The sequence below is a fragment of the Quercus robur genome, chromosome 9, assembly GCF_932294415.1.
Source record: "Quercus robur chromosome 9, dhQueRobu3.1, whole genome shotgun sequence".
In the NCBI taxonomy this organism is placed as follows: Eukaryota; Viridiplantae; Streptophyta; class Magnoliopsida; order Fagales; family Fagaceae; genus Quercus; species Quercus robur.
Genome location: NC_065542.1, coordinates 25,312,909 through 25,384,997, shown reverse-complemented (window position 1 = coordinate 25,384,997; position 72,089 = coordinate 25,312,909). Strand labels below are relative to the sequence as shown.

The 72,089-nt window shown below is 37.3% G+C and overlaps 1 protein-coding gene, 1 long non-coding RNA gene and 1 pseudogene across 2 annotated transcripts; 1 reads left to right on the top strand and 2 right to left on the bottom strand.

The window, feature by feature from the left end:
- The first annotated feature begins 19,535 nt into the window (after nucleotides 1-19,535).
- LOC126700054 (ER lumen protein-retaining receptor B-like) lies at nucleotides 19,536-33,792 on the top strand (annotated as a pseudogene).
- On the bottom strand, nucleotides 24,103-24,721 carry LOC126700057 (uncharacterized). Its single transcript, XR_007646987.1, has 2 exons — nucleotides 24,615-24,721; nucleotides 24,103-24,480 (listed from the first exon to the last, which is right to left on the bottom strand). It is a non-coding gene; the product is annotated as an uncharacterized LOC126700057 (long non-coding RNA).
- A 10,280-nt stretch (nucleotides 33,793-44,072) lies between the features above and the next one.
- On the bottom strand, nucleotides 44,073-47,883 carry LOC126700049 (laccase-15-like). The gene is made up of 6 exons (XM_050398029.1): nucleotides 47,710-47,883; nucleotides 47,371-47,522; nucleotides 47,016-47,260; nucleotides 46,715-46,843; nucleotides 44,777-45,724; nucleotides 44,073-44,455 (listed from the first exon to the last, which is right to left on the bottom strand). Exons 1-6 carry the CDS (start codon nucleotides 47,794-47,796, stop codon nucleotides 44,325-44,327), a joined length of 1,692 nt encoding a protein of 563 aa, XP_050253986.1. The 5' UTR covers nucleotides 47,797-47,883; the 3' UTR covers nucleotides 44,073-44,324.
- Nucleotides 47,884-72,089: the final 24,206 nt, after the last annotated feature.

Here is a 72,089-nt window from a genome sequence, read left to right as displayed (position 1 = left end):
AAGAAAGATAAACAAAAAGAAAGAAAATAAGAGAGTAAAAAGTGAAGTGAGAAAACAAGAGTGTGATGAGCAATAGAGCATGCACCAATAGGCTACTCAATTCTCTCCTTCTCAATAGCCCACTCTCTACCAAGTTAAGATTCTGGAGATTAAGCCATTTAAGTCCTTTTTTCAAAACAGGTAATTTCTATGGCAGGATTTCCCTGTGAGATTACCCACATTAGAGATTGGTTCCCTTCTTGGACTTAAAGCTGCTAAAGAGTCAAGTTTAGCAAACTAGTCCCCTTCCTTCTTTCATCACGTTGTTTACATACTAACGTTATTTTTTTTTCTTGTTACTGATTTATTTCTGCCATACTCATATTATCATATTTTCCTGTTGCAAAGTCGTTAAACATTATCTTTGGTACTTTAGTTAGAATATTTTAACTATCCTGTTGTAAGATGTTTCTGCTACCATAACGTTTTTATGACAACATTCCCTGCTGTGGGCACGTGACCAAGATCTCTGTCAGGGGTTCTAACTTGTGCATAAGCTGGCTTAAGGTAAGTTTCAATTGAGCCAGTTACGACTCTCCTACCCTAGAATCATTGGGCCATAGTACGGCAAGAGCAGTCCAGCCCAAGATATAAAAATAAATAAAAAATAAAAAAAAAAGGCCCACCACAACGAGTTTTTATGAACCATCTCTCTCACAACATATGAAACTTACGTATAAAACTCACTGAGAGAAATGTCTTAATTACAAAACCATCTCATAAAATAACTGTTCTTGTTGATCAACTTTTGTCCTCTACAAATCATGTATGATGCACATGGAGCACCGACTAAGAAAGCTAGAGGAGTTGGGAATTATTATTGGCTCAAAAATATGAAAAATTAGCCCATTAATCATGGATAGTCAATGTTTTGTCTTGCTATAGCAGGGCTAAAACTTTATGGTCAAGAGATACCGAAGAATGGCTGCTTTCGGTATCATGTATTTGTTTTCTTAGACCCCTTAAAACAGATTGTTTAACCTAATATATTAGCCAAGTGATTACTTAGGTTAATTATGAGATCTAGATTGAACAAGGAGAGATCATATCATGCACAACAGCAGTAAAAAAAAAAAAAAGAACACAACAATATGATCACCTAGGAAAACCAATGAAACGAATCGTCTCAAGATAAAAAACTGGGGAGGATTTGACCTAGCTATCCTCAAGGTAAAAAAACAAATACACTATAAGAGAATTGAAGTTTTTACAATAAAATTTAACCCTAAATCTATTGCTACCTCCAATAGTAACTTACTGACACAACCACATGTAAGATCCGAATTCCCGAACTCCTTCTCTCTTGGATTTGCAGAACACAAACTCCCATGTTTGTGACTTTGAGAACTCACTCAAAGATTTCAGATCACGGCTTGTTGATCTTGCAATAACTAGATTCCTCTAACACTTGATTGTAGATCTTGTTCCGGTAAACACTTGTAGAGTTAGAAGGTACAAAACCTCTCAGATCTCACATGAGTAACTCACAAGTATTCCAACTGCCTTCAAAACGTAGCTAGGGTTTTCCTTTTATACTTAGAAGTGTTGGACTGAAACCCTAAACATTTTCGTGTGTTGCGCCTGTTTTATAATTCTGCAAAAACTCTTTTTCTAAGATATTCAATCGATCGAGCTTCATTCTTCTATCAGTCGAGCTTCACAGAATTTCGATTCTTTTTTTTTTTTTTGCAGCTTGTATATTCTTGAGTCTTGACTTGAACCACTTTCGATCCTAGACATGTTTTTATTCTCGATTTGCCAACATATACAAATTGAGTCTCTAAACATTTAATCCTAAATCTTTAGAACCTAACAATCTCCCCCTCTGGCAATCTGTGACAAAACACACATATTTATGAATTGCTCAACTCAAGAATTAGCCCAACTTACAAATTGTTGCCCAAATACAATTCCATCACAATCCACTAACTATTAGTTGCTAGAATACACAACAAATGAGAAATAATTAACCTGTAAATCTCTGAAACACTCAAAAAAACCATAAAAACATGTGTGGAAATTACAGTATAAATCCAAAATTTTAAAACTGAACTTGAATTCACAAAACATAAATGATAGACAGAATATCAAATGAATAATCATCGAATAAACCATCATAGTCAATCATGAACCATCAATGTTTGTGAAACAAGAATAATAGAAGAGAATATACATCAAAAATGAGAAAATATATTTCAAAAACTCTCATCATCAACTAAACTACTCCCCCTAAATACAAAAACTCTCTAACTCTCCCCCTAAGTACAAGAGCAACACATCTAAACCTACTCCCCCTTTTTGTTATGCATTGCCAAAGGCAACCATCAAGGATTAGAGGGTGGAGGAGGTGGAAATGCACTCCTATATTCAGCAAAGTCAGCTCTCAGGGCACCAATCTCAGAAAGTAGCTTGTCAATGAGCTGTCCATGAGCTGCTTGAGTGTCTTGCTTTTGTAGAGCTTGGAATTTAGCATCCATAGTTTCACACCACTTAGGGTATTGAGAGGCAACTTTGTAAGTTGGAGGTTTTGTGTAAGAATAGTCAATAACAACCTTGTAAAACAGTTTTGGTTTGGTAATACCACTTTTAGATCTAGTCTACATAGGATGCTGATTGTGGATTGTGGTAGTGGAAGAGGAAATAGGAATGAGATCAGTGATAGAAGTAGATGCAGGCACTGTAGAATTGGGGACTGCAGAATCTGTTACTGCAGAGTTTGATGCAGTAGGAGTGGAAGTGTTATGTGGAGGAGAGTTAGGGAGAGGAACAGTGGGAAGCTCAGTGATGGTAGGAGATAAAGGAGACTAGACAACCACAAAGGATCAGAAGTTGATGGTGATGATGAAGAGGAAGACACAAAATTGGTAGAAGGAGTGGTGGAAAAGGGAAATTTGGACTCATTAAAGACAACATGTCTAGAAGTGTATAGCTGCTAAGTAACAAGGTCAAGACAAAGATAACCTTTAGAACCTAGAAAGAGGCATTCTTTAGCTCTAGGTTCTAATTTATGGGAAGAATAGGACCTGAGATAGGGATAACATGCACAACCAACAACCTTATAGATCAGGTTAGGAGTTATACAATTTATGCCAAGAGGACTAAAAATTTAGGACAGGAGAGGGAAGTAAATTGATTAAGGAATTAAATGTCAATGTAAAATACCAATTTTAATATATGCAGCTGTCTGAATTTCATTAAAAAAAATCAAGTTACATATGTAAAATATGTCTTTTCTTTGAACCCCGTTTTTAAGTATTTTGTGTTTTCTTTTATGAAAAATTGTAAATATATGATATGTACCAATTGAGACAAAGTGTATTCATACATCTTAGTCGCTTTTCCTTAGGAAATAATTGCAGCCGGTTTATTGACTCCAAGTCAAATAAACTACGCAGAAAGGGAGCGAAGGCTTATATATATATATATATATATATATATATGTATGTATGTATGTATGTATGTATGTATGTATTGTTATCGTTCTATTCATTGATTCATTGAAAACTTTATTTTATTTCAATTGAGTTTTGTGACAATAGATTTGTTATCCCTAAATTTTAAATATTTAACTTTACCCTTTAACATAGAATGTTTCTAATTACTTTCAAAGATATTTGTTTAGTCTACCTGATAGGTATGGGGATCCTCTTTTAATTAGGATTTATCCAAAAAAAAAAACCCAAAGCCTCTATTCTATCAGTCTTTATCCACCACCTCATGAAAAACAAAAAGAATTTACTTTTTTTTTTATGGTTTAATCTGAATATGTTATTATCAAAATGAGATTTTTACTATAAAGCCTTATTCAAATAATGTAATGATAGTGAAATAGGAAATTTTTCAATCAATTAAATACTTTTAATAATGTCTTATGAGTCCTTGGTACTTGAAGAAGTGTGAAATTGGTGAATCTATTTTATTAGCAAGTCACCTCAAGATGCAGATTATTTAAAAAAAAAAAACTTATTTGTATTATTTATTAGTTCAATTTTTTTTATATTCTAATGTGGGGCCCGGCCCAAAAATGATGGGCTATTCCAAGCTCAGGCCCGTCCGAGGAGCGTCCTGTCCAACGAAAAGCCTCTTATGAAGCGCTATTCAACCCCAATAGCGTCAAGGAAACCTGTCCGAGGAGTAACTCCTCCTCGGACATCACGAAGCCCAGACGAAAAACTCTGCTCAGCCATTTCAGCTCACCTTCCCCAACATAAAAAACGAATTAAATTCAAAATATCTCACGGAAGGCTATCACCACATTAATTGCGCCCCAACCACCCTCTTGGCCGCATTAATGAGGAAAAGACCCCTGAACAGTACCGCCTTGGCCTCTGCAACTCACAAAGGGTCTGATAAGGGCGTCTGATGGGACAGGTGCTCGAGTGGATGCTTGGATGACTAACAGGTGTAAGGCTGGGATGAAAAGGAGAGAAATATATAATGTAATGAAGTCCCTCAAAGAAGGGACGGCAGAATTGTAAGAGGAACAAAATAAATAAAATCAGACTTGAAGAATCCTTCTTTACGTTCTTATTTCTCTCTGCAAACAGTACACTACATGCATCAGATTTGCTAGTTTCACTGAGGCCAAGCTCTTTAACCCATTCTCTACAAGTATTTATTGTGGGTTGTGCTTTGGGCCGAGGCCTGATCAACAGAAGTTGGGCCAGGAAAATCGTGCAACCACAATTGGCGCCGTCTGTGGGAAGAGCTAGGGCATCAGCTAGTGCAACAGTCGAGCATGGAAGAACTAGATCCGCACCAGGAGGATCCTCACCAAGCCAACTCCCAACGAACACAACCCGCCGAGTCCCAGAGACAGAATAATCCAACCAACCCAGGCGGCAGGGGGAATCGTGAGGGGAGTGCGCATACCACCCGGACGAGCCAGAGTCACACTCAGACAGGAAGTCATGTGTCTCAGAGGCGAAATAGTCACCAGGCCATGCAGCGGGAGATAGATGACTTAAAAAGGAAGTTACGACGTGTACAACGAAGACGATCTCCCTCTGACTCAGGTGAATCTTCTAATGCGGAGGACATAAGCTACAGACGAAGGTCAAGGACCCCCCCAAGCGAGACCTTTTCTTACGTAAAGGAACCACGCCCGGTACGGAAGCATGAGAGCCCACCCAGCAAAGGTTCGGGGAGCGACGCCATGAAGAAGGCGTTGGACCAGGTTTCAAGATCACCCTTCACGAATAGAATCGAAGGGGCTAAGATGCCAAGACGCTTCAACCAACCGGCGTTCGCCATTTATCACGGCAAAGCAGACCCGATGGAGCACGTGAGTCAGTTTAATCAAAAGATGGCAATTTACTCGCAAAACGAGGCCCTGATGTGCAAAATCTTCCCCTCAAGCTTGGGATCGATGGCGATGAGATGGTTCAACAACATGAAGACAAACTCCGTGGGCTCCTACAAGCAGCTCACCCAAGCTTTTTGCTCCCGTTTCATTACAAACACTAGAGTCCCTCGACCTCTCAGTTCGCTGCTGTCCTTGTCCATGCATGAAGGAGAAACCCTGAAAGCGTATTCGGATAGGTATTGGGAGGTGTATAATGATTTAGATGACAACCATGATAACATTGCCATCAGCACGTTCACAAGTGGCCTCCCCACCGCGCATGGCTTAAGGAAATCCCTCACCGGGAAACCAGCTACTGACGTCCAACAGCTGATGGATAGGATCGACAAGTACAAAAGAGTGGAGGAGGATCAGCTGCAAGGGAAGGGCAAGGAGAAGGTCGTCCCCTTTAAGACAAATGATTTCAGAATGGAACGTCACAATCCTGGTCAGCCGAGGAGAGATTTTCCGCGACAGGCTGGGCAGAGCACCCCGCAAACAGTGAATACCGTATTCAGAGAGCCAGTACAACAAGTATTGGAGAAAATAAGGGATGAACCCTATTTCAGATGGCCGGGAAAGATGGCTGGAAACCCTGCCAATCGTAATCAGAACCTGTACTGCCAATATCATCAGGACCACGGGCATACTACTGAGGACTGCAGGAGTCTGTGGAATCACCTGGATCAATTGGTCCGAGAAGGAAGGCTACGTCACCTACTGCACCCATCAAGCGGCCATCCCGGCCAAGCAGCACAAGAGCCTCGAAGGGACGTGTCTTTAAGACCCCCCACCGGGACGATACATGTCATCCTCGCTGCACCAGGAAGAACTGGGCCGCCCATCCCAAGGGTATTAGCCGTGGATCATTTCCCCTACATGGGCAGGCAAAGAGAACCCAAGAGGTTAAAAAAGGGAAGCTCTTTGATACTGGGATTCTCGGATGAGGATAAAGAAGGAACAATTCAACCTCACGATGATGCCTTGGTGGTCACCTTGCGGATTGGGGGTTTTGATGTTAAAAGGGTGTTAGTAGATTCGGGAAGTGCGGTGGAGATAATGTACCCCGACCTATACAAGGGGCTAAACTTGACACCAGAAGATTTAACAGCTTATAATTCCCCCCTCCTCAGCTTTGAGGGGAAGCTCGTCACGCCAAAGGGGCTAATCCGACTGCCCGTACAGACCGGGGTGGAGGTGGTGGAGGTGAATTTTATCGTGGTCGACGCTTATTCACCCTACACTGCGATAGTTGCAAGGCCATGGATCCACAGCCTAGAGGCCGTGACCTCCACACTTCACCAGAAAGTGAAATACCCATCCCAAGGACGAGTAGAAGAGATCCGAGGAGATCAGGCCGTGGCCAGGAAGTGTGTGGTGGCCGCCGTTTCACATCGGCCCTTGGTCGAGACCTCGGACTCAAAAAGCTTATAGCAACCAGCCTCCTCGGTGAAGCATAACGAGGGGCTGGCCGAGGAGATGAGGTGTGAAGGCCTAGATAAGATTGCTGTCAGCGATGACCCGGAGAAGTTCTTTCAGGTCGGCTCCGAATTGCCCTCTCAAGAAAAGGAGGAACTGGTCAGATTTCTCAGAGAAAACGTCGATGTATTCGCTTGGGACGCCTACGATGCCCCGGGAGTCGATCCCAGCCTTATTTGTCACCACTTGAACGTCAACCCCTCTTCTACTCCGAGGAAGCAGCCACCCCGACGCCCTTCAAAGGAGCACGCTAGTGCCGTGAGAGACGAGGTGGCAAAATTAAAAAGGGCAGGGGCTATCAAAGAGGTCTTTTATCCCGAATGGTTGGCAAACACAGTGGTGGTAAGGAAGAAGACGGGGAAGTGGAGGGTCTGCGTAGACTTCACGGACCTGAACAAGGCATGCCCCAAGGACCCATTCCCCCTACCTAAAATTGACCGATTGGTGGACGCAACCGTGGGGCACCCTCGAATGAGTTTCCTGGACGCCTTCCAAGGCTATCATCAGATACCCCTTGCGCTAGAGGACCAAGAGAAAACGGCTTTCATGACGCCCATCGGAAATTATCATTATAAGGTGATGCCTTTCGGGCTAAAGAATGCGGGTTCGACATACCAAAGGATGATGACTCGGATGTTCGAGCCACAACTGGGCCAAATCATTGAGGTGTATATAGACGATATGGTCGTGAAGAGCAAAAGGGTGTCCGAACACGTGAAGGACCTTGGAACCATCTTCGCTATCTTGAGGGAGCACCGCTTGCGGCTAAATGCCTCCAAATGCTCGTTCGAAGTCGGGTCTGGGAAATTCCTAGGGTACATGGTCACCCACAGGGGAATAGAAGTAAGTCCTGACCAAATCAAAGCCATTAACAGCCTACAGACTCCTCGGAACCCGAAGGAAGTGCAGAAGCTCACTGGCATGATTGCGGCGTTAAGCCGGTTCATATCACGATCGGCGGATCGATGTCGGCCTTTTTACCTCCTGCTAAACAAGTGGAAAGAGTTCAAATGGTCGGAGGATTGCGTTCAGGCTTTCCAGCAGCTTAAAGACTACCTGTCCCGACCACCCATCATGTCCAGTCCTGAGGCAGACGAGGTGCTGTTTGCCTACATCGCCGTAGCTCCCCACGCCGTAAGCCTGGTACTAATACGGGATGACAATGGGGTACAGCGGCCGGTGTACTATGTGAGCAGGTCACTATATGAAGCCGAGGTGCGATACCTACCCTTAGAGAAGGCAATTTTGGCGATAGTGCATGCAACCCGGAAGCTTCCTCATTACTTTCAGGCGCACACGGTCATCGTCCTGACTCAGCTTCCACTTCGAGCCGTGCTTCGAAGTGCTGACTACACAGGAAGGATCGCCATGTGGAGTGCTCTTCTGGGGGCTTTTGATATTAAATATATGCCCAGACCCTCCATCAAAGGACAGGTCCTCGCGGACTTAGTAGCAGAATTTGCTGAGCCCTCTATAGAAACGGTGACTGAGAAGAAAAATCTGTGCGGAAAACTGGTCGGCGCGATTTCGGCCGGGGAAGCCATGCATTGGAAGGTCTACGTGGATGGTGCGGCCAACCAGAGAGGATCAGGAGTTGGGATAGTTTTAATATCGCCAGACGGCGCTATCATTGAAAAGTCATTACGACTCGGATTCTCGGCTACGAACAATGAAGCCGAATACGAAGCCTTACTTCAAGGAATGGCAGTGGTTCAAAGGTTGGGTGGACGAATAATAGAAGCCTTCTCGGACTCCAGATTAGTGGTCGGACAAGCGATGGGAGAACTGGAAGCTCGAGATACTAGGATGCAAGAGTATCTGGGACAAGTCAAACGGCTACAGGAGAGCTTTGAATCCTTCAGTTTAACGCACATCTCCAGGAGCGTAAACACTCATGCAGACTCGCTCGCCACTCTTGCCACGTCCTCGGCACATAATTTACCACGAGTAATCCTGGTCGAAGATCTAGTTAAGGCCAGTCCCATCAGTGGAAATCCAACCCAAGTCCATCAGATAAGACAGAGCCCCAGTTGGATGGACCCCCTCAGGAATTTCCTCCAAAATGAGATCCTACCGGAGGAAAGACTAGAAGCCGAGAAGATACGTAGAAAGGCTCCTCGTTTTTGGCTATCAGAGGACCACAAGCTTTATCGGCGCTCATACTCTGGACCGTACCTGCTCTGCGTACATCCAGAGGAGTCCGAGTCTCTTCTTGAAGAGTTGCATGAGGGAGTATGTGGAAGTCACACCGGAGGAAGATCGCTGGCGCACAGGGCACTCACCCAAGGATACTAGTGGCCGAACATGCAGAGACAAGCCCAGGAATACGCTAAGAAATGCGATCAGTGCCAAAGATTCGCCCCAAATATCCACCAACCCGGAGGGGTTCTCAACCCACTCTCCAGTCCATGGCCGTTCGCGCAATGGGGTCTTGATATTGTCGGACCTTTCCCAAAGGCTGCGGGGAACAAGCGATACATAATAGTCGGAACCGATTATTTCACTAAATGGGTGGAGGCTGAGCCTTTGGCCAACATCAGGGACGTGGACGCCCAGAAATTCATCTGGAAGAACATTATCACCCGCTTCGGAACTCCGAGAACACTCATTTCCGACAATGGTCTTCAGTTTGACAGCAAGAATTTTAGGGAGTATTGCCGTGAGTTTGGGATCATTAATCGATATTCCACTCCCGCATACCCCCAGGGAAATGGGCAAGTCGAGGCCGTGAACAAGGTCATAGTGAACGGGTTGAAGAAAAAACTGGATGAGTCAAAGGGGAGATGGGTAGAAGAACTACCGCACGTCTTATGGACATATCGGACAACGCCGCGGCGTTCCACCGGTGAAACTCCCTTCTCAATGACTTACGGGGCAGAGGCAATGCTTCCAATCGAGAACAACTTCCCCACGTTAAGGTCTAGTTCGTTTACCCCGGGGGATAACGATGAGTTGTTAGGAAGCAGTCTGGACCTAGCCGAGGAAAGAAGGGAAAAGGCCACGATTCACATGGCCTATTATCACCAGAAGCTAAGACAAGGGTATGATGCTAACGTCAAACTGCGGCCTCTGGGTCCAGGTGATCTCGTGATGAGGAAGATTCTTGGCAGCGCAAAGAACCCCTCTTGGGGCAAGTTGGGGCCCAATTGGGAGGGACCATACCGTGTCACATCCGTGGCCGGAATAGGCGCCTACTACCTGGAGGATTTGGATGAAAAAGCTGTACCACGACCATGGAATGTAAATAACCTCAGGAGGTATTATTATTAATAAAAATGGCTTAGCATACTTTCTCTTTCATGACTATTTGCCGCTTGCCAGTCTACATTACGATTATTCATAAGTTTTAAACAGAACCCAAGTCCTGCATGGCTCCTCGGACCACAGACTTGGGGGAAATTAATACTTGAGCCGATTATTTACAAGTTTTAAACAGAAGCCAAGTCCTGCATGGCTCCTCGGACCACAGACTTGGGGGAAATTATTACTTAAGCCAACTATTTATAAGTTCTAAACAAAACCAAAGTCCTGCATGGCTCCTCGGACCACAGACTTTTGGGGAAGTTATTACTCATGACAGCTCATAGTTTTAAACAGAACCTAAGTCCTGCATGGCTCCTCGGACCACAGACTCTAGGGGAAATTATTACTCATGACAAGTCATAGTTTTAAGCAGAACCTAAGTCCTGCCTGGCTCCTCGGACCATAGACTTTTGGGGAGATTATTACTTGTGATAGATTGGGAGATCATTATTTAGAGTAAATCACTTTTAATACATGCGCACAGTCTAGCATCATCTCGACCCTCAAATGAGCAACCCAAAAACCCATTTTCATTTTTACCGTTTGCCTGTATCTACCTCGTTACAAAGGATTAAACGCTATTGACATACATTTTTAATAAACAAAACGAACATTTCATATTAACATTCCGAGTACATTAAAAAGAGAGTTCCTTACAAAAGAATGAAAAAACAAGACAACTCTCATTAAAAAAAAAAAAAAAGGCTAAGCTTGAAAACCTATAAGGCTAAGCTTCAGCGGGAGGATCTTCTTTCTGCTCGGGCTGAGGAGGAGGAGCCTCAATGGTAGAGTCAGTGGCAGGGTCCTTAGCCACATCAGGCACAGATACGGCATCAGGCACCGCCAGGTCTTGCTCTGAAACGACTTGGGCTTCATCAGGCCTAGCTCGGATCTCCGGAGGATAGAAGACGCTCTCGGGCAGCCTTAGGGCCGAATCCGCAGGAACTCCTGCAGCGTCGAGAGCATGAGCCCATGAAATGTCGCAGTACTCCCTGCACACCTCAGGGATCTCTTCGGACAGCCTGGCCTCAGTCTCTTCGGCCCCAAGCTGACGAGCAGCATTCTTCTCAGCCTCTGTGGCCTCTCGGATCAGCTGGGCCTCCTCCCTTGCCAGCCTCAGCTCATCCTCCACCTTTTGCAGGGCAGTCCTGAGATCCTGCACTACCTGCCTCTCGGTGTTAAGGTTAAGCTGAGCCGTGTACAGTTGTTTGCGCTGGTCCTCCGCCTGATCCTCGGCACTCTTCAAGCCAGCCTCTGCACTTTTACGTCGGTTCTCCGAATCCTTGAACTCAGCCGTGAGTTTAGTGTGATCATGCCTGAGGGACCCCAAGGCTTTCTCCACCTCTGTCCGAGCCTGGGTCTCAGCCTCAGCTAGGTTGCGGCTATTACGGCAAAACTCCTCAGCGACAAAGACCTGCTGAGTAATCTGCAGACACGACAAGAGCGTCCTTAAAAGAAAAATATATAATCTAACAGGAGCAAGTAAATGGGCAAAACAGTAAAAGGATTACTTACCAGCGCGAGATCCCTTTTGAGGGATAGAAAGAGCTCAGACTGGGTGCACCGCCTATAGGCCTCCATGTCCCGAGGAAGAAGTAGGGGCTGCTCCAAGGCCTCCGCCACGTACCCTGCCCGGCCACGATTATACTCTCGGACCGAAGCAGTGTAAGGAATGGCGAGCCCATCCAGCTCCAACTTTGGGTCCCATTGACGAGGGGCGGTGCGCACTTCAGCAAGGTTCCCCTCATCCCTACTATCCGAGGAGGTGCCCATTCTGCTCCTCGGCGCCCGTGTGGTTTTTTGCTGCTTGGCCGGCTGGACAGCCACCTCGCCCTCCTCAGGCGTGTCCACCGGCCTCTTCTTCTTCAGGTCCGGGATAACCTTAAGACCAGGGTCCGAGACGCCCTGGGGGACCACCAGGGGAAGGGTCTTGGCCTGAAATGGAGTTGGCCCCTTCGAAGATTGACCCTTTGGTGACTGACCTTTCCCCCTGGAGGACATCAACTCCTTCAAGGACTTCCCTTTCCCTGCCATGGGCTCGGCCTCTTCGTCTGAGGTATCGTCTGAGCAGATAACAATTGGGGGAACACCAACTGCAGAATGTCGGTCCTGCTTGGCTTCAGGATTGGAAGGCTCCCCTAAAGGATTTTGCTGAATTTCCTCCTCGAAGTAAAACTCGTCTATCTCTGCCTCAAGAGAAAGACGGGAAGATTCAGTTTCTTCTTCAATCAGAGCAGCCGCGCCAGGCTCATTTACCGGAGGAAGCTGCTCCGCTAAGTAAGGATTCCTGACCCCAGGCAGCACTACTGGTGGCAAATCGTGTGGAGCTAGGAACCCGTCTCGGGACACGTCAATCCTAGCCAACCTCGGACTGCCTGCCCTTATAGCGTGACCGACTGCCTGGAAAGCACTGCTCAGAGGTTGATAGCCCAAAATCAGATGGGCCGCACGCAACTGTCTGTCCCCGGTAACGTAAATCTCCGACCTGAGAAGATAATTCAGCGCTGGCACATTCGTAAGGTCTATCCGAGGAGCGACGTGAATTCTTTCTGCGAACAACCAAGAAAAGTGAGGTCAGGTCATGAAATTTTCCAATTACAAAGAAAGCAAAAAAAAATATATAATAATAATCCCTCAACACTAAATCCTTTCCCCAAAAAGGGCTAATCCTAAAAGCGCCGCACCTGGTTTTCCTGCCCGAGTTGGACAGTGAATACCGTCGAACCACTCCCCAGAAGCAATGAGGAAGTCATCCTTCACGGTCTTATTAGAAACTGGAAGACAAGAGATCAACCTAACGACCTCGTTCCGGGATTTAAGATAATACCCATCATCCCCAAGGCGGTGGCATTCGTACAAATAGGCCACATCATGCCAAGTGAGGTCTAGATTCATCCGCTCGCTTAAGACATCTACACAGCCTAATATCTTGAACATATTTGGGGCACACTGATACGGCGTCAACCTATGGTTGAACAGGTATTCCCTTGTGATCCTGCGCATGGGAAGTGTCATCCCTCCCTCTATGAAAGCAATCATGGGGATAACGACTTCTCCCTCAACTCTATCGGTCAATATTCCTTCAAGAGGACAGTGCCGCAGCCCAACCCTCGGGGGAATGTGGTATTTAGCCCTAAAGGCTTCCATAGCGGCAGGAGTTTTTACTAATTTTTCGAATCTACCCATCTGAACTGAACTGAGGAAATGAAAGTAAAGACTGGAAAGAAAAGTAGAGTCCGAGGAAGAAATTGAAACGGAGAGAAAGGCGAAATGTACTGGTACCTTCACAAGACGCTCAAGGGGACGCCTGGGAATCTCTCTTGGACGAAGCGCTTCACAAGAACGGCTACGGCGGCGTAACGGACGCAAGTGTTCGTATATCTCTGGAGTTCTCTGGAGCCTTCTGGGGTTTGTGAAATGCAGATGAAAAAAGAAACTGAGCCCCGCTGACGTCTTATATAGCAGGGAAGAGAGAGAAAAGATCATCCCTGCCTAAAAATACGAGAAAGAAACGATGGCCGTTCGATTCACGCCAAGCCGTTGGATGAAGGGAACATAACGCTTCCAGAAGTTAATGACCACGTCTCGTAAATTGTGGCGCGTCAAAATTAACGGTCCGCACGCGCACCCCACGATCTCCTTATTTCCCTCCACTCACAAATATCAAAACCCCGCTTTTCTCCTCGGTGGGAGGTTAAAACCGCAGTTTTGAGGGGCTATTGTGGGGCCCGGCCCAAAAATGATGGGCTATTCCAAGCTCAGGCCCGTCCGAGGAGCGTCCTGTCCAACGAAAAGCCTCATATGAAGCGCTATTCAACTCCAATAGCGTCAAGGAAACCTGTCCGAGGAGTAACTCCTCCTCGGACATCACGAAGCCCAGACGAGAAACTCTGCTCAGCCATTTCAGCTCACCTTCCCCAACATAAAAAACGAATTAAATTCAAAATATCTCACGGAAGGCTATCACCACATTAATTGCGCCCCAACCACCCTCTTGGCCGCATTAATGAGGAAAAGACCCCTGAACAGTACCGCCTTGGCCTCTGCAACTCACAAAGGGTCTGATGAGGGCGTCTGATGGGACAGGTGCTCGAGTGGATGCTTGGATGACTAACAGGTATAAGGCTGGGATGAAAAGGAGAGAAATATATAATGTAATGAAGTCCCTCAAAGAAGGGACGGCAGAATTGTAAGAGGAACAAAAGAAATAAAATCAGACTTGAAGAATCCTTCTTTACGTTCTTATTTCTCTCTGCAAACAGTACACTACATGCATCAGATTTGCTAGTTTCACTGAGGCCAAGCTCTTTAACCCATTCTCTACAAGTATTTATTGTGGGTTGTGCTTTGGGCCGAGGCCTGATGAACGGAAGTTGGGCCAGGAAAATCGTGCAACCACATCTAATATTTATATTTAGATTATAATTCTAAAGAAAAAATAAAATAATATATTAAAAAAATATTAATTATATTTCTATATATTATATATTATTTATTATATATATTATATGGGGTTAAATTTAATTCATGTTGATACTTCTTGAGAAATTACCAATTCATAAAAGTATAAATTACTATGTACCGAACGAACCAATGATTATTCATGAGTCTATAATGGAATCAATTACATACTGTTTACAACAACCTACTAAGAAATGTTATGGTAAAACTTTGTTTAAAACGATGTGGTAAAAAGCAATGTGCAACTTGAGAAATATGGTCGTCTGTGGATTCTTACATCCATCATTTTCTTTTTATATTAATTAGATAGGAATGAGGGTGCTCTTGGCTCAACATCGTTTGTTCTGTTTCACTAGAACCCTCCTTTTTGAGGTCGGGGGTTGGGATGCAAATAGTACATGATCTTAATGGAGCTCGAGTAAAAAAAAGTATTGATTCATTTTTTAAGGGAACGGATTTAGGGTTAATGTTAATTAATAAGTTGAAACAACTTCGTAAGTATATTTTCCATATAAAAATCAAAAGGATCCAATTTTCAAATTTATAAGTAAAACCTCTTGGAATTGGTAAAACTCTTTCGATTAAAAGTGTATCGCGCAGGAATCAAATCGACCATTTGTATGATTTTTTGATAAAAAGAAATCATGAAAAGGGTATGTTGCTGACGTTTTTTGAAACGATTAAAAATCACCGAAGTAATGTCTAAACCCAATGATTCAAAGAAACGATAAAGAATCCTGGAATAAGGAAATACCACTTTCAGTTGTCTCAATAAATAGATTCTAATTAAGAATCAAAATAGATTCTGAAGACAAAAAAAAGGTGTGTGGTTAGAGATCACTCAATAAACGAAATACCTAAAGTAAAGGGTTTCCTTCGGTTATTAGCGAGTTATCCAACTTGAGTTATGAGGATGCGAATACAAATGATTTTATTTTCTTTTTCAGATAAGAATAAGGAATAACAAAAAGTACTTAACTCATATTTAATTGATTTGATTATTTTATGGATCCATTTGACATCACTAATTAAAAATTTCAAATTCAATCCATAGACATAATTTCAAATTTTCTTGAGCCATGTGAGGAGAAAACCTCTTATATGTTTCTGGGGGGTATTATTCATCTACATCTATATCCCAATGGGTGGTTTATCAAATCATTGCAATTGATGCTCAATGCCGAAGAGAAGGAAGAGCTCTTTGGAAAGTGGGCTTTTATGATCCGATAAAGAATCAAACATATTTAAATGTTCCTGCTATTCTATATTTCCTTGAAAGGGGTACAAGAGTAATCAGAATTAGTACACTTATTTGATATAGATTTGAACATTGTAAAAAGAACATGAAGAACTTGATCATGTGGGTGACCTAGTCTCATGTGCCAAAGAGTTTTATTGAAAACAAAAGACAAAGCAACATTGTTGCAGAGTTTGGAAGTAAGGGAAAGCTTTGAAGCTTTGTGAGGATAGATGGGATAGACACCACCCTCACTCTTGCCCTGATAGAGAACATTCCCCATGGCCAAAGCCTGAATAGAAAGGATGTTTTCATCAAAATAACACCCGCAATTATTGTCATGTCAAATTTTATGCACAAATGCAAGATTTGAAGCAATGGAAGGAACCCTGAGAACCTTTTTTAAGATGAAGAGATGAATAAGATGAAGGAATAGTGGTATTACCAACTGTGAGATGACCTTGACCATTGTAAGGCTTAGGAAAGCTTAGATGATTAAGACTTAAGGTCACATGATCTGTGGCTGCACTGTCAGCAAGCCAGGGTTGTTCTTGAGCAAGACATGCATTCAAGGCAGTAGCCATAGCAGCAAGTTTTGTAGGTGGATGCTTTCCATGATAAGCATAGTCCATCCTATAATAGCAATCAATTGCCAAATGTCCAAGTCTACCACAGATTTGGAAAGTAGGCCTCTTTGATTTAGAACCAGAAAACTGATTTTGTGAGAATTGATTGAACTGATTCTGTGGAGTGTTAGAGTTTCTTCCTCCTCGACCTCCTCTATTGTTGTAGTTGCCTCTGCCCCTTCCTCTATTGTTGTAAGACTGATTGTAGGACTGATTATAGCCATTATAGTTGTTTGGCCTTGAGTTGGAAGCAGCTACCATAGCAAAGACAGGATCTTTAACTTCCAAACCTTCATTTAAGGACTGTTCTTCTGCATTGAGCATTGTAGCAAGCTCATCAAAGTTAAGTGCTTCTAGTCCTTATAGTAGATCTAAAAGCATTATAGTTCTTAGGTAGCCCCTTGATTGCTATCCGGAGCAATTCTTCATCATCAACAATTACACCAACAGCTAAAAGATTATCCCTAACCACTTTGATTTTTTGCAGATAAATGTCCATAGAACCAGTGCCTTTCTTGATGTTATGCAGCTCTCCTTTGAGATTCATTGCATAAGACCTACAAATAGATGAAAACCTATTTTCTAGAACCTTCCACACCTCCATTGCAGTGGTACACCCAACTGTTAAAGCCAAAATAGAGGGAGAAAGTGTGGAACTCATAAAGGTGAGCAAAGCCATTTCTTTTGACCTCCAATTCACATAATCTAGATTCAGAATTGCTGTGAACGAACTAAAAAGATCCTTAAGATACTTCTCTGGAATCAATTGAGGTTCCTCCAAGAGTTCAAACATCGAGTAAGTTTCTAAGACCATAGTGATCTGGTGCTTCCAAACTATGTAGTTTGGGTTGTCTAGCTTAATAGTCATCATGTTAGCCATATTAGATAACATCAGAGGTTGATTCATTACACTTACAGTGGAACTTGAAGGAGCTGTAGAGGAAGAAGCCATAGCTGAGCTTATGCTGCCATGGTTGAGCTATATTTGCAGAGATCGAAGGCTCTGATACCATGAAGAAATTCTTACAGAGAAAATCTAACAATGTTTAGCAAGATTGAAGAGCAACAAACAATTACAAGAGAGAAGGAAAGAAAGAAAGAGAGAGAGATATCAAAGAGAAATTGTATTTGATCTTGCTTAATTTATACTGTGCTGCTAGATATAGTATTTAGACAAGTAAACCTCCCTAACTGAATAAAACAGAACTCCTGTAAATACGAAATAGATCCGTGAAAGGTGGAGATGGTTGATCAAATCTGCCTAACTGAAAAGCCTGCCAATACCAACTTCAATATGACACCGTTTGAGCAAAACCAATATAGAAGCCATTTGCTTTAATAAAACGGTGTGTTTTAGTCTACAGGTTTAATGAAACGATGCGTTTGATTGGCTTTGGAAACGAGCGGCTAACGGGTCACACTTTGGCCAAGTATCCTACAAAGAGACTCCCGAGAGCCAGAAGTATTAAAGGAATGGGCGCATCATGACATCGTAAGATGTCTCGCCCGAATGAATTAGTTGGTACTATAAATGTTAGAAAAAGTAAACGAAAAGAGTAATAAGAAGTGAAAAGGACAGAGACACTTCCCAACCAGAAAGCAAAGTTCCCACTGATGGTATACTTAGTGTAAGCGAGCTCTAAGATCACATCTTTGGAATAAAATCCAGTTAGAAAAGGAAATCCAATTAGAGACAAGCTGCCCATGAGCATCATGGCATAGGTAAAAGGGAACGAGGAGGCAAGCCCCCCCATCTTCCGCATATCTTGCTCATCCGACATGGCATGAATCACCGAACCTGCACTCAGGAATAGTAATGCTTTGAAAAACGCGTGATTCATTAAGTGAAAGACGCTAACCGAATAATGAAACGGAACGTTTTGCTTTATCATCTTCAACATGCTGCACATATACTTCTAAATTTCTAATTTTTATTAGAACTTTTGATTCATGGTAGGTAGGTTGCTCATTTAATAAGTCTGTCTTATGTAATGATACAAAAACTCACTACTCAAAAGGATTGTTATTTCCGAAAAGTTATTTTTGATTGAAGAACTTTAATTTTGAATGCCTGCGTTTTTGGAGCTTTGATCTAACTCTTTAAGTAACAATTTTTCTGAAGCCTTCTGTTGTTCTAATTTGCTCTTGGTTTTTGGAACTATGAAATTCCTTTTCCCCTGAATAACTATTTTTCTATTCTATTATTCTTCATTACTACTGCTGAGGGGAATAGTGGTGGACTTCATGAACATTTCGTAATTATAAATACAATTGTTTTGACAAGAGATTCCAAGAGTTCTTCCATTAAGTAATGCTCAAGAGTTTGTTAGCATTGAAATATTTATGCATGTATATTGAAAGCCTTTCTTGGAAGGACCCTTTTTCTTGAAATTACTAAGCACGCAATGTCCTTACTTCTTGTTGCTCATGATGTTCTTTTATTTTGTTCTTGACGCTATCATTGAGTTTTGATGAAATTCTATTCTTTTATTAGTAAAAAAAAAAAACGCATCAGTTATTAAGATTCTTTATTGTTGACTAAAATCCCCAAAATTACAAATAACTTAGAGATAGAACTTTTCAGTACTGCTAAGGAGTTTTTGGATTTTGTACCGACTGAATATCGTCTGGTTCTAGGTGACCTTTTTGGAACAGGACTGAGGTGGTATATAAATGAGAGGAAGATAAGGTTGCATAATTGTAATTCTATGGGATTTATCCTTCAGAAATCAGGACTTGAAATACATGAACAACTTGCAATTTACATTCTTGCATATATGCTTCAATCCAGGGAACCCGGTTAAGGGATTCTGTGACTTGGTGGGATCTTAATGCAAACAAGAGGCACAAATACAAATTTTCCCCTTTTTTAAGAATATATAGATTTACAAAAACTTTGGACTTTCATTTATGTCAATATTCTTTTGCCTCTCTTAGGCCTTATATTACTTTTTTACTTGCCCCAGGAATTTCGCTTAAGACTCAAGAACTGAATGTCATAGTGTTTCTCACTCGGTACCTATACTTGTTCACAAGGTATAACTCTCTCTATCAAATTGCGATGAAGCTAGTCTTTGTTGGATGGAACTTCTATTGGTATTGTTTGGTATATGAGGTACCACAAAGTAGTGAAGCAAACATACAGCAAGGATGAAGATACCTTTAGACATTACTTTCTTATACTCCCATGCTTTGTGCTGGCTCTTTTCGTCCACCTTGATTTTACTGTAGTTGAGGTAAGGAAAACTTTGTCTTTATTTTTTTGGTTTGTTTTTTCTTAGATTATTTTTTATTTTATTTTTTTGATGAAGAAACTTACCTAAAGAGGATCATATATCAACTATTATTTGATAACATTTTTTTTTTTTTAAAAGGATGTACCAAGTGCACAAAACTCCCACTTTTGTGTAGAGTCTGAGAGAGATCATGATAGGCAGTCTTACCTCCAATTTCTTGGAGAGTCTGATTCCTGAACTCGAACTTGAAACTTGTTGCTTTGATAGCATATGCTACAAATAATTGTCAAGACCTGTTGACCTTTGAACTAAGGTCAAACATGGTGCTTTAACCCACAACTTGGGTCTGACCTTTCTTTGTTATTTAAAATATGACTTTTTAGTGTTATGTTTCTTCTTTCAACAACTAGCAACTAAATATTTGCTTTTCAATTATAAAGGCCACATTTGAATATCAAAGGATTAGTATGTTTAAAATGTGTTGAAAAAACTGCCTTACCAGACCACATTCACAGAAATGATTTACGATTGGGAAAGACATCGATCAGGAAAATAGTATTATATGGTTAGCCAAAGTGTTTCTCCAGATATAGGAATCATCAATTTGTTTCGTTCTAGCACTCCTACATGGTTTAAAAGAAAAAGGAAGACATATACATGGTTAAAATTTCTAGACAGGATGCAACAAATAACAATTGTGGTTTCAAGGCCCTGTCATGAATATTTGATGAGAGCACAAGAGCAATTATGTAGATTGAGTAGTCAATATTTTTTTAAAAGTTAGACTGACCCACAGATCTTATAATGTTTTTTCTTGAATAGTCGGAAAATGAGATGACTGCAAATATTGTTTGGAATTTCCTTATGACATGTCATTTGGGTTCAGTCTCTTTTGTATTTGTTGGCTCATAGCCGGCTTACCTTTATGAGGATGAGTTATTAATTTCTGCTTTATAATAGAATACAATGAACACACAAATTTTCTTTTTTGACAAACAATGGTGAAAAAGGATGTTGGTCTGTAAGTTTTTTATTGCTTTAATAAAATCTTATGGAAGATATATCAGGCAGGATTAAGAAAGTTCCTGTGGAATAACAGACTTTAGTCCTCTTAAGGGGGGAAAAAGTTTTATCTGATTCTTCCTCTTTGTTTAGAAGTCCTACTTCACATTATTGGAGCACCTTCAGTGTTAAATGTGCTAAGGATTCATGATATGATCTACTACTTAGAACTATGTACACCTATTGGCTGCAGGCAAAATCAAGGGTCCACCTACTTGAATCCAAAAGCTTTTTGATCTTATATAAATGACTGCTCAACTTTCATTACTATTAACTGAGCAATCTCTTGTTGGCCTTCTAATTCTTCTACAGAAGAACTTTTTTGAGATGTGGAACAATGGTCCTTTACTCAGTCATCTTGTCCAGATTCTTTTTGGTGGCTCATTTAGACATTACAAAGATTAACAAATATATATATATATATATATATATTCATATCTTGATTTGGACTGGGTCATGTTGCTTTATGGACTATCCTCTCTACGTTTAAGTTTTGGTAAATTGATCTTGATCTGGTTTCACAATGAACAGTCTTGATTTAAAAATTGAGGTGTTTGAATAAATCAATCTATCAAAAAACAATCAACTATCAGATACCAACTTTGGCTGTTCATTCCTGAACTCTGATCTTATGGTGCAAGTTGCAGTCTGTTATCTCTTTAGTGTAGGAACATTATGGAATGATTTGGTGTTCTACATTTCCTTTATCAGCCATTGAACAGTGTCATTCTCCTATTTGACATAGACTGTAACAAATTCATCTTTTAAGGCAGAGCTACCAGATTGCTCTTTGGAGTTAGAAGCTGTTCTGTCCTGTCCTTTAGAATTAAGGATTTCCTTTCCTTTATATCATTAAAGACGTCGTCTTCATTTGTCCTGCCAGTTGTTGGAAAATGAAATGCTAAACAATCTGCATCAACCTGAACGACCAGTACTTGTAACAAAACTATTTCAGGATATATAACTTAGAGCTGTTCATATCATGGACTGCAAAGACACATATGGAAGTTAAAAAGAGGGACAAATCAAGGCTGATATCATTTTAACCGAATAAAAAATTTCACACCACACTGTGAAGCACAAAATATTTTCTTTTTCTATACCCCAAAGAAATTTCTCTATTCCCCCTTTTTTTCTTCTTTAGGAGAAGTTGGTAACTTTTTACAAAAATATTGTAAAATAACTTCAATATGTCAATTATTGGGATAGAAAGATCTCTTATGTAACACTATCCATTGGGATGAAAGACGGCTTCCTTTTTCCTTCAACAGTTTCTTACACAACTATGTGGTCAGATTGGTAGAACATTAGAGTATAAACAGAATAAGGCATTAGGCAGAAAAAGTAATGTACCTAAATAAGCACAAGTAAGGCATTAAAGTTCATCTGGTTTTAAAAATATTGTCACCCCCGTACCATATAATTAAAGTATAAGTAGGCTCTAGTTCTAACCTTATCATCATAAAAATGATACCTAACCTGGTTGCATTGTTTGGATATAAATAAAGGGGAAATAATTATAAACTCCAACAGCAAAAAAACGAATATAAATATTCAGTTTACAAAATATCATCAAATGAAGCAGGTTCCATGAATTACCATAAAGAATGTTACAATTTCAAGGTAAGGGCAGTGATGTTTGCCCTTGTAAGTGGCTTAAACCATCTCATGCAAAAACATCAAGGGAGGAAAGATACTTTACAATCATATGGGTTTGGTTTATTATTCTTATTATTATTGGTTTTTGTTTTTTTTTTTGGTTGTTGAGAAACCATTCTTATTATTATTGGTAATTACACCCCGCACCTGGTGGGTCTTGAATCAGCAATCTCATCTTCTACCTTGCTCTTACAAGAGAAAGAAGTGACGTTTGAGCTAGAGCTCATTGGCTCATATGGGTTTTGTTTTAAGAATAAGTTTCTTCAATCTAATTATTACCAGTCAGGGGCTGCAGCCACAAGCAATTTTGTAGCTTATGAATGTGTTCTGTCTTTTCTTTCTTGCTTCAGAAATGTTTGAATGACCTAGATTTTTTTTTTTTTTTTTTTTTTTTTGGGATCAGTAAAATGATATTAAAACTATATAACAATCATACATCTTTCATGTTGTTACTAATCATTTATGGTATTTCTACTTTGTTTAATCTATTCTGGTTCTTAATTAAATGAGTCTATTAGATTTTATATTACCTTCTTTGTAAATTGAATATAATTTCTGATGGAAACTTGACTTAATTTGGAGGTTCTGTGGTCATTTTCGCTATACCTTGAAGCTGTAGCAATCTTACCGCAATTGGTATTACTACAAAGGTCAAGGAATATTGACACCTTAACGGGGGACTACGTATTTCTTCTTGGGTATGCCACCTTTATTCTTTCTTAGAAGCTGGCTGCATTCTCTCTGTCAAACTGGCTATGTATTTCTGCTTTGATCGAATTTAGTTTAATCAAATATCATATTGTTCTGCTTTGGATTTAATTATTGTCATTCTACATACACCAACTTTTTTTTTGTTTTTGTGGATTGTTTATGTTTTATATTGTTAGACAGTATCTCTCCAGCTTCAGTGTGTGTCTACCCAAATGTTTGTGCATAAACACACAGATAAGTGAGCTAACCTTATTATTTTCATGACGTAAGTAATAGGTAGTTTTGTTAGGTTTAATTTAGGCAAAAATCTAAAACTGACTCTCTAACTTTCAGTCTTTTTCATTTCAGTTCTCTAATTTTCAGTTATATTATTTCAGTCTTCTAACATTCAATTATTGTCAATTTGGTATTCTGTTAACCAGCTGTTAAGTATATCCGTTAAATGAGTTCCATTAAATGAATAAGCACACAGATAAGTGAGCTAACCTTATTATTTTCATGACGTAAGTAATAGGTAGTTTTGTTAGGTTTAATTTAGGCAAAAATCTAAAACTGACTCTCTAACTTTCAGTCTTTTTCATTTCAGTTCTCTAATTTTCAGTTATATTATTTCAGTCTTCTAACTTTCAATTATTGTCAATTTGATATTCTGTTAACCAGCTGTTAAGTGTCTCTGTTAAATGAGCAAAACGACGGCCTTTTGGCTTTTTTTTTTTTTTTTTAATTTTCGTAATTAAAATAATTTAAGAAAACTGTTATTAAAAAAATAAAACATTTAGGGAACGACGTCGTTCCCCTGACCTGAAATCAAAACACAGATCGTGTAACTTTGCTCACAGCCCTAAACTGCGAATTTTGGGGGAAGAAGGGAGAGTCCGTCTAGGTCGGCAGCGGCAGCAGCGATGAGGTGAGATTGAGAGAGAGAGAGAGAAACCGAGATTTGAGAGAGAGGGAGAGAGTCTCCGGGGACTTTCTTATGTAACTATCCCCTTTTTTTTATAGCAAAAAGTAGAATACAATACAATAAAAAAAGAAAATACCAACTATCTGGTCCGCCAAGCTGGGTGATAGCATCAACAAAACGGTCATGAAGGTCAGAAGTCCATCGCAAACGTTGCTTCCCAGCTCCAGCAGAGCCAGAGCCAGAAGCAGCAGCAGTAGAAGAAGCAGTGTTTTTCACAGGAGGAACAGCTGCAAGCTCAACACCTTGTGTTTTGTGAGGCACCAAGCTCGTCAAAGAGAATTTCTTTGTGTGATTCAAACATCTTCTTCAATCTCCAACCTTCAACTAACTAAATAATCACACCCACCTGCATATGATAACTAAGTTCCAAGACATAATCAAAAAAAAAAAAAAATCTATACATAAATTGAGATCAAATTTTACATATATAAAAGTAAGAAATGGAACAGTAATTGTAATAATTATAACTGAAATTTCATGAATAAAAAACAACCATTGATTCTGAAGTTCTGAGAAGAAGGATCGATGATGGGTATGGAGAAAACGGTGCCGTTGAAATTATTGGGTTGGGGAAAATTAATTGATACGAAGCGAGACAAAGAAAATCGGAATGGAAAGACAAAAAAAAAAAAAAAAAAAAAAAAAAAAAAAAAGGAAAAAGAAAACCTCACCTCAGTTTGTGTTTTGATTCTAAATGTTTTTTTTTTTTTTTCAAATAACAGTTTTCTTAATTTCTTTTAATTACGAAAATTCCAAAAAAAAAAAAAAAAAGAGCCAAAACGGTGTCGTTTTGCTCATTTAACGGAGACACTTAATAGCCGGTTAACAGAATACCGAATTGACAACAATCGAAAGTTAGAGAACTGAAATGACAAAACTAAAAGTTAAAGGATTGAAATAAAAAAGACTGACAGTTAGAAAATCAGTTTTGGATTTTTGCCTTTAATTTACCTGATTAGTAGGCTATGAAGTTACTGGAAAAAATATATTTTTGTGATATTATCTGTTTATAATGCAATAGTAACCCTTGAAAATACCATTATAATATATTTTACGGTTTGCAATTTCAGCATTTACATCTCTCAATCAAGATTGTGAGATAAATGATGTAAACAAATCAGCTCCAGTTAAAAGAAATATGTTTGTGATGTTCGATTGGAATAATGTTTCTCTTTGATATTTTTATCAGAATTATAATTTTAAAGGGACAAGTTGAAAGGCAGAGTTCCTGGCAGAAAATGGGATGAAGAGATTGTTAGGCATGGGGATCTTTCTAAAAAGGAAAATGATAGAACAATAAGGATTTTGAGGTATGATTTGTCACACAATGGTGAATAAAGTAAATTTTTTGGTGAGATTTAGTGTGTGTTTGGCATTGATTATTTTTACTAGCTTATTTTACTATTCAGCTTATTTTTGCTACTATTCATGATTCTCACTGTATTTTTTGGGTACTGTTCATGGGTTTCACTCTACTATTTTAATTAACTTTTACTTTTATCTATAGTATTTTCAGCAAAAAATTTTCAGTTTCAGCTAAATAAGCTGTTCCCAAACGGACACTTAGCATGATTAATTTTGCCTATTAATTTTACTATTTAGCTTATTTTTGCTACTATTCATGGGTCCCACTGCACTTTTTGATACTATTCATGGATCTCACTATATTATTTTAGCTAACTTTTACCTTTATCTACAATACTTTCAGTAAAAAGTTTTCAGTTTCAGCAAAATAAACGGATCCCAAACAGACCCATAGTTGACAGTAGTTTGGGATGTTTTTTATGGCACTTGGAGGGAGCTTTAGAAATTTGATAAGTTCAGTGCACTAGTAAAATTGAGAAAGTATATTTAATTTAAGATCTCTCTCTCTCTCTCTCTCTCTTGTTTGGTGCACTAGGCTGGGGTTTAACCCAATATCTTTCCCAGACCTACTCCTCTACTTGAGAAGCCAAGTCCTAATCACCTAATGAAAAGGTTTCTAATGAATGACAAAATAGTTCTCCCTTTTAGGACTCGAGGGATTTTAGGCAAAGTGCAAAAGATATTTTTGATTGGGCCACCTCTAAATTTTCATGGTGGTGACTAAATGGACCCATGTTGATTTTGCACAAGTTTATGGAAATCAAATGAATGTTATGGCACAATCATTCTGTGGGAAGTTGTAGTACTCTTTGTGGTTATGTTAATATTTCAGGGCCTTGTAAGATTATTCTTGGGAAGTTACAGTACTCTTTTTGGTTATGTCAATATTTCAGGGTGCTGTAAGATTATTCCTGAAATCATTATCTTAATGATGTTTATAGTGTCTTCAATTTCATGAATAATTAGTGTAGTACATGTGTATTTCTGCTATTGAGGTGGCTGGAGAACTCAGTTGAGTTATTTGGGTTGACATAGTTATGTTCTTTGTCAATAGTGGAGTCAGAGGGGGTGGTCACCATGCTGTTGAGGATGTGGATTATCACGGTTAGAATGACTAGGGAAGCAGCAGGGTTGGTGCTATTATATTGGTTGTGTTGGTTTTATTGGGAAACTAATGGTGGAGGTGATGGTGGTCAGTCTCTAGAAGTATTACCGATCTTCATGTTACTATGGTCCCCATAGTGCTACTCTTTTGGTTGTTTAATGATGGTGAAGAAGATTTCTGGCGGTATTATTTTGGGGGTTGAAACTGGTATCATGAATGGTTAGAAAATGTCACTTGAAATTTATATTGGGACAAAAATGATTATGCTTTTAACTATAAATCCCTGGAAATTATCTTAAGCATCTAAATAGTTGTTAGTATGTAGATTACCTTTATCTACTAGAACCTAATAACATATACAAGAAACATCTTTAATTTTAGTCTTCTTTGCTAACAGCTATGGAAAATAAGGACTTCCGCTACTAGTGCTGCTATTCCAATGCTTTTTAGTCTATGGAAGATTGATTCACTAGTTTCTTACATACACAACATATTCTGATAAGCATCCTAACAGGTCTAGACCCCAAGTGGGTCCATATGGAAAAACTCTCCCTTAGTAGGAGTTCCTCTCTCTCGCTTTAGCACGAGTCCTCACTCCCTCCTTTTAATACGGGTTCTCTTTGGGTCTCAAGTAGCCCATAGGGCTTGATTAACTCCTCACCAAAATGGATCAAATAATTATTGATGGGATACAGCACCTCCAGCTTACTAAAGAAGAAGAAGAATATATTTCCATATCAACCACTAACAGATCAGACCTCTTGGATGAGTGTGCATTGAGTCTGTTTGGCCGACTTCTAGCAAATAGGCACCACAATATGCGAGCTCTAAAATACACTCTAAGATCAGCCTGGAAGATGGGCTCGGATCTAAGGATTGTAGATGTGGGAAAAAATATTTTCCAGTTCAACTTCAACTCAAGTTACCAAATGGAGTGGGTCGGGAGAAACAGCCCTTGGAACTTCGACAATAACCTCTTGCTCCTTTGCAGATGGAGGAAAGGATTATCAATTGCTAATATCTCCTTTACTCACTCTCCGTTTTGGATTCAAGTTTGGGGTCTCCCTTTTGAAAGTATGACAAAAGAGGTAGGAAGGGACCTTGGCAACAAACTGGGGAAATACATTGAATCCAATAAGCAATCCTAGTCGTCGAAACAAGCAAACTTTATGAAGATACGAGTGGATTTACCCATTGATAAGCCTCTGCGAAAGGGTGGAAATGTTGTTAACCCGGAAGGAGATAAGTATTGGGTTACATTTAAATACGAAAGACTTCCTAATTTTTGCTTTCTCTGTGGAGTTCTAGGTCATGATGAGAAGCACTGTTCTAGGTATCAAAGTAATCCTGAAGCCCATAGTCATTATGGTGACTAGCTCCGAGCAAACGGTGGTTCCAAAGGTGGTTTAGAAAAACAAAAAGTTGCTAGTAATGGTGGTTCTGAGGAACGAAAGGACGAGGACTTCAATGATTGGCAAATTCCGATGACCACCATTCTAATGAACATAGAGGCAGAGCAAATGAGGCTCCCAACAAATCTGTCAAGTCATACAAGCCCCAAAAACACGAAACCAAGACAAGATAGCACATTAGTCTTGCTACCAGCGGAAAATCAGGAAAAAGGTATGTCCCTTAAGCTCTATACCCTCTTTAGACAAGCTTTTACATGATTCCCAAAAATCAATAGAGGCGGGTAAGGAAATAAGAGATAGATCATCCAATGTAGGCCTTCAAAAGCACTTCTTCTCTAAGGCCCAAGAAGCAACTAGCCCGATGAGACCCACAAACAAACCTTCCTCTAGTTATGAGCTCACCAACATCCTACTAGGCCAAGGAAAGGGAATTGGAAGAGAGTTGCAAGAGCCCAAGGAAGAAAATCCCAAAACATCAACCCACAAACACAAAATCCTACTGGGTTCTTGGGCTCTAAAAGAATAGCTGGGCTTGACTATCTAGATGAGATTGTAGGCAAACCTCAGAAGAAGCTACATGACTCACACCAAACTGATGCACATGACACCTTGGAGAGATCGACAGTGGTTGCTAAGCAGCACCACCAGGAGCAATGAATTCCCTTTGTTGGAACTGTTGGGGAATTAGGAAACCCCAAATAGTTTTTGCACTCCGTGATTATGTACAGCATTGGAATCCCAAATTAGTCTTCCTCTCGGAGACAAAAATAAAGAGTAGACGTATAGAGAAAGTAAAATGCAGTCTGGGTTTTTCGAATGGATTATTTGTTCCTAGTAGGGCTTGAAGTGGAGGTCTCGCTTTGCTCTAGTCCAGGGACACTAACTTGGAAATCAAGAGCTACTCAAACCATCACATTGATATAATAACTATTGAATCAGGCAATGGTTTCTTATGGAGGTTCATCGGGTTTTATGGGCACCCGGAGACCATCTTAGGGAAGAATCTTGAAAACTTCTTTCTTTTCTCAATAATCAATTTAATTTTCACTGGTTTTGTTGTGGTGATTTTAATGAACTTCTTTTTATGGATGAAAAAGCAGAAGGAGTCCTTCGCTCTCAAAGCCAAATGGATTGCCTCCACCAGGTTGTGAATTTATATGGCTTCAAGAATCTCGGGTATTATGGCCCTGATTTTACCTAGTGTAACATGAAAGAGGGGAATAACAGAATATCGCTCCGCTTGGACAAAGCCTTGGCTACCTCGGAGTGGCTTGAACACTTTAAGGATCCGAGAGTGCATCACTTGGTCGAATCAACATTAGACCACTACATTCTCATCACCACTGATTCACCTCCCCCAATTTGTAGAAGCAAATGCCATTTCATTTTGAGGCTATGTGGGTCAAAAGGGAAGATTGTCGAGAAATTATTGAATCTGCTTGGAACTTAGGCATCCTCTCCACCATTCCTGAAGGGGTTGCATCCAACCTCCAAAGATGTGCAGTTGCACTAATTAGTTGGAATCAAAATGTGGTGGGCAATATTCCAAAGAAAATTCAAGAGAAAAGAAGAGCTCTCAACTCACTCACCATTGAAGACAGAGGCACTAAAGGGGCAGAAATTAACAAACTCAGAAAGGAATTTAATTAATGATCTCCTAGACAGTGAGGAGACTATATAGTGTCAGCGCAATACATTTGTATAGGGAAGGGGATCAAAACACAAAATTTTTCCATGTCGGAGCTTCTGAGAGGAGGAAAAAGAACACCATTTTGGGACTATGGAATGATGATGGTGAATGGTGTGAAAGCAAGGAAAGCATTGTTGCCACTGCAATATCTTATTTTGAGAAGATTTACTCCACCTCCTCTCCAATTGGAATTAGTGAGGTCACTAATGCAATTCCTAGGCGTGTTACAAAGGAAATGAACGTTGAGCTAACCAAGGTCTTCACAAGAGATGAAGTCACCAAAGCGCTTTAGCAGCTTCACCCAACCAAAGCACCCGGGCTTGACAATATGTCCGCAATCTTTTTTCATAAATATTGGGACAATGTGGGGCTAAACATCACAAACATGGTTTTAAATGTTTTGAACTCAAATGTGCCCATAAATTAAATAAATAAAACCAATATCGCTGTCATCCCAAAAACCAACCATCCCTCCAAAATGACAGAATTTCGCCCCATCAACCTCTGTAATACTACCTACAAACTCATATCAAAAGTCCTGCCCAATAGACTTAGGCCCATTTTACCAAGCTTCATCTCTGAAAATCAAATTGCATTCATCCCTGGTCGCCTAATCATAGATAATGTCCTAATGGCCCTTGAATTCATGCATTATTTGAACCACAAAGGTGAAGGAAAAGAAAATTACATGTCAATTAAATTAGATATGAGTAAGGCTTTTGATAGGGTTGAATGGAATTTTATCAAAGAGGTAATGGAGAAAATGGGTTTTGCTAAAAAATGGGTTGACCTTATTATTCACAGCATCTCTTCTGTGTCTTATTCAATGATCATTAATGGCGAGGCCTGTGGAAACATCATCCCCTTAAGAGGTATTAGGCAGGGGCAACCCTCTCTCCCCTTGCCTTTTTCTCCTTTGCGCTAAAGGCCTTTCAGCACTCATCCATGAAGTTGCCTGAAACAAATAGATCAATGGAATTTCCATCTATAGAGGCTGCCCAATAATCACTCATCTCTTCTTCATCGATGACAGCCTCCTTTTTTGCAAAGCAAAGGACCAAGAATGTCAGAAACTTGTCAATATCCTTAATAGCTATGAAGCGGCTACGGGGGAGAAAATTAACACTAACAAGTCATCAGTCTTCTTCAACCCAAACACCCCTCAAGAGAAAAAGGAAAGTATTCTGAATATCCTTGGTCCAATGCAAGACTCCATGCATAACAAATACTTGGGGCTCCCCTCCATTATTGGAAAATCCAAAACTTAGGTGTTTGCGGAAATAAAGGAATGAGTGGGTAAAAAACTTGCTGGTTGGAAAGGAAAGCTTCTTTCAATAGGAGGGAAGGAGATTCTTATCAAGGTGGTAGCCCAAATAGTGCCCACATACACAATGAGTTGCTTCCAACTCCCTAGGACTTTGTGCTAAGATCTAGAAAGTATGATGCGGAATTTTTGGTGGAGGCAGAGGGATGAAGAGAACAAAATAGTATGGGTCAATTGGAAAAAGATGTGTAAATCAAAGGTCCACGGAGGGATGGACTTTCGAAACCTCCAAGCTTTCAACCTAGCTATGTTGGCTAAGCAAGAATGGAGAATGCTTACCAATCCAAATTCTCTAATGGGACGGGTTTTTAAAGCCAAGTACTTTCCCCATGATGAAGTTTTCAACTCCAATAAAAAAGAAAGCAACCCCTCCTACGCTTGGCGGAGCATCCACAATAGTCTTGAAGTAATTAAGAGGGGCATAAGATGGAGGGTAGGTAATGGTTGACGAATCCATATTTGGAATGATAAGTGGCTACCAACGCCAACATCTCACAAAGTGATCACACCCCAAATAGATTTTGAAGACTACCCCATGGTATCCTCCCTTATTAACAATGATACTAGATGGTGGAAAGTAGAAATGGTCAGGTCCATCTTTTTGCCCCTCGAAGCCAGCACAATTCTTAAAATCCCTCTGAATTACAATCTACCCGAAGACAGCCTCATTTGGTTAGGCAATAAAAGAGGAGTTTTTACAGTCAAAAGTGCATACCACATTGCCTCAAGCCTAGCGGATTCAAATGAGGAGGGTGAGCGTTCATCAATTGACTCAAGAACCTTACTGTGGAAGAGGATTTGGTGCAAAAAGTTCCACAAAAGCTCAAAATTTTTGCTAGGAGGACTTGTGTAAATGGCCTCCCCACCATGCGCAACTTGAGTCACAGAGGTATTCATTGCTCAAGCTTCTGCCCTCTTTGTGACAGGGCCATTGAATCCACTGCCCATGCGCTACTCCTCTGTGATCATGCCAAGCTGACTTGGGCACAATGGCACAATTGCCCAATTGAAGTAACTTCCTCCTCCCAAGAACCAGTGGATATCGCCTTGGATATTATTGAGAAAGGTTCTCCAAATGACTTGGAGCTCTTCTTTGCAATGGCATGGTCCATCTGGTGGAATCGCAACCAAGCATTACATGAGGACTCAGGTTCTCCTCCAAGTCAAATATGGGAAATGGCAAACAGAATTCTTGGTGAATGTAAGGATGCATGTTCCCTCCCTACTCTTTCTTTAGCCCCAACCCCAACGATTTGGAAAGCCTCTCCCTCGGGTTTCTTCAAGATTAATGTTAATGGCACCGCCTTAGATGACGGCAGGCCCTCTAGAATTGGAGTGATAATTCGTGACTGTCAGGGCTCTCCCATCGCAGCCTCAAGCAGGACCCTTCCAGCGGCCTTCTCTGCTGAGATCACAGAAGCAATGGCGCTGCAAGAAGGTGTGTTGCTTGCGGCGGAAATGGGGATTTCCCGGGCCATTTTTGAAACTGATGCTCTCTCAACTATTCAAGCAACCAATGAAGGTGATCTGGGCGGTGAGCTGGGGCACATCATCCAGAATATTAAGGACATCTCTTCCTCGTTTTCCTGGTGTACTTTTCAGCATTTGAAAAGGAGTGGCAACAGAGCTACCCATGAACTTGCAAAAGCAGCAAGGATTTCAGGCGTTTCTCAGGTTTGGAAGGGTGTTAGCCCAAGCTTTGTGGAGCATGTCATCTTAGAGGAACGTGGCATGTAGCGGCTATTGTAGTTTATTCACTCTGTTGTAATTCAATTTCAGATGAATGAAATTTCATATGTTTCCCATCAAAAAAAAAAAAAAACATGTTCTGATGGAGTCAAAGTTGCATGCATCCCAAAGCATGCTATTTGTAGTCATAACCATAAGTCATAACTTTTTTTATTCGGGTGAAAGAGCCTTATAGAACTCTAATTTGCTAACTTCCATAGCGTGGCAAAATAAAGTCATAGAAGTTATATGACTTTTGGCCGAACTTTTATATCACATATTAACTGAGTCATCTTGAATTTGAAAGTAGTAAATATGGCTTGCTTTATGTTTGATTGCCATGCATATGGTTTTGTTTGGTGATATTTCTGTCCCATAATCTTGCAGTGTTTACCGAGCTTTGTATCTCCTCAATTGGGTTTACGCTTCTTTATGGAGATTCACCAAATTCGCTGGATACGTAAGTTTGGCTTTGCTTGCATTTTTAATTATAGTCCAGCTCATTTGATAGTAATATTTTCTTAATGAGCTCTTGTCAAATGCTAAACACAGCTTGGGTTTCGGGCATGATTCAGACTGCTCTTTATGCCGACATTTTCTACTACTATATCAAGAGGTACTTTCCATTCCGCTGCTGTTTTTTTTTTTTTTTTTTTTATATACAATTCCGCTGCTGTTAAATAAGTTTGTAACACTTACTACTATTTCTTTTCTTCCCTGCTGGGAAATAAGTCAGTAACACTTAAATAGAAACAAACTCGGAAAAACTGGCTTCTGTAGGTTGATTTGTGTTCAGCTGGAAGAACCGTGAGAAGCTTAAGCTTCCTGCTTGAAGTTGATCTTTCTTGGCCTATTGAGAGAATTTTCCTGACAGAAGAACAAAGTTACCTTAGGATGTTAACTTACAGGCTTTCATTTCTTTCTGTTTTTTGCTTTTTGATGAATATTTTCTTGTTTCTAGACAGCTTTTATACTTGCTACAAAAATGTTCGTTGAAGTTTTAACTAGAGAAAAATGACAAGAATCTCCAGCTTAGTTATAGTTGAATTCCTGTCCAGGTTAACACCAGTGATAATAATTATAATAAAAACTGTCCTAGTTAATTGATGGTGTAATTTGCAAACTGCTGCTAGTAGCACCGTTGGCTTGGTAGAATTCTGCTTGTGCAGCCTGTAAGCATATCTTGTCCCATTATCTCTGCAAGGTGAAATTATTTAGTGCATTGGTATATCATGCCTTCAGGGGCAGAGCCACCTTATGCATTCCCGCGGGGGGGGGGGGGGGGGGGGGGGGGGGGGGGCGCGCGCGTGGCCCATCCAAATTTTTTTAAAACCTCTCTAATTATAAGTAAAACTAGGCTACAATCATTTTAAGTTAAGAGCTAGCCCCCACAAGATTAAAAGATTAGCCCCCCCTCCAACGCATCACTCATAAAATTCTCCTCACCCCAAATCCCAACTATGCAATCATAAAAATTAACTCCTCTTATCTTTCCCATTCTTCTCTAAAGCATGACAGCCACGTCTATATTTTTTAAGTTTTTAGTTATTCAATTTTTGTGAAAGGATAATACTGAGGGTGTAGTACATTAGATTACCTGATTAAACTCATATGTATTGAATTATATTGTCCTTAAAAATAATATCATTGTTTGTATTTTATTGGACATGTTAAATATGTGCTTGAATTTAATTGAAAAACCTAATGTATTACACTTGGACATTGTACTTAAGTTTTACACTTGCTCAAAACTATTATAATATCTCCTTCCACTTTACAATTTCACAAAAGACTCTCCTCATCACTTGGTGTTCTCTCTTCAATTTCTCTTCATTAATTCTTCCCTAGGATGCTCTCACATAATCACATTTTCATTAGTTTCTCCCTCTTCCTTAACAAAGAGTTTTCTTATTTAAAGCTAAGCAAATATTGAGAAATACCAACTTCTTCTTTTTCTTCTTCTTCTTCAGTAGTTTTGTTGTATACTTATATTTGATTTCTATGAATGTTATGGACTTATGGTTTTTCAAAAAAATAGGAGAAACTCAAGGAAAAAAAAAAAGACTTAAGATGCTTAATTGGTCGATTAACTTGTTAGTATTTTGATTTTTGAGTGCTATAGAATTACACCGATAAAAAAATTCTACCAATAAGCTTGTGTTATAGATATACTATACTTTGAGTTTTTCATTAAATCAAAATGATAGTTTTACCTTGCCCCCTCCCCCACCCCCCCCCCCCAAGCAAAAATTCCTGGCTACGCCCCTAACGCCTTCCTCTCATCTAAAGTCTCACCTGTAGATTCCGCTCATGAGCCTCACCTCTTATTTGTGAGTGAGGCAATGAGGCATATTACACTATTACACTGAGTGTACAGAATAATTTTTCCTTAAAAGGTGCCTTCTTATTGTGCGTTTGGATCCACATTTTAAGTTCAGCGTTTGCGTTTTTTTTTTTTTTTTTTAGCATGTATGAACAGTAACTCGCACTGTTCATGCACATGGATTCACTGTGCAAGAGACAAATGCACTGTTCATGCACTGTTCACAGGTCCCACGGTACTATTCACACATTTAAAAATTATTTTGCTATAATGTTTTCAGTTTTCAGTTTTCACCAAAATAAGTTGTATTCAAACGGACCCTTAATATGAGATTTTAAAAGGACAAATCTTGTATAAACGTTGACTAGATTCATCTTTTGAAAATCTCAATTGTGAAGGTCCCAAAACGGTCAAATTATACGCTCAGTGCATTCTTGCACTGTACTATGTTGCAGTTTGTAGGTCACATAGTTAATGGGCCTAGGTTTAAAATTTTAAAGGGCTGTGATTTTGTGGGCTATTTGGATGAATTCTGATACTTAGTATTTTTTATTTTTTGATAATTTGATAGTTGGAAGTGGAAAATTTTAATCTTAGATATCTCAATTGGAAACACTCGGAAGTGTCAATTAGTTGAACTACAAGGCTCTTAGCATTTGACCCTTATTGGAATCATTTGATCAGTTTGGACTCTTTTCATGTAAGAATAGTCCACCCTTCACTATAATAAATTATTTTATAAGAATATAATATAAAATTTGTAGGATAAATAGTGAACGTGTTATTTAAAAGGATTTTCTATTTTTTATAAGTTTTATGTAATGGAATATATAATGTATTTTGCAATCAACAATAATACATAGTGATATATATATATATATATATATATATATATATTGTGGGAGCAAATGAATTGAGGACATTCTAAGGCCTATAGGCCCGAACCAAGAATGATCAAAGGCCCACACATGTGTCAACCCAAGTCTGACACATGGGCTAAGACCGAGGAGGGAAGACGTCAAGGCCATGCAGAACCAGGCTAAAACTTAGAATAAAAGGTTCGAGGAAAGGAGACTAACTAGCTTGTTGTCCGAGGAGCCCGAGGAGCAAATGCACCTCGGGAGTACCTTATGTAGCTCCTTACACTAGAAAGTAAAGCATTGTGGAAACACCAGAGTCGTGCAAGCAACGGAAATGGAAAATATCTAGGAAGGTGGCTACCAGCTTAATGCTCTGCATCAACTGAAATGGCCACATTTATGAAGAAAAGACATCTGCATAGTGACTCAACAACTCATAACTCTCTCTACTACCTCCAGAAGGGTCCTGATGGGACAAGTATCCGAATTATTCTCCTGAGATGTACAGATGGAGGGCTGAGATGCAATGGGAAGGGCTATTTAAGGAAATGAATCCCTCTAGAAAAATGGATGAACATTCTACAGAGAGAGAGAGAGAGAGAGAGAGAGAACTGAAATTTACTGTAAAAGGATCAGCATTGACTTTTAATGAAGAACCCCTCCTCGGACCTGCCCGAGGAAGAATTTACATTAAATTTGTGTCTCCTTCGTTTATGTTAATTGCGTTAGTCCTGTTATCCTCAAGCCTGTAATTACTTAGCATTGTAGTTGACTCGGAGAACCCATTCTCTTACAAATCTATTGTATTGGGCTTAAAACAATGGGTTCCACTGTTCTAAGTGGGCTTGGGCCTTTTGTCTAGTCCTTACATATATAATTAATGTTATTTAAATCTTTTATTTAAATTACATAATATTTATAATATTTTTTTATCTAAATGGAGAAGATGTTATTAAAATGAATTTTTTTTTGGTTAAATATACCATAATCAGTTGATTAATTTGAACATATCCAAGAACATGGGAAAAAATGTAACATTAAGTTTAAATTATTATACAAGTTTAGAATTGTAGCATTTTTTATTATTATTTCTAAATATAATTATAGTTTCTATATTATTGAAACTTGAATTTTAAGGTAATCTTTTGGATATTTATCACCATATCTCTAATTTCTAATGCTTATTTGTTCGTATTTTTTAACCAAAAAACTAAAGAGTTTGACCCAAATAGAATATGTAAAGTTGTGATTTACAACTATGTTTTATGTTGACTTTAATTCCGTGTCAAATTTGATTGTAATTTTGTTCAATCATTTCCCTTGCATTTTTGTGGGATTTAATTTAAGGGTTGTGTGTGAGAGTTTGGTGGAGATTCTATGAAGATGAGGATTTCATAACTAGCTCGCGACTAGCTCGCAAGTGCCAACCCGCGAAACAAGCTACATGAGAAGCACATACTGGAATTTGAAGAGCATTTGACAAGCTGGATTTCACAAATCATTCGCGACTCAGGCCAAATTGCGAGTGACCCGCGAAACTCTCTGCCTAATTATTTTGGTTGTCTTTTTGCATTCCTTTACCAACACTATATAAATCCTCATTACCCACGAAATGTAAAAGAAGAACAAGAAGTATTCACAAGAAACTTTTGAGAGAGAAAACCCTAGCCAAACACTTGTGAGTTAGAGATTGTTTACCCACAATCCTTTACATCATTTTTCTAGAGTTTCATTTTACTCCTACCTCTCCATCTACACATCCTTGAGTGTTTATTATCTCAAACACTTATCTCATCCATTCTGAGTGTTGAGAGAAGTTTTGGTGCCTATGGAAAGCATTGAAAGAAGCCAATGAGTGGCGGATGCAATCGGGCGGAATTGCGGGATCTGGATAACTAGTCGAGACAAGACTCCGAGAAGTCCGTTGGTAGCTAGAGCTTGGAGGGCTCAAGTACATTGGGTAGATTAGGCTTGGAGGCTCTTTTTGATATTTGTGTACTCCAACTTATTCACTAGTAGATTGATTTCAATTTGGAGGGACATGGAGAGGTTTTTCGCCTAGTATTTCGGTTTCCTCTTCGATAACACTTCTTAATGTTATCTTCTATTTTCATCTCACTTCCCTACTCTTTAAACTTTACATTTATCGCTTGTTGTACTTGCTTATGCATTAAAGTAGTGTCTCGGTTTATTGCACTTCATTTACTCTTGTTCCGCATTTAGATAAGTTAGAGTAAAAGCAATTAAGCCGTAATTAAAAATTGAGGGTCTAAACAAACATTAGTGTTTCTACACTAATTGAGTTTTCGAATCAAATTTCATACTTTTGTAACTTTTTAACTAAAAAATTAAGGAAAAAGAAGAAGAAGAAATTTTGAGCTCAAAACCGAAAAGGCAACTTACAAAAAAGAATCAATATAAGGCCTAGTTAGCCCAAATGGACTGAAGCAGACCAAAATGTACCGAATTGGACCAAAGTGGACTGAAGTAGGCCAAATGGACTGAAATGTTATGCTAATGTGGCTCAAAAGGATCTTTTAAATAATACATCTTATGCATGTTTTCATTTAATTTTTTAATAGTAAAAAATAACATTTAAAGTAAATTATTATATAAGTTTAGAATTGTAGCATTCTTTTTCTTTCAAAATATAAGTATAATGCCTATATTATTGAAATTTAAATTTTATAGTAATTTGTTGAATATTTATCATATTTATTGCTTTTGTAAGGCCATATCTATAATTTCTAATGTCCATTTTGTTTGTATTTTTTTTTTTTTTTTGGCACAAAACAAAAAACTTTGACTCAAGTAGGTTAAAATTTCATACTTTTCAACCCAAATTATAAATAAATAAATTAAGAGCCTAAAACTGAAAAAGAAACATACAAAAAGAATCAATATAAGGTCCAATTAGCCCAAAATGGACCGAAACGAACTAAGTGGATCGAAGTAGACTGAATTGGACCAAAGTGGACCGAAATACTGAAGTGAACCAAATGGACCGAATTAGATCGAATGGACCAAATTGGACCGAAATGCTAAGTTGACGTGGCTCAAAAAGATCTTTTAAATAATGCATCTTATGAATATTTTCATTTAAATTATTAATAGTAAAACCGAACATTTAAGCGATATCGTTTACTAACTAAAAAATTTACAAAGTGACATCATTGGTTAGTTTCACATCAACAACATAATAAAAAAATTCCTAATTATTTTTTAGTGATACAATAGTTAGTACTAATTTTACTACATATAAGTCTTAGAAATCTATATAATATCTAAAAATTAAAGCGTAACATTTATAGTTGTCTAACATTTTCTTTATTGTTGTCAAACTTGAAAGGGACAAAGAACAAGATCAAATATCAATAATTGAGAAGACTTTGATACCAAATTTGATGGAATCTCTATGTGTGGAAGGGGAAATGGATAACTACTTCCTTATAGTTGTCAAACTTGAAAGGGACAAAGAACAAGATCAAATATCAATAACTGAGAAGACTTTGATACCAAATTTGATGGAATCTCTGTGTGTGGAAGGAGAACTAGATAACTACTTCCTTATAGTTGTCAAACTTGAAAGGGAAAAAGAACAAGATCAAATATCAATAATTGAGAGGACTTTGATACCAAATTTGATGGAATCTCTATGTGTGGAAGGGGAAATGGATAACTACTTCCTTATAGTTATCAAACTTAAAAGGGAAAAAGAACAAGATCAAATATCGATAATTGAGAAGAGTTTGATACCAAATTTGATGGAATCTCTGTGTGTGGAAGGGGAAATGGATATCTACTTCCGTTCTTAGAATATATGATTATAGCACTATGAATGGTTGCTTGCCACCATTTAGTCATGCCACCGTAAGGTTCCTTCTTTTGTAGAAAATATATTCTTTTGGTTAAAACTATTACCTTTTTGTATTGGGAACTATATGATATATTCAAAACCATTCGACCATGGAAATATGTGTTGTGTTGTTTAGTAAACAACACAATGTTGGAAAATCACATGTTTGTATTGCATACAAAACATATGCAGCGGAAAATTAACGAATCTACTTCATTCGCAATTGATAACATGCACTACATAAGTTTCAAAATATAGAACAAGAGAGTGTACCTTGATGCAGTGAATTTCAAAACCAAAGATCAGAAGTTCTTAGAAACACTTTCAATCTTCACTTCAATTCCACTAACGCCCAAGATGTGTGGTCTCTCAATCAGTTATATGTGTATGTTCTAAAGAGAATGAATGTAGTTTCTTCTACTAACACACAAACCATTTTATGTTCATAAAATTCTGTATGTTTCTCTTCACATAACTGATTATCTAATTGGGCTAGCCTTTTGGACCTTTCCAATTGGGCTTTAGTATGTGGCTTGGAGTGAGACCAAAAGAGAACAAATAAGACACTAGCTCCAATGAGCCTTAGGCTTTTCTGTCAACTTTTAACAAGTCCAAAGTTACCATTAATTATATTTAATATCACTATATAAATATAATTGCACTCTAGGCCTTATTAATAAATTATATCCCAAGACTTTATTGTACATGCAACCCCTTCATAAAATATTCGTAATAATACAAAGTCATGAATGTAGACTGCCACTTTGTGAATTACTACATCTTAATCCTTGAGTACCCGATTTAATCCTTTTAAGTTATTCACCATATATTTATGAAATCCAATTTCATAAATATATACTTTATTAATTTCTTACTAAAGTGGTTAAGCCTAATTCTCTGAATAACTAAACCTATCAAACTTATCTTAAGGGAATATTTTATATCTCCGTTAAGAGACTATGAATTCCATCTTGAGAATATATGTTCCATCAACACTAAATGTGGTTGCCTAACATACTGAGGTTTTGATCATATCTTTAGATCTCACTCCTGATATATCAAAACAACCTACACTTCATGATCAGGTCCATTATTCTCTTAGGATTAAGAGTTCATGCAAATAGAAGTCGTGAAATTTATTATTCAATTGACAGTCGTTAGGAGAATAATAAATCTCACAGCGGTCCAGTTCAATATGTTTTAACTCTTAAAACATATCAACATATCAACTAGAAGTCACCACTTCCATGATCAAGACAAATCATCTTAGTTAATATGTTATAGTCTTCACAGATGAAATGCCCAATTTCATCACCGACTACAAACTAAATTCAGAGTTTACAAAGAACTTGTGATCTATATCTTTTGTGACTAAATCACATAAATCACATACTATGCATCTCATGGACTATATGATAATGTCCAAATATTCATGTTACCCATATTTCAGATAATAATAAAACAACTTTATTAATTACAATATTAAGTCTTGCATCATGTCATACATAATATCATATATAACATTATACAATAGGATTTAAGAGCACTAATTCTAACACACAACACGTATTTTTACAACATTTTTTCACCTATATGTATTTTTACAACACTTAAATAACATTACTAGAACAACATTACTAAACGGACCCTATATTTCTTATGGTATATCTGTATATATGCTAACTATGAGTGGGAGTTTTTTTTTTTTTTTTTTTTTTTTGAGAGAAAAGCAGTAGAAGTATATATATTGATATATATATATATATATAACAAAGAGAGAGAGAGAGAGATTGATTTTGTATTATTACTGTAATTGCTCTAATTTTTTTTTATTGAAATTTTATTTTCATCACCACCTATAGATGTAGGCTTAGCTTAGAATCAAATACACACACATCCCCTTTCTCTCTTAGCTTCCTTTTGTAAAACTAGGGTTCTTTCTACGTTTCTCGCTCTCTCTCTCCTAGGTCACACTTTGTAAACCCCCAAATTTCATCATAATTACACCCAAAAAAAAAAAAAAAAGCTTAGAATCAAATTATATAAATCTTTGGTATTCTTCTCTTTGTTTGTAATTGAGCCTTTTTTTATATATAATTTTTATAATTTTGTTCTGGTTCATATTATTTGTTTGTGATGTAGGCTTAAGATCAAACTATAAATCTTCTCAAAAGGTCAAACTATAAAAGTCATAGTTGTATTGAGATTTCAAGTAATCAATTAATTAAGCTCAATCCCCTTCAACCATTATGTAACCATCCTATTAAGAGAGTCCAATTTTTTACAGATGGTAACTTTATCTATAGGACTAATATTATATACGGCTATTTTGTTACCAATTCATTGGCTAACCCACTCTTTTGCATTCCTTCATTTCAATTATTTTGTTTGTAAGTTTGGAAGGAGAAGAGAGGATATAACAGGGAAGTATGAGAAGAGGAGAGAAGAGGAAATGGGTGGAGAGAAGGGAAGATATCCCTCCTTTATTTTGACATTTTAAAAATTGTACTGGATGAGAAGGAAGTAGATACTAGATATCTCTCCCTCTATTTAATTAAGAGTGATGATAGGAATTAATTAGTATCATACATTTTATTATATATTTAACCTTTACAAATTGACGTGTGACCAATAAGTCAGCCACTAAAAAATAATTCTGGGATTCATTTGTTGCATTGGTGAAGTGACATCAATTATATTATTGTTACATCAATTTGTAAAAATTAATTGATTCTCAAAAAAAAAAATTTGTAAACATTAATTATGTAATAAAATTTGTAATAATTTTAACATTTTCCTTTAATTAGTTATGGGTGGAAATGAAAGAAAATAATAATATATAAATAAATGGATAAATATATTATTCCTCTATTAACTTCTATAATTAAAAAAATATTGTGGGTAAAATAGAAAGTATGTAAAAGTTAATTAAACTAAAATCCCTTGAAATCCAAACCCACTCAAATCCTTTATCCTCTCCTCGTTCGATTTGATTGATGTTCTCCTCCTCTTTTTTATTTTTTAATCTTCTTTGTTTTCTCCACCTACCATGTGAAAGCTTGGCCTTCTGTTTTTCTTTAGGTTTTCCTTTTAAGTGTCAAAATTAACGTCACATGAGTTGCTTACTTAGAAGTTAACTTCTTTCTATCTCTCTTGTGTGTATATTTATTTTTCAAAAAAAAAAAAATTCTCCATTTTTGCTTCACATGTATGTTTTTTTCCCCTTCTCCTCATATATATATATATATATATATATATATATATTGGGAAGATAGTGTGTAAGATTGCTCAAATTGATTAACAAAATTACAAAGAAATATCAATAATATATCAGTAAAACAAGATATACTCAAATTAATTTATAAATAAAATAGACAAGTGCAAAAACATATAAAATTAAGGATTAAGTAATTAAAACTTATCACTGAAGCATGGAACTAAATCTGCTGTCCTTAAGAAGCGATTTCATCCCACTAGAATGAATCTGTTGGTATAAATGGCTCGGGCAGTCGCTCTCCAAGGTACAACGGCAACTTTGTTAATGTGTACTCACAAACAAAGTTTCGAACTCATCACAAATGCCCAAGAGAAAGTTTTTGATATAGAAACAAAGAAAAATATATGTGTCGTTTCTCTTTTTTTCTTTTGGGAATCAATTATATGTATAAACCAGAACACGCACTTGGAATAAATGAGCTTACAGTGGTGAAAGAAGAAATTGGAGGAATTTGTTTTTCAATCAGTGCCGCAAGTCAATGTGTATTTTTTTAAGAATAAGGAAAGATGCAGCATACCTATTGCTAAGGAAAGAAGAGATAATTGGGGGATTTTTTTGCTGCCAATAATACCCACGCAAGCTAAGGAAGATTATTGTTGTAGATTGTTTGGGCTTTTTCCAACTAAAAGAATTAATGGGTTTAATTTTTAAAACATACCCAACAATATATATATATATATATATAAATTTTTTGAGAAAAAAAAATTGCAAATTCCATTAAAGAAAAGTTAAATCAGCTTGAATTGCAGCGTTGAAATTTGAAGGAACATGTTTCATCTATATCAAAAGAATATGGGTTTGCATTTTCAAAATCTCTTAAATAAAATATGTGGGCAACTTTTAAAAAATTATATATATATATATAGAAAGAGAGAGAGAATCCAATTTTGATGAATCATACAAATATCTAGCCAATAATAATATTTGATTTATTTCTACATACTACTTAATCACACAGCTTTATTTAATTCCATATACAATGCATACCATATAGTATGAGAACAAATAAACTACTTCTTCCACAACAATTTCATTATTTTCCTCCACAAATTGACAATGACTGTCGTGGTAATAATTCCACAAATGATAATTATAAACAATAATGCAATAGACATATTGAACAAATCAAGAGCACAATGAAAACAAACAAACAAATATATGAATGGACTGGCCCAATTCATAATTGCTTATGTCTCCCCTATCATTTGATGTAACTTCTCATGAGGAATGAACCAACATGGAATTTGGAGCTTGCAGCTAACTTCAACAGGGTGGCATGTCTGGCGGTGGTGGTAAAATATGTGCTTTTTGACCTTTCCCATTTTTCACTACGAATACCATGTCCATGCCCCATGTCATATGCCGATCAAAATGGCAGTGCATAAACCAAACTCCTATCATCACAAAACATAAACAACATCATCATCATTGTAGTATTAAGTGTGAGGGGCAAAGGTTGCATCTTGAGCATTGGACAGAATACAAGACTGACAAGTGGATAGATATGTATTGTTTCTAATACTCTAATATACTAGACACAAGTTAAACTTAATATCTTGAATATTTAATGAAATCCAAAATTGACACGTGTTCAATTTTGAACACGTTCACATTTAGTGTTCCAATGCATTGGACACAAATTAAACCATAGATGCGAGTTATTAAAAAAAAAACAAAAAAACAAAGTAGAAAATAGTTTTAGTAGTTTGACAAACCAGGATTGTCGGCCCTGAATCTAATGGCAGTCCAGCCATATAAGGGAACAGCAATGGTGTTCATAAAAGGAGGGTCAACAAGATTATATCTCAATGGGTCCTTATCCTTGTCAAAGTTTCCAAGACCCATTCCAACCACATAGAAACTGTGTCCATGGAGATGCATTGGATGATCATTCCCACCCGCCAAAGTCGTGCCTTGAAAAACAAGTTCCACAGTCGTGTTATACTTCAGTATCTTAACCTTGGTCCCATGTCTAGGTGTATTTAGGTACAATGGCAAGTTCGGAGCAGTGAAATTAAATAAATATGGTGGGAAATCTGGAAAATTAGTCCCAAATACCCCATTGATATGACCATAATAAGCTTGTAAAATATCGATGTTTGGGTTCACAAAGCTTATGTTATTGACACTAGTGGCTAGTCGGGTCCCATTAGGCCCTGCACATGAATTGTTAGGACATGGGAACGTGTTGATTGAGATTACAAAAAATAAATGTTTGGTTATGTTTATTGGGACTCTGATTGGATGATTTTTATCGGCTAAGCTTCTGAGGCTACTTGTGAAACTAACTGAGGCATTGGTATTATTAGAGTAAGGAAGATTATTAGGTAGGGAAGGAGGTGAAGATGGGGTATAGTTTCCATTGTATTCAAGAATAGCAGTGGTGGTTGTGTTATCATAAGGAACAAGAGGTGCAGCAGAGTATGCTCTAGCAGCCATGTAATAGTGGTCAGATTTCTGGTTCGCTTTCAGCAAAACATCGATGGTTTGGCCAGGGGATATTGTGACATAACTTGATTCCAATGGCTTGGTGTAACTACCATCTGTTCCCACAACAGTGACATTGTGCTTGGCAATGGCGAAAAAGAGAATATCCATCACGGCAGAGTTGATAAGGCGGAGGAGATAAGTCTTGCCATGATCAACCTTTATCTTGAATGTGTCTGCAAGTGGTAAATCGCATTAGTAGACTAACATTTTAGCCAAAAAGAGAAAACAAAAGAAGAGAGTTTATGGACACAACTTTTATACCATAATCTTTTTTGCTACTTAAAAACGTAAATTGTGATCATGATATATGGAATAATATTAAGGTATATGTGAAAGTAACTATTCACTATTCACAATTGACAATTTGTAACAAAAATTGTGATAAATAGTATAGTCCTAAAAAAATTGATAAAAAAGAGAGAGTATCATTTGATAAAAACTTTTAGTAACTTGACAATTGATTATTGCCTTTCTAAGAAGGATGAATTTTTTATTTTCTTTCCTAGGGCTAAGACGATGACTTTATTATTATAACCATCTTTAAGTATTACCGCCACTTGCATCTTATTGGGTTACAGTTAACCGAGTTTTGCTACTACTGTTTGAACTATGACATTTACCAATTGCAAGTAATTTCCTCAATAAGTCTAAGGGTCCGTTTGGATTGAACTTATTATTGCTGAAATTGAAAACTGAAAACACTGTAGCAAAATAATTTTTAAATGTGTAAATAGTACCGTGGGACCCATTTTAAATATTTTTTAATATGTGAACAGTATATGCACAGTGCATAAACAGTGCATACACTGTTCATAACAGTAAATTCTGTCTCCCAAAGTCAACAAATGCGAAAATAAAAAAAATAAAAAAAAATAAAAAATAAAAATAAAAAAAAAAAAGGAAAACGTAAAACTTATAAAACACAGACGCCGGATTCAGTGGAATCCAAACGGCCTCTAAGGCTCATTGATTTATGATCCATATATTTTAAATTGATAAATAATAACATTTGATACGATACTTATAGTGTGTTTATCTTCTTACCGGTACTCTTCAATCTTACTCCCTTTTCATTCTAATTAGTAACGTCAATCTTAGAAGCATTTGGTACAAAATAAATTTTATAAACATACTATTCATATAAAACTTTAGGAATCTTTGACCTGGTTTTGAGCACGGATAAAGAACACCAGGTTGGCCATTGATAGTGAAAGCATCAGAAACATTAGGGTCTGCTCCAGTAGAAATAGCTCTATTATAAACTGCCAATATTCCTTGCTTCCACCACTCTCCTGCATAATCAGAGATTTCCAGTCATTTCAAAAATATTTTTCTGGTCAAATTGTGTAACATTTTCTTTACTTTTAAGTTGCATATACAGCTTGACTCTTCAAATTTGAAAGACGACCAAAAAATTAAAAAAAAAAATAGTCCCAATTATTGAGAAGGCTAATTTTATAATACCAAATATGATTGGAACCTCTTCATGAGGAAGAGGGAAAGGATATTTGGTTCCCTTCTTGGGATGAATGATTATAGGACCATGAACTGTTGCTCGCCACCACTCACTATGAGCATGCCACCATAAGGTCCCTTCTTCTGTGGAAAATATAATCTTCTGCCTAAACCTTCCACCCGGTTGTATGGGGCATTGTGTAATGTATTCAGGACCATCTGACCATGGATATCTTGGTTGTTTTACTCCATGCCTATAAAATTGTAAATTAATATTATCATATACAATGCATAGTTAATTAGCAGTTCCTTATATATTTTGATTTCTTCTGTCAAAACAAAAGTTAACGGATCAGAATGATACCAATGAATAGTTATGTTAAAATTGCCCTGGTTATGGACATCAACAAAGATAGTATCTCCATTGTGAACATGTAGTGCTGGTCCTGGAAACTGGCCATTTACTGTCAAGATGTTCTTTGTGCCGCACAGTCTCGTGTATGGAGTTTCTTTTATCTACAATCCAAAGTTTACACACAGATGCTATAACTCATAACAAAGCATGTGTACATATTAATAGGTATACAACTACGTACATGAATGCAGTGTGTGTACGTATCTATATCTCTATTCATAATGTAGAAAATCAAACAATTGCATTTCATGAAATGAATGGTGAAATTTTATCGTATTAGTTACTTACCACAAAAGTATACTGAACATAAGCTTGGCAATGAATGGCACCGACAATTAAGACTAGCCAACTCAAAAATTTAAGGTTCAACCACATTTTTTTTTTTTTGGTAGCGGTGGGAGCGGTGGGTGATGGAAACTGGCCTTTTTATTTTTCTTTTCAGTCTTGTAGTTTTTTAGTGAATTCCTTAGCTAGGAACCGTTTATATAGAGACATGAGGCTAACAGGAAACATGATTAACTCTACTGGTGAAGGTGGCATGGGACCATTTAGATGCTTAACTAACTGTACAGGTTGATGATGACTTGTATTTCCCCATGAGATTTTCATTCTCTTCAAGATCAAGTTAAAGATATATAATACTGTTGACAACAACACAACGAGTATTTTTTTTTTTTTATATGTTATCGAATCTTCTAAAAGAAATTTTTTTAGTCTTGTTTCAAATCCATCTGAACATAAAAGTATAATAATAATAATAACAATAACAACATTATTCAAACTTTATTCAAAATTCAATTTAGTCCTTAAATTTCAGCCTTTGTTATTCTCCTTTAAAAAAGCTCTATAAAGAAATAAGAACCCTCTAATGGAGCTTTTTTGATGAAAATTAACGGAAAGTTTAAGTTGAATAAACTTAAAAGTTAAAATACTTAATTGAACGAATACAAAGTATTAAATTTCAAAAACAAAAATAGAAGTTGTACTTTATTAATTTAGGGTAAAATTTTTATTTCCCTTTGCCAATCAAAGGAAAGAAAAAATAATATTTCTTCTTTCTTCCAATTTCTATACATACTGTTATCTTCCATCACCCGCAACCAGCCAGCGTAAATGTCTATTTCTAGGTTGAAGTTTGGCCTGCCGAAAGTCGAATGGGTTGGTGAGTTCCTAAGAAAATCAACCCACGCGCATGGAATATAATAATCAACTGCCTGGGAGGATGACCTTTTTACTCTTATCCTTGAATTGAAGTATGATATAATTGAATTATGCTAGGGCCAAAAGTTGTGTTCCTACCGTAATTCGATATAATTAATTAATTATCAGTGGTGGCAGACTGGCACTCACTCCACCAAAATCTCATAAGACTTCTTCTGCTTTTTCTTTTTCTTTTTTTCTTTTTTTTAAGGAGAGTTCCATCCTATAAGGTCCGCTCCTGATGATAGTCCAAGACACTAATCAGTTTTTGGTGTAAGCAGGATTGAACTCCAAATCTCTTATACAATTATCAAAAACTTTACTAGTTGAACTAACTGGAACTCACGCTTTTTCTTTTTTTTTAATTGCTAAAAGGGTGTCATAAGATTTTTTTTTTTTTTTTATAATATATGATGTCATAAGAGCACTAGCAATGGGGTGTAAAAACCTCCCGCAGTTGCTATTTTAGCAACTAAGACCCAAAAATACAGTTACATCCAAATTCTTAAGTATCTGTGAACAGTGGGTGTTTATATTTACAACCTACTGTTCATCAGATTGCAAACCAATAATAATATATTGGCAAAATTGCAAAATTGACTCCCTATATTTCAGTTTTTTTCATTTTAGTCCTCTAACTTTTATTTTTGTCATTTCAATCCTTTAACTTTCAATTTTTGTCAATGCGGGACTCCGTTAGAACTTAGTCAGGGGCTGCTGTTAATTGAGCCAAAACGATGTCGTTTTGGTTTTTTTTTTTTAATAAATTTCAGAATTTAAAAAAAATCTGTAAAAAAAATTAAAAATAAATAAAAAATAAAAAATAAAAAAAAATAAACCCAAACCAAAGAACTCAACAACAGCGAAGTCAGAAACCAGAAGAAGAAGAAGCAGCACACACAAATGTCTTCCTCAACCGTTATTCGAGAGCTACAACGCTATCTCAGCAAACGCCAAAAAGAATGGGCTATTGCAAAGCTCGGAGTTTCGAGTTTTTGGTGTTTTAAAGGTCTCATTGTGTGAGATCGGACCTTAAAGAGAGAAAGGAAAGAATGGCACCGTCGTTTCAATGGTGGGCGAAAGAGAGCCACCATGGCACGCCGGTGGTGGTGAAGATGGAGAATCCGAATTGGTCAATGGTGGAGCTAGAGGGTCCGACGGAGGACGATTTTCTCATCACAACGGACTCGCCCGGGTCGGGTCGTACCAGAGACAAAGGCCACCGAGGACGCAAAAATGTCAAGCAGCTCACTTGGGTCCTAATGCTCAAAGCCCACTGTGCCGCTAGTTGCTTGACCTCCATCGCCTCCACAATGTTCGGCCTTGCTGCCTTGATCCACCGCCGTCTCGCTTGAAGCCGAACCGACTCCGACGAAATCGAAAACGAGAACGAGCACGAGAACGACGACGCTTCGGTGGAGGGAATGGGGAGAGAGAAAGAGAACCCGGCAGTGAAAACCAAGTTCTATTTCTGCATCAAAATGTTCTTATGGGTGTCTGTGATTTTACTCGGGTTTGGGTTTTTTTTTTTTTTTTTTTTTTACAGATTTTTCTTTTTTTCTTTAAATTCCGAAATTTATTAATAAAAAAAAAACTAAAATGACGTCGTTTTGGCTCAACTAACGACAGCCCCTAATAGAGTCCTGTATTGATAAAAATTGAAAATTAGAGGACTGAAATGACAAAAATGAAAGTTAGAAAACTGAAATGAAAAAGACTAAAAGTTAGAGGGTTAGTTTTGCATTTTTGCCTAATATATTTTATTCCTTTTTTTCTCTCTCTCTGTTCTGCGTTCTCTCTCCCTTCTCCCTTCTCTCTTCTCCCTCAACCCCTTTCAGTCTCTAAATCTATCTCCTCTCTCAGCTCGTCTCCCTTGTAAACCATAGATTGCTCACTATAATAGAAATAGATAGTTATGGTTGTTGTTTGGTGGTTTTGGGTCGGCGTTTGGGTCAGCGTTTGGATCAGATTTGGGTGGCGTTTAGGGGGTGTTTAGGTTGCCGTTTAAGTGGTTGGATTTAGGTCCAGTGGTTGTGATTTTTTCTGATGGGTTGGGGGATTTGTTCCGATGGGTTTGATGGTGGGTTTCGGTGTTTGCTGGGTTTGTTTGGTAGTGGGTTTCAGTGCAGATGATGATGATGATGAGGAAGAGTTGGTGAGAATAGATGGGTTTGGGATGAATAGAGACGGCGACAGCAGAAGTAAGGGATGGCGATGGTGGCGGCAACAGCAACTTGAAGACTAGGTCAGTGGCTGTTTGGATTGGTGTTTGGCCAAATCGGCCTTGGGTGGGTGGGTGGTTGTAGATCGGCTTGTCTATCTTGGATTTTGGGTTGTGGGTTGCCGGTTGGTGTGGGGTGGTCGTGTGGCCGTGTGTGACGGCTTTGGTGGCTTCAGATCGGTTGTGAGTGGCGACTTTGGGTGGGTGGATAAATGGTTTTTTTTTTTTTTTTGACTAGTAGCAGAGGAAAGAGATAGGAGAGAAACAGATTTTTTATTTAATATTATTTTATTGTGTATTTGTCTGTATATATTAAGAGGATTCAAAAAGTTAGTTATTAATTTTTTCCCTATCAAAAATACCCCTAAATTAATTAACCAACAACTTAAAAATGATGTTAAAATAGTAAATTAGCAAAAGAAAGTTAGTTATTGTTTTTTTTAACTTTCAAAAATACCCTTACATAAAACTTAAAATTGGGGTTAAAATAGTAAATTGACAAAAATAATAAATTCATATTTCTATGTTGAAATACCTTTCTACTTCTAATAAACTCTTACTTTTACGTTAATTTAAATTTCCTACTTCTACTCTCTAACTCCCTACAAAATAGAATCACTCTTTTGTTAGTTTTAAAACTCCTCCAATCTACAAAACTCACCCCACGTTTGTTTTTTTTTTTTTTTTTTTTTTGTGTGTGTGTGATTGGAGAAAGTAGAAATCTCAAATTATAATAAATGTAAATTATTAATCTTTACCAAAAAATAGAAAAACCTCTGAGCACGCGCGTGAGCACGTGCTAAGAGGCTAGTATTATTTTAATAGGTTGTATGTAAAAATAAAAACTGGGATATATGATGTATTGTAAAGTGAGTTAACATAATAAATAAAGCAGGATTTTAGATGGAAAAAATGCCACTTTTTTTTGTCTTTTGAGAAGGGAAAAATGCGACTTTTATACCATCTCCATTGCTAAAAGTCTCTAATAAGAGACTCATAAATCATGCGTCATATAATATCTTTGCATTGCCGTGGGGTCCTTTTAATTAAGTTCAAATGAAGTACGATCACATTATGCCAAATTTTGGATTTCTTTTTTTCTCTTCTTTTTGAATTGTCCCACACACAAAAGATGATAATACAAAAGATAACGGACATTTGTTGTATTGCACCAATTAAGTTCAAATGAAGTACGATCACATTATGCCAAATTTTGGATTTCTTTTTTTCTCTTCTTTTTGAATTGTCCCACACACAAAAGATGATAATACAAAAGATAACGGACATTTGTTGTATTGCACCGAGAAGTATTTTCAAACCTCCCAAAAGTTATCCCTATGCCTCTCAATTTAATCCTTCAATTCTTCCCAATTTTTTTTAAACCCAATATTAGAATTTCGGTACATTATATTTTCTATGAATATATATATATAGATAGATAGATAGATAGATAGATAGTAGAATATATAACTCTATATATCAACACAATCAAAATAAATGCTCAATACTATATATATATATATATATATAGAGAGAGAGAGAGAGAGAGAGAGAGAGAGGAACAATCATCGTATTGTAGATATCTATTATCATAATTATTTGTAAAAAACATATAATTATCATATATTTAGACAAAAAATTGTGTATTTAAAAAAGAAAATTTGTATTAAACTTTTCTACAAATTGCAAGAGCTACCAATTATGTATATCATATTTTACCAAGAACTTTGTAACTTAATTGATATTTTTTCACATACAAAGTACTTATAAATCTAAGAAGAAAGTATTCAAACTATGAAATTAGCAATATATTGTAACTATTTTAGAAGAAGAAAAAAAATCATATTCAAAAACAATCACAACATAGTGACATACCAAGGAAGTATCAATGAGATTGAGAAATTTAAACATAAAAGTAACAATATCAATAAAAGTACAAAAACCATCACCCAAACTAGTCTAAGAATCTGTTTGAATACAGCTTATTTTGTTGAAAATTGAAAAATATTATAGCAAAATAATTTTTAAATATATGAGAAGACGAAAAGTTTCTGAGAAGACGAAAAGTTTTTTACCACAAATTTCAAAGAGATAAGGAAAAAAAAAAAAAAAAAACACAGACCAAAGAAGTCAATCTAATTGACTTCTTTGGTTGGATATTACTCCTTAAAAAAAAAAAAGGTTGACTATTACGTACTATGAAATTAAAAGAAAAATATTCTTATAACAAAATGCAAAACCAAAAACAAAACTAAGAAGTAGATATAGATCTTTTCTTGTTGAGTAAGACAAGTCATCCTGGAATTAATGTCTCGGTAGTTGGTAGCCAAAGTGCAAACAGATTATGATCGACAATAGCAATTCTAAGATTTTCACATGGTACTTCACAATAGCAATTCTACCCCCGCGTTTTGTAGTGTGTTGATTAATGCTAGGTTTATATCGTTTTTATAATATTTTCACAATAAGTAATAAGTTGTTATTAGTTCTTATTTGGACTTACCACTTACATCACTTTTTTATTTATCAATAACAATTTATTACTTAAAATTTTTTATGAAATTATTATAAATACTAAAATAGACTTTACAGTCCCAGTCAAATAAATAAAATATATCAACGTGGATAATATGTATTCAACTATCCACGTCGAGATAGACCAAATGACGTGATTATACGGCAATCCATCAAGTAAGTTTTAAAAAGCTCAATGTTATTGGTACTAATATCATTATTATTATTATTACTGTTAGTCTGTTACTATTATCATGAGGATCATTTTCGCTCTTTTGAGTATTTATAAATATTAATGATATCTTGCCACAAGTGATGTAACGGACTCCCTAATTTTTATATTATAAATTTATAAATTTGTTGTGCTGTCAAGACTTCTTTTTTAGATCTCACAAAATATGTATTCAACTATCCACGTCGAGATAGACAAAATGACGTGATTATACGGCAATCCATCAAGTAAGTTTTAAAAAGCTCAATGTTATTGGTACTAATATCATTATTTTTATTACTGTTAGTCTGTTACTATTATCTTTTTTTTTTGGTAAACTTGATCATCATTTTGGCTTTTTTGTGTATTTATAAATGATATCTTGCCACAAGTGATGTAACGGACTCCCTAATTTTTATATTATAAATTTATAAATTTGCTGTGCTTTCAAGACTTCTTTTTTATATCTCACAAGACTTCTTCTTCTTTTTTTTCTTTTTTTCTTTTTTTTGTGGGTTCTAAAAAAAAAAAATTTATAAGATATGATGTCATAAGAGACTCATAAATCACTCATAAATCATGCATCATATAGGGCCTGTTTGGTAAGTGAGTTCAAACTCACATTTTCACATTTTAAACAATATTACATATATTTTCACACACTTTTTCACTCATATATATTTCAAAAAACTCCAAACAATAATTTTCAAACTACTTTACCAAACATTCCCATGATATCTTTGCATCGACGTGGGGGTCCTTTTAAGTTCAAATGGAGTATCATCACATTGGATGCAAAATTTTGGATTTCTTTTCGAATGGTCCCACACACAGAAAAGATAATAGTACAAAAGATAACGGACATTTGCCGTATTCCACCGAGAGGTCTTTTCTCCCCCCCCCCCCCCCCCCCCCCCCAAAGTTATCCCAATGCCTCTCAATCTAATCCTTCAATTCTTTTCAATTTTTTGTTTAAACCCTATATTAGAATTTCGGTACATTATATTTTCTATGAATATATATATATATATAGTGGAATATATAACTCTATATTAACAGAATCAAAATAAATGCTTAATGGATTCTCAAAAAAAGTAAATGCTTAACACTATATATATATATACACACATATATATATATATATATATAAATATAGGAACAATCATAGATATCCATTATCATAATTATTTGTAAAAAAATAAAATTATCATATATTTAGACCAAAAAAGAACTTTGTATTTTTTTAAAAAAATTATGTTAAACTTTTCTGTAAATTACACAAGCTACTAATCATGTATATATCATAATCTGTCAAGAATCTTGTAGCTTAATTGACATCTTTCCATACATAAAATGCTTAAAAATTTAGAAAAAAAAAATTATTTGAATTAAAAAATTGGCAACATATTGTAACTATTTTTAGAATAAAAAATTTATATCATGTTCCAAAACAATCACAGCATACCAAGGAAGTATCACTTTGAGTGAAAATTTTAAACATAAAAAGTACTCTTTCCGTCCCAATTTATTTGTCCTGTTTGAAAAAGTCAAATTTTTTAAAAGAACATCACTTATTGTCTTGTCTGCTTTATAAAAATGTATAAGTTTACAAAACCACCTTTAAATAAATTTATCAACTTTTTAAAAAAGAGTTATTCTTAATGAGACAACTAAAAAGATGCCCCAATTAAATTGATTTTTTAAAATATTTGTTAGTTTTCTTTTCAAATAGTTTTGAAAAAAAAGTATACGTATAATAAAAACATTAGTAAAATAATAATTTTTATTTTTAGAAACAGCACAAAATTTTAAAACATTCCAAAATAGAATAAAGGATAAACAAATTGAGTCAAAACAGTAACAATTTCAATAAAAGTACAAAACCCATCACCCAAGCTAACCTAAGCCTTCCTTCTTCGTCATTTATAACCCATAGCTAGGTCCTCAATTTCAAATCAAAACCTACCTGCACAAAAGTTCTTGGCCTCCCTTCGAATTGTGGTCCCTAATAAGTAATAAGTCCACCTGCACAAAAAAGTCTTCGCCGCCCTTGGAATTACCACCGGTACATTTGCATGGTTTGCCCAAACTTAAGAAGATTCCAATCCAAAATTTCAACAAATATAAATCCCTGATTCGGTCAAGAGCCTTCATATTTACTCAAATTTTTTACAAAGAAAACACACATAGTAAATTAAAGATTTTGCAAAAAGGGTATGGGACTTCATGAGACCACTTTGTAACGTTATATCCATGAGTTGCTCAGATTAAATGCAATGGTAAGGACATGTTGCCATTTTTCATGCTCTAACTCTCTATGATTACTTCTTTATAATATTGTTATTATTATGACTTGTGAGTGAGTTTATTAGTTTAAAATATCTACATGTGAAAATTTGAATTGTAAAAATTTGTTTTTATGATTAAAACATTAGATTTAATCGTAATTTTGATTTAATAATTAACAATTTCATCAATCAAATTTTCTCTAATGTTGGTGTAATTTGTACTACTATGTATGTTATAAATAGAACCCTTATATGATCTTGGAAAAACCCACTCTATAAAAAAAATTGTCATCAATAACAAGAAGAAGAGATTATTCCTAACCATCAAAACCACAAATTTCATGTCATCAATAATCAATTTTATATTAATATTGTGATATAGTCCATAGGTATATATATATATATATATATATATATAAAAGGAGAAGTATAGTCCATATGGGAATGGTTTAGATGTTTCCTACTTGATTTTGGAATCTCAGATTGATTAGTAGAATAATATGAAGTGAGGTGCATTATTCATATTAAAAGTGGCAATTCACTTTGATAAGAAACTAAACAAGGGCGTTGGTGCATGTGAGAGTTAGAAGACAAAGTTTTGTCTTTTTTATTTATTTAAAATATGCATTCTACTTTGTTGATACCAATACAATATCTATGGGAAACTATTAAAATTCTACTACAATTTATTTGTTCATATTCTATCAAATTCTTTTTCTTTTTTTTTGGATAAATAATAAAACAAAAGTAGCCTTTGTCCACCATTACGATCTTTTTTTAATTTAAAATATGCATCCTACTTGATTGATACCTATACAATACCTATAAAAAACTATTTTAAATTATATAATAATTTTTCTATTAACTTTTAATTAATAATTTTTTTCATACAGGACTTTCTTTTTTTTTTTAAATATATATGATTTTAAATTTAACTATCTCGTGCATCATACGGGTTAGCGACTAATAAGTAATAAGTCCACCTGCACAAAAAAGTCTTGGCCGCCCTTGGAATTACCACTAGTACTATTGCATAGTTTGCCCAAACTTAGCTTAGGGAGGTTCCAATAAATCCAGGCTACAACCCCAATATTCTAAGTAGAGGAAAATATTCTTATAACAGATTAGGTTGAATATTACTTACTATGAAATTAAAAAGGAAAATATTCTTATAACAAAATGCAAAACCAAAAACAAAACCAAGAAAGTACGTATGATATAGACCTTTTCTTGTTAGGTAAGGCAAGTCATATGTCTTGGTAGCCAAAGTCCAGACAGTTATGACAATATCAATTCTAAGATTCACATGGTACTTTACCACGTTTGATTAATCATAGGTTTATAACGTTTTTATAATATTTTTACAATAATTTATAAGTAGGAAATTGTTATTGAATTTTATCTAAACCTATCATTTACATTGCTCTTTTATTTATCAGTAATAATTTACTACTTAAGATTTGTTATAAAATTAATATGAAAATATTATGATGTTGTATTACTCATATATATACTAAAATAGACTTTACAATCCCAACAAAATAAATAAAATATATCAACGTTGATAATAATATTGTATTCATAATATAATGTTGTTATCTTCATTTTAATAAAAGTTACCATCTTCTTATCCACAAAAAAATAAATAAAATAAAATAAAAAACACTATCCACGTCGAGATATAGACAAAATGATGTAATTATACGGCAATCCATCAAGTAGGTTTGAAAAAGCTCAATGTTTTTCATACTAAGTACAATTATTATTTTCATTAAAGAAAATAAAAGTACTATCATTAATATTACTATTATTATTATTATTATTATCTTTTTTTTGTTTGGTAAACCCCTATTATTATTATTATTATTATTATTATTATCACGATCATCATTTTGGTTCTTTTGAGTATTTTTATAAATGATATCTTGCCACAAGTTAGGTAACGGACTCCCTAATTTTTATATTATAAATTTATAATACTAGGATTTGTTGTGGTGTCAAGAAAATGATCTTAGCTTGTATTCAGATGAATTTATTCAGATCAACTTGTTTATCTTCATAGATGTTGTATATCATTTCATGCATCTAAACATGGCTTTGAGTCTCCTTTAATCATTACATTCTAGTGGTTTTCTTCCAAGACCAATTGAAGAACCCACGGTATAGCAGTTGCATCAGCTATCAAGGAACACACAGAGAAATGCTGTTGGCCCAAAGATGTTGCCATCAGAACTTCTAGCCACAACTGCAATGGTGGTGCTTGAGGGATTAAGAGCTGCATTAACATTATATTTTAATAATACATTTTTTTGAGAAGAAAACAAAATTAGCCAAAATTGGCTGGGAGAACAGGATTAACATGTGGTGGAACACCCTCCATCTACACCATTAAATTTTAATAATGCTTAGGTATGTATAAGACTGGATGTATTAAGTATGCCTCAATTTCAAAGCAAGAAAGTCTTGGCTTCAGTTCTTTTGCAAATGCAGTTTGCACAAACTGAGGAAGGGTCCAATAAAGTTATTAGGAAGGGATCCCTTCTAATTACCACCAGTACTTTTGCATAGTTTGCCCTTACTTAGGAAGGGTCTAATAAATCTAAGCTAGAACCCCGACTATCAAAGTGGAGGAAATTATATATATATATATATATATATATATATATATTCCTACTGATAAATCATAAAACTCTAATGTATATATGTTGAAAATCCGCTACACTAAGAAGACGAAAAGTTTTTATCACAAATTTATGAGAAAAAGAGAAAAAACACAGACCAAAGAGGTCAAACTAATTGAAGCCACATAAATTGAGAACCAATAATTTTGGTGTACTTTTAGCTACTCATGTTGAATATTACTTACTACAGTTTGGATTGCATTTATTCACGTTGCGTTTTTCTCCTTCACGTTTTCTCCTTTTTTTTCTTTTTTTTTCTTTTTTTTTTACCTGAAGTTGGTTTCACGTGGGGGACAAACCTGCCAGTGGGTCCCGTGCACTTGGACGGCCACATATTAGTCTGAAATGGCCTGTTTGTGGGTCCCGTGCACTGTTTACGGGACCCACAAATATCTTTTTTTACCTAAATTTTAATTAAAAATAGGTTTCACGGTACTATTCACACATTTAAAAATTATTTTGTTACAGTGTTTTCAGTTTTCAATTTTCAGTTTCAGCAAAAATAAGTTGTATCTAAACAGACCATATATATTAAAATCATTTCTCTCTTCTAACTTTATTTTAAAATGTGGCCCCCAAAATAAAAGTTCTGGTCCAGCCGGTAAACCTTAAATAAGTCAGCACCTAAAAAATTTGTGAAATGTAGATGTGAGATGTAAGCGAAAATTTTAGACTAAAGAATCCAGTTATGGTTGCTGAGAGACTTGCAGCTGCCTACACGTGGTACTCATAGGTAGACGAGAGAGGGAATTGGCTGGAACGTACACTTGCATCTTCTTAATTAATTTCTTTTACGTGTACTACTCTTTTTTTTCATTATCAAAACCCAAAATTTATAATAAATTATTATAATGTTATTTGGGTATTTTTGGTAGAGGAGTTTGAGTAATATTGTTTGGGTATTTAATTTTGATATACGTATGGGTGAAAAATTGTGTTGAAATGTGTGTAAAGTTGTTTAAAATATGAAAATGTGTGTTAAAACTTGCTCACCAAACAAGGCCTAGTAGTACTAAAAATTTGAAGAATTTTAAAAGAAATCGCATGTTTATTTTAAAATTTTATTCGGAAATATATTTTAAAATTTTCAAAAAATAGTAATTAATATTGTTTCATATATGTTAGTGATTTTAATGCATTTACAATGAGTCGCATAGTAGAAGCATGTTATACAATTTCTTTTTTCTTTTTTCTTTTTTTGATAAGAGCATGTTATACAATTTCTAATATTTATATCGAGAAAACACATGCAAGCCATGTGTGATGATTACAAAAAAATCACATATCTTGAACACAAATTCAGGAATAATAAATATTTAATTTATTAGGTGTAATGAGTATTTTTTTTAAAGAATATCATACTTATGGATAATTCATTTATTTTATTTGCGCTCGTAAATTGATTGTAATTATGTGTGTTTTCTTGATATTTATGAACCATTTGACTTTATTTTTTTCAAAAAATAATATTTTTATTTAATATAATATTGATTGCTAGAATATAATTCTATTTTAGATAAAACAAAAAACAAAAGTACCCATTCACTACATGGCTGTAGCGTGTGTGGTTATTTCACTTATTTGTTGACAAAAACATTTTCATTAAATGATGTTTTTATATATTTTGGAAATAAAGAGGTCGAACAATGCATAAATATCACAAGGACACGTAAAATAAATTTGTGCAAGTGAATTAATGAATTATTGACAAACATATATATATATATATATAACCACTAATCTAGACTCTAAATTTGAAAACTCAATTCCATGCGAACAAGGTTTTGGAAATGGGTTTGCTTGGGTCATTTTATGGAGAAGTAATTAAAAAGAAATCAACTGATAAAATGAAATTAGATAAGCATATACTAACGTTAAAAAATTCTTAAATTTTTTTTTTTTAATATCTTGTACGAAATAAAATAATGTTGGATTGTGTTTGTTTTCCCCTTTCTTCACAGGTTGCTTCTCTAGAATAACAATAAAAAGAAGAACAAATAATTCAGAAAATAGATTTTTTTTTGGGGGGGGGGGGGAATAAACACATGCAATAAAGAAGGAAAATAGTTTTAACATAAAGACACACCGAAAAGAACTTTACATAGAAGTAGAGGAAGAAAGCTTTTGAATGTTTTGGTTTTGGAGAGTTCAATTGCAATAAGAAAATACACAGAAAAGGACTTTACGTAATTTTGTTTTTTCTTATAATGGAAAAGGATTCGTAGGTGGGATGTACTGTGAGGGGAGATAGGCATCATTCACGGTCGTTGTCTTTGAGAGGGACTGACTGACCTTGGCAATTAGGAAGGGTTGTTTCATGTTTGTTTGTCATGGATTCTGATTCATTCTTGATGCATAGGACACATATGAGGTGGTGCGTGTTCAAACATGTAAGATTAAGAAGACAATGCAACACTGTAAGTCTGTAATCCATGTATTAACTCTTCATGCCTCCACAATTAGATAATAATGTACAATTGTAGCTTGAGGATATCCCCAAATGTTTTTTTTTTTTTTTTCAATTGAATTTGTTACATTAAATGGGGAAGAGAATTAGAACATTGATTTTTCTCATAAAGGAGACCAAAGAATAATATTTTTTTACCATAATGTATTATAAGAAAAGTGTAAAATGACATCATTCATGTCAAGGAATAAAATTATACTTTTAGATTCTTGAAAACATTAAAAAAAAAAAAAAAAAAAAAAAAAAAAAAAAAAAAAGATGATCTCATTATATGTAATTTTATAAAATATGAGAGAGAGAGAGTTGTAGGGGCTTAATGCGGTTCGAACTTAGGGGAATGCATCTACAGTGTTTGTTGATTACACTCTTACTCTCAAACTTTATGTTTTGTAATGCATCCATTGAAAAATATTTGTAGAGGCCAAATCCTAAACTCACTCATTGTTAGAATACTTGCACTACTAGTAGATTATGATTACTTTGCTTGTACTCCAAATATGATTAGATACAATACACCTAGGTTAGAATTGTGTAACAAACTTGGGCCTTGATACCTTTAACACCCCTCTCAAACTTAAGGTGGACGCTTGAAGACAATTTGAATTGGGAAAGAGAGACTGAGATCTAGAAGGAAATTGATTTGAGTGTTGAGCATAGTACATATTTTATGTGTGGAGACTATTGATCATATGCGTAATTTGAAAAATGTAACTTAGGCCATTTTAGGATTAAGGCGATATAAATAATTTTGTTGTAGTTGATTTACTAGTTATTGAATAAAACTATGTTAAACTAATTCTCAAAAAAAAAAAGTATTATAATAAACCTTTTTTTTTTTTGTTATATAATATCAATATTATAGTTAAAACAATGGGAGGAGAGGACTTGAATCTTAATTCTTCTATTTAAGAAAATCAGGCTATGTCTATAAATTACAAAGTTTTTAGTCTTTCACACTAACTTTAAGTAGTAAAAATCCTAAACCTAACCAAATTTATAATACTTTGCTTACACTACAAATAGGATTATGATTACCTTTGTAGGGATAAGGGCCCAAAATTGTATATTAGGCCTGATTGGTCCGAGGATGAATAAACAATAGTGAGAGTGTTAAGTCCAGAATCCCCTAAGTAACATGCAAGTGGAAAGGTTGGAAAAGGTGGTCTGAGGAGGAATACTTTCTTGGATAAGCCAAGCACAGATCAAATGCATATCCTATCACTCAAAGTGACCTTCCAATAAACTCCACTGCTGGGGGCGTACGTTACGAACATACTGGAAGAATGGGAGCTAGAAAATATCAAAGATAAATCTACTGCCACCGCATTGAATGCACTGCAGCTAATTTTCTAGCCACATTTATGTGGAGAAGATCCTTGAAGAGTGCTGCATTGACTATCCCAACTCATAGAGGGCCAAAAAGGATGTCCGATAGGACAAACACTCAGGTTGTGGTTTATCAAGAAGTGTAGGGTCAAGATCATTAAAAAGGAACTATATAATGTAAAAGACCCTCCATGGAGAAGGGATCGGAAATTTGTAAGAGAAAGCACTGTAACAACTTGAACCATATCTGTAACCTTTTTCAATCAATATATACTGGAACAGACCTCCTTGGATTGGCTAAGGACAAATTTATTGAGAGAACTTCATTCCATCTTTGTTTGATTATCTTTTGAAATCCATCATAACTATTAAGTTATTCATTAGAGCTTAGTTCTCCAACCCACTGTCTACAAATTCATTGTACTAGGCCTATTGAGCTTGGATCCAATCACAACTTGGGCCAAGGACCAAATCAAGTCCTTACAACCTTAATTAGATTTCAACCTTTGATTAGGATTTGACATAAGATTTCAAACTTTTTATTAGGATTTGACCTTGATGTCTATTACAAAACAGAAGTAGAAATACAAATTAAAAATTAAAAAAAAAAAAGATTTGTTTTATTGTCATTGAGGTGTGGGATCCCTCAGATATTCCAAATCAGAAGACACCTCCCATTCTGTGGATGAACATGAAGTTGTTTCATTCTTATCCACTACATCTCTCTTAGTAAGATCTGTTACAACGCAATGTAGTGGTAAATTGTATACGCATCTCTTACGGGAATGTCTTGGGAAACAAAGATATTTAAAAAAAAAAAAAAAAAAAACCTTATCTCAAATAAATAATAAACATAACGTCTAGCGAAAAGAACTTGACAAAAAACACATCTATCATTAGTCATTCTCTATGGGAAGATCACTGAAGTTAGCCCTGCAGTAGTAAGACAAAACATTGCCTATCCATGATTAATGGATAGGCAATGATTAATGGATATGATTAATGGATAGGCAATGATTAATGGATATGCCATATTATAATATGGCAAATTTGTGGGCCAATACTCCTCTAGCTTTCTTAGTCGGTGCTCCATGTGCATAATACATGATTAGTAAAGGAAAAAAGTTGATCAACAAGAAAAGTTATTTTATGAGACAGTTTTGTAAGACATTTTTTTTTTTTTCAATGAGTTTTATACATAAGTTTCATATATTGTGAGAAAGATGTTTCGTAAAGACCCGTCTTATGAGATATCTTCTCGGTTAATAAAAAATAGGTGGGATTTGGATTGGACGTCTACGTTTACAAACGCGCGTTTTCTCTTTTTTTTTTCTTTTTTTTTTTTAAGCCGTAGTTATTGACTTTCAGAGACAAAATTCACTGTTTATAAACAGTGCATGCACTATTCACATACTGTGCATGCACTGTTCACACATTTAAAAATATTAAAAATGAGTCTCACGGCACTATTTATATATTTAAAAATTATTTTGCTACAGTATTTTCAGTTTTTAGTTTCAACAACAATAAGTTCAATCCAAACAGACTCATAGTTTCATTTAAAAACACAATCCTAAATCCTAATAAATACCTATCAATAAGAACCATAAATAGCAAATTGCATATATAAAAATAAAAAAAAATAAATAAAAAAAAGATCAAAATTTTTTTTTGGTAAGAAACAATAGAGATAGAATATCATCTTTTATTGAACTTTCCCGTGTATGACCAGATAACTTATTAGTTATTTTATTAGTTAAATTTGAAAAAATTTCTTAACTTAATATTTATAAATTAGAATATTTGTTAACTATTTTAATCTTGCTCTCCCTAGTTTAGAAAGAAAAAATAAAAAAATAAAAATAAAAATCTTGTTCTCCCTAGAGTTAAATACAGTTCACCACTTCAACTGCTTAAAGCTATAACCAAAATACAAACACATTATCAGGAGTCTTGTAGTTCTAATATCACATCTGTCCTTCCCATTGTAACAATCAAATTACCATAAAAAAATAATAATAATAATACAAACATTGTTGTTTATGGAGTTTGAAGACCTTCGGCCGACTCTCCAACATATATAGTCACTTAATAACAATAACAATCATGCTCTTTTTTCTTTTTCTCTTTCTTTTTCTTTTTGTAAATATCATTACCAAAGGAACGATTACCTACGTTATATTCCACATCAGCTGCTTTGAAATTTTCCTTATTTTTAAATTTGTGTGGATCATTTTTTTTTCTTTAAAAAAAAACACATCATCATTAATATTCCAGTACTTATATAAATATATATATATATATATATATATATTAAATTCAATCGTAGCTACTGAGCAAATGTGTATAAGATAGGGAAGTTAGTTAGGGAAAGAAAATAGAGGATAGGTTGTCAATTCCATTTTTTGTTTGGGTAAGTGAAAGGGAAATCAGACAGTACCGTCTGGTCTACAACCAAGCCGATCGCGACGAAACAACTCATGGACTGTGAGACGGTGACTACTCACCATGCATGCAGGAAATCATTGGACAACATGCCTAAGCTGTTTCAACTTTCAACGAACAAACAGATATACATGGCGATGGTATGGAAAATGACTGAACAAAATGTTGACTGAAATCGAGCTATTCTTTATCATGGTGGGGGTAGATATGGACTGATAAAAAATTGCAGTATGCAACGGATCAAGAGAAAAAGAAAGGTTCCTAATTGATCGCGGAAAGATCAAGCTATGGAGTATATGCAAGGGTAATTTCTTAGAGCACTAGTATTGGTGGTGCTAAAAAGCTATATTGCTATTTTTAGCACCACCAAATACCAAGATGTGGCTACATTGGTTACTTTTTGGCTCCACATCTACTTTTGGCTGGACACTATAGTTCATATGTAAATATATATATATATATATATATATATTATTAAACTATTGTGTTCACACTGTTTTTTAATAATAATAAAAATCTCTTTTTTTGATTGTGTTTACACTACTTTTTAATGAATTTTTTATATTATTTTAATCAAATAGCTAAAAATAGATCATTGATATTGGGTATATTGTAAAGTAAGAAGGTAAAATAAATAAAGTAGCTTTTTGTGAAGCCATATTACTAAATTTATGGCTCCACAAGTTACAAGGCATGAAAATAAGGAAAAAGTTTGTAACTCCGAACTAGTTTGGAGTTATCTGTTCTAACTCACTAAGTGATAATTTATAAAATTGTTTGCGTGTATTATTTCAATAATTCACATAACTTGTTAAAAATATTATGTGAATAGTTTACACATGGATGGTCTTTTTAACCTTCACAAAATGAGTATAAGGAAGATAGTTCTAGCTAGTTCGGAGTTAAAATTTTTCCTAAAAATAAGATTGAGAAATGGATTTCTTTGCCTACAGAGGATATATAAAATTAACAAGGTGGGGTAAGAATGAAACATAAAATCCACTCATAAGGGATAGATAAGCTTATCATTGAAAAACAAATTCCACAAAGAAATACAAAGTGATGAAAAAAATGCTCACAACTCTAAGAAATTTAATAAAAATATATAATTAGAAACTTGTTACCTATCCTAAATTCATAATCCATTGAAGAATAAAAGTTGAATAAAACTCAAGAATAAGTCTTTTTAAAACACAAAACCTAATTCTAATTCTAATTGTGGGGGCCGACCCAGAAATGATGGGCTATTCCGAATTCAGGCCCATCCGAGGAGCTTACTATCCGAGGAGGAGCCTCGTATGCAGCATTGCCAACCCCAGCAGCTCCAAGGAAACCCGTCCGAGAAGCAATTCGTCCTCGGACATCATGAAGCCAGACGAGAAACTCTGCTCAGCCATTTCAGCTCACCTTCCCCAACATATAAAACGAATTAAATTTAAAATATCTCACTGAAGGCTACCACCACATTAATTGCGCCCCAACCACCCTCTTGGCCGCATTAATGGGGAAAAGACCCCTGAACAGTACCGCCTTGGCCTCTGCAACTCACAAAGAGTCTGATGAGGGCGTCTGATGGGACAGGTGCTCGAGTGGATGCTTGGATGGCTAACAGGTGTAAGGCTGGGATGAAAAGATGAAGAATATATAATGTAAATGAAGTCCCTCAAAGAGGAGGGGGGCAGAACTAGGAGAACTGTAAGAGAGAAAGAAGAGAAATAAAATCAAACTTGAGGAATCCTTCTTGGTGTTCTTATTTTTCTTTCTGCAAGCAGTATACTACATGCAATAGACCCGCTAGTGTCATTGAGGCTAAGCTCTTTAACCCATTCTCTACAAGTATTTATTGTGGGTTGTGCTTTGGACCAGGGCCGGACCAACACCAGTTGGGCCAGGAAAATCGTGCAACTACAATTGGCGCCGTCTGTGGGAAGAGCTAGGGCATCAGCTAGCGCAACAGTCGAGCATGGAAGAAATAGATCCACACCAGGAGGATCCTCATCAAGCTAACTCCCAACGAACACAACCCGCCGAGTCCCAGAGGCAAAATAACCCAACCAACCAGGGCAGCAGGGGGAATCGTGAGGGGAGTGCGCATACCACCCGGACGAGTCAAAGTCACACAGAGATAGGAAGTCACGTGTCTCAGAGGCGAAATAGTCATCAGGCCATGCAGCGAGAGATAGATGACCTGAAAAGGAAGCTACGACGTGTACAGCGAAGACGATCTCCCTCTGACTCAGGCGAGTCTTCTAAGGCGGAGGACATGAGTTACAGACGAAGGTCAAGGACCCCCCCAAGCGAGACTTTTTCTTACGTAAAGGAACCACGCCCAGTACGGAAGTATGAGATCCCATCCAGCAGAGGTTCAGGGAGCGACGCCATGAAGAAGGCGTTGGATCAGGTTTCAAGATCACCCTTCATGAATAGAATCGAAGGGGCTAAGCTGCCAAGACGCTTTAACCAACCGGTGTTCGTCATCTATACCGGCAGAACGGACCCGGTAGAGCACGTGAGTCAATTCAACCAGAAAATGGCGATATATTCACAAAACGAAGCCCTAATGTGCAAGATCTTCCCGTCCAGCTTGGGATCGATGGCAATGAGGTGGTTCAACAGCCTGAGGACAAACTCCATAGGCTCCTACAAGCAGCTCACTCAAGCTTTTTGCTCCCGCTTTATTACAAATACCAGAGTCCCTCGACCGCTCAGTTCGCTGCTGTCCTTGTCCATGCATGAAGGGGAAACTCTGAAAGCATACTCGGATAGGTATTGGGAAGTGTATAACGATTTAGACGACGACCATGATAACGTTGCTATCAGCACGTTCAAAAGCGGCCTCCCTACCTGGCATGGCTTGAGGAAATCCCTCACCGGAAAACCAGTTACTGACGTCCAACAGTTAATGGATAGGATCGACAAGTACAAAAGGGTGGAGGAGGATCAGCTGCAAGGGAAGGGGAAGGAGAAGGTTGTCCCCTTTAAAGGAAGTGATTTCAGGACGGAACGTCACAATCCTGGTCAGCCGAGGAGAGATTTTCCGCGACAAACTGGGCAGAGCAACCCGCAAACAGTGAATGCCGTATTCAGAGAGCCGGTGCAGCAGGTACTGGAAAAAGTAAGGGATGAACCCTATTTCAGATGGCCGGGAAAGATGGCTGGAAACCCTGCCAACCGTAATCAGAACCTGTATTGCCAATATCATCAGGACCACGGGCATACTACTGAGGACTGCAGGAGTCTGTGGAATCACCTAGATCAATTGGTCCGAGAAGGAAAGCTACGTCACCTGCTACACCCATCGAGCGGCCATCCTGGCCCAGCAACACAAGAACCTCGAAGAGACATGTCTCTAAGACCCCCCACCGGGACGATACATGTCATCCTCGCTGCACCAGGAAGAACTGGGCCACCCATCCCCAGGGTATTAGCCGTGGACTGCCTTCCCTCCGAGGGCAGGCAAAGGGAGCCCAAAAGGATAAAGAAGGGAAGCTCTTTGATACTGGGATTCTCGGATGAGGATAAGGAAGGAACAATTCAGCCTCACGATGACGCCTTGGTGGTCACCTTGCGGATTGGGGGTTTCGATGTGAAAAGGGTATTAGTAGACTCTGGAAGTGCGGTGGAGATAATGTACCCCGACCTATACAAGGGGCTGAATCTGACGCCAGAAGATCTGACAGCTTATGACTCCCCCCTCCTCAGCTTTGAGGGGAAGCTCGTTACACCAAAGGGGCAAATCCGACTTCCCGTGCAGACTGGGGCGGAAGTGGTGGAGGTAAATTTCATCGTGGTCGACGCTTATTCACCCTACACCGCGATAGTCGCAAGGCCCTGGATCCACAGCCTAGAGGCCGTGACCTCCACACTTCACCAGAAAGTGAAATACCCCTCCAGAGGACGAGTGGAAGAGATCCGAGGAGATCAGGCCGTGTCCAGGAAGTGTGTGGTGGCCGCCATTTTACATCGGCCCTTGGTCGAGACCTCGATCCCAGAGAGCTTATAGCAACCAGTCTCCTCGGCAGAGCAAGACAAGGGGCTGGCCGAGGAGATAAGGTGTGAAGGTTTAGATAGGGTTGCTGTCGGCAACGACCCGGAGAAGTTCTTTCAGGTCGGCTCTGAATTACCGTCTCAGGAAAAGGAGGAACTGATCAAATTTCTCAGAGAAAATGTTGATGTATTCGCTTGGGACGCCTACGATGCCCCTGGAGTTGATCCCAGCCTCATCTGCCACCACCTGAACGTCAACCCCTCTTCCACTCCGAGGAAACAACTGCCCCGACGCCCCTCAAAGGAGCACGCTGGTGCCGTGAGAGACGAAGTGGCCAAGTTGAAAAGAGCAGGGGCTATCAAAGAGGTCTTTTACCCTGAATGGCTGGCGAACACAGTGGTGGTGAAGAAAAAGACGGGGAAATGGAGGGTCTGCGTGGACTTCACGGACCTGAACAAGGCGTGCCCTAAGGATCCATTCCCCCTTCCCAAAATTGATCGATTGGTGGATGCAACTGTGGGACATCCTCGAATGAGCTTCCTGGACGCCTTCCAGGGCTATCATCAGATACCCCTTGCGCTGGAGGACCAAGAAAAAACGGCTTTCATGACGCCCCTCGGAAATTACCATTATAAGGTGATGCCCTTCGGGTTAAAGAACGCGGGCTCAACCTACCAGAGGATGATGACTCGGATGTTCGAACCGCAACTGGGCAAGATTATTGAGGTGTATATAGACGATATGGTTGTAAAGAGCAAGAGGGTGTCCGAGCACGTGCAAGACCTGGGAACTATCTTCGCTATCTTAAGGGAGCACCGGTTGCGGCTGAATGCTTCCAAATGTTCATTCGGGGTCGGGTCGGGGAGATTCCTAGGGTACATGGTCACCCATAGAGGGATAGAAGTAAGCCCTGACCAAATCAAAGCCATTAACAGTCTACAGACTCCTCGGAACCCGAAGGAAGTGCAGAAGCTCACTGGCATGATTGCGGCCTTAAGCCGGTTCATATCACGATCGGCGGATCGATGTCGACCTTTTTATCTCCTGATAAACAAGTGGAAAAAGTTTAAGTGGTCGGAGGATTGCGTTCAGGCTTTCCAGCAGCTCAAGGACTACCTGTCCCGACCACCCATCATGTCCAGTCCGGAGGCAGACGAGGTGCTGTTTGCTTACATCGCCGTAGCTCCCCACGCTGTAAGCCTGGTATTAATACGGGATGATAATGGAGTGCAGCGACCGGTGTACTATGTGAGCAAGTCACTACATGAAGCCGAGGTGCGATACCTACCCCTAGAAAAGGCAATTCTGGCGATAGTGCATGCAACCCGAAAGCTTCCTCATTACTTTCAGGCGCACACGGTCATCGTCCTGACTCAGCTTCCACTTCGAGCCGTGCTTCGAAGTGCTAACTACACAGGAAGGATCGCCATGTGGAGTGCTCTTCTGGGGGCTTTTGATATTAAATATATGCCCAGACCCTCCGTCAAGGGACAGGTCCTCGCGGACTTGGTAGCAGAGTTTGCTGAGCCCTCTATAGAAACAATGACCGAGATGAAAGGCCTGGGCGGAAAGCTGGTTGGCACAGTTTCAGCCGGCGAGACCATGCATTGGAAGGTCTACGTGGATGGCGCGGCCAATCAGAGAGGATCAGGAGTTGGGATAGTTTTAATATCGCCAGACGGCGCTGTCGTTGAAAAGTCATTAAGACTCGGATTCTCGGCTACGAACAATGAAGCCGAATACGAAGCCTTACTTCAAGGAATGACAATGGTTCAAAGGTTGGGTGGGAGAATAATTGAAGCCTTCTCGGACTCCAGATTAGTGGTCGGACAAGTGATGGGAGAGTTGGAAGCTCGAGATACTAGGATGCAAGAGTATCTGGGACAGGTCAAACGGCTACAGGAGAGCTTTAAATCCTTCAATTTAACGCACATTTCCAGGAGCGTAAACACTCACGCAGACTCGCTGGCCACACTTGCCACGTCCTCGGCACGCAATTCGCCACGAGTAATCCTAGTCGAAGATCTAGTTAAGGCCAGTCCCATCAGCGCAAACCCGATCCAAGTCCATCAGATAAGACAGAGCCCCAGTTGGATGGACCCCCTAAAGAATTTCCTCCAAGATGAGATCCTACCAGAAGAAAGACTAGAAGCCGAGAAGATACGTAGAAATGCTCCTCGTTTTTGGCTGTCAGAGGACCGCAAGCTTTATCGGCGCTCCTACTCTGGACCGTACCTACTCTGCGTACATCCGGAGGAGTCCGAGTCTCTTCTTGAAGAGCTGCATGAAGGAATTTGTGGAAGTCACACCGGAGGAAGATCGCTGGCGCACAGGGCACTCACCCAAGGATACTGGTGGCCGAACATGCAGAGACAAGCCCAGGAGTACGCTAAGAAGTGCGATCAGTGCCAAAGATTCGCCCCAAATATCCACCAACCTGGAGGGGTTCTCAACCCACTCTCCAGTCCATGGCCATTCGCGCAGTGGGGCCTTGATATTGTCGGACCTTTCCCCAAGGCTGCGGGGAACAAGCGATACATAATAGTCGGAACCGATTACTTCACTAAATGGGTGGAGGCTGAACCTTTGGCCAACATTAGGGACGTGGACGCCCAGAAATTCATCTGGAAGAACATCATCACCCGCTTCGGAACTCCGAGGACACTCATTTCCGACAATGGCCTTCAGTTTGACAGCAAGAATTTCAGGGAGTATTGCCGAGAGTTTGGGATCCTTAACCGATATTCCACCCCCGCATATCCCCAAGGAAATGGGCAGGTCGAGGCCGTAAACAAAGTCATAGTGAACGGATTGAAGAAAAGATTGGATGAGTCAAAGGGGAGATGGATAGAAGAATTACCGCACGTCTTATGGACCTATCGGACAACGCCACGACGTTCCACCGGTGAGACCCCTTTCTCAATGACTTACGGGGCTGAGGCTGTGCTCCCAATCGAGAACAATTTCCCCACATTGAGGTCTAGCTCGCTTACGCCAAGCGATAACGATGAGTTGCTAGGAAGAAGTCTGGATCTAGCCGAGGAAAGGAGGGAGAAGGCCACGATTCACATGGCTTATTATCACCAGAAGCTAAGACAAGGGTACGATGCTAACGTCAAGCTGCGGCCTCTGGGTCCAGGTGATCTCGTGATGAGGAAGGTTCTTGGCAGCGCAATGAACCCCTCTTGGGGCAAGTTGGGGCCCAATTGGGAGGGACCTTACCGAGTCACGTCCGTGGCCGGAATAGGCGCCTACTACTTAGAAGATTTGGATGAAAAAGCTGTACCTCGACCATGGAATGTAAATAACCTCAGGAGGTATTATTAT

What these genes read in the sequence shown, in the direction of transcription:
- LOC126700049 (XM_050398029.1), bottom strand. Translation starts at nt 47,796, where the DNA reads ATGTGGTTGAACCTTAAATTTTTGAGTTGGCTAGTCTTAATTGTCGGT. An exon ending in ATGTTCAGTATACTTTTGTG is followed by an intron (nt 47,523 to 47,709) that starts GTAAGTAACTAA and finishes TTTGGATTGTAG; the next exon opens with ATAAAAGAAACTCCATACAC. An exon ending in AGAGGTTCCAATCATATTTG is followed by an intron (nt 46,844 to 47,015) that starts GTATTATAAAAT and finishes CTGATTATGCAG; the next exon opens with GAGAGTGGTGGAAGCAAGGA.